This window comes from Coffea eugenioides, chromosome 8 (genome assembly GCF_003713205.1).
Source record: "Coffea eugenioides isolate CCC68of chromosome 8, Ceug_1.0, whole genome shotgun sequence".
Classification (NCBI taxonomy): domain Eukaryota; kingdom Viridiplantae; phylum Streptophyta; class Magnoliopsida; order Gentianales; family Rubiaceae; genus Coffea; species Coffea eugenioides.
The window spans coordinates 25,841,022-25,913,110 of record NC_040042.1 but is presented as its reverse complement, the minus strand read 5'-3'; the positions used below and the strand labels follow the sequence as shown (position 1 = coordinate 25,913,110).

At 37.1% G+C, this 72,089-nt stretch overlaps 2 protein-coding genes across 2 annotated transcripts; one reads left to right on the top strand and one right to left on the bottom strand.

The window, feature by feature from the left end:
• Positions 1-19,241: 19,241 nt before the first annotated feature.
• Positions 19,242-33,490, top strand: LOC113779982 (ubiquitin carboxyl-terminal hydrolase 18-like). The gene is made up of 11 exons (XM_027325805.1): positions 19,242-19,693; positions 25,022-25,184; positions 25,269-25,357; positions 25,461-25,546; positions 25,644-25,806; positions 25,906-26,029; positions 26,395-26,552; positions 28,264-28,348; positions 29,470-29,682; positions 30,051-30,112; positions 31,869-33,490. The coding sequence occupies exons 1-11, from the start codon at positions 19,344-19,346 to the stop codon at positions 32,935-32,937; spliced, it is 2,562 nt and encodes an 853-aa protein (XP_027181606.1). The 5' UTR covers positions 19,242-19,343; the 3' UTR covers positions 32,938-33,490.
• Positions 33,491-40,477: 6,987 nt separating this feature from the next.
• LOC113780453 (F-box/LRR-repeat protein At3g03360-like) lies at positions 40,478-41,863 on the bottom strand. Its single transcript, XM_027326251.1, has 2 exons — positions 41,540-41,863; positions 40,478-41,425 (listed from the first exon to the last, which is right to left on the bottom strand). Exons 1-2 carry the CDS (start codon positions 41,861-41,863, stop codon positions 40,478-40,480), a joined length of 1,272 nt encoding a protein of 423 aa, XP_027182052.1.
• Between the last annotated feature and the right edge of the window lie 30,226 nt (positions 41,864-72,089).

The window sequence follows — 72,089 nt, the reverse complement described above, 5'->3', positions numbered from 1 at the left end:
ATCACATCGAAATACATTTTTTGCACTTTCCTTGACCAAATCACATAACACGTTTCGTACAGTCGAATTACTGCCACATTTTGTAACTGGATTAGACTCTTTTTAAAGCGAGTGCATCAACGTCAATACGAAAGTCGGAATACACTTGAAACTCTTCTAGGCCAAACTATTGGAAAATCCTTATATTGTAGTGGATGGATTGTTTTCATTGTCAATGATGACATGTGTTTCACGGGGTTGGATTCGTACACGACAGTGACCCAAAGCCCAAAGGGGCTTTGGCCTAACTAAATATCACTCACTTAATTGTTCACTAGATCACAGTTTTCTTGGTTCAACTGTCCGCTCTACTCTAACAGGCTGGCATTAAGGTCTCTAATATATATTATATAATATAGTATTTTTTAAAGATATAGTACACATAGTTTTTAAATCTTGTACAGCTTAGGTAATAATTGAAGAAAATATTTGTTTAAATCAACTTGAAAAGGAATTTGAGGATTATTGCCGGAAAGGAATAAGCAAATACTACATCATGTGCTATAAATTTCAGTCCTGTTTAGTGGGTGCGCTCTTGCATTGACATTTTGCGTTGAAGTGACATTCAAAGGCAACTTCTTGGTTTGACCAGACCCTATGATGATAATGGCTACTAATTGAAATTACCTTTAATTCTGAACTCGCACTGCCTTATTGGATCGGGCATTGAAACTTCTACATTTAACCTCGGATAAACTAAGAAGCTGACTCTAAAATGAAACTTTTTTTTTTTTGTTTAATTGAAAATTAAAGAAGTTTATTTCTTTTAAAATTTAGTGAATCCTGTGTTCGAGCGCATGAATCAATTTTAATAATTTAGTGTTCCAACAAGTTGTAAAGCTAGAAGCTCCACGTAGCAGTTTGTTGATCATTTCTACCTAATCTTGTGATTAAAAAAAAAAAAACATTGAATTGAAGTCTTGATTCTTGGATATGAACCGCGCATCCAATAAAAATCTTAGTCCACTTTCTAAACAATGCTTATATTTATTATTATTCCATATAAATAAAAATAAAGAAGTGGTTTTTATCTCCATACTTCTGCCGGGTCAACAAACCTCAGCTATGGCCTGCCTTTAAAAAATATATGTATATCCTGATTGCCTATATTCATATAGGTGGTGCGTTATCGGGATCTCCCCTTTCTTTTCCTTGGAAGTAAAATATTCCACAAAGCTCATCAAGAACCCATTGAAAGACCTTCATTACCCAACTCTGACGTCAAAGATCATAGGTTAATAACTATGTTCACGTGTTGAAATCGAATTGGGAGATACACATGACATGAATCAGTTCATTTGTTTCTGGACCCAGAAATTGGACAGGTATTCTAAAACAAATTAATAATCAATCAGAAATTTTGCTAACAAGTCATTGCATGGTAAGGGTGATCCCTTCCCTTCCCGCTAACATCTGGCACCCAAATCTCTTTCCCACATTTACCAGAAACCATTGGCAAATGCGTTGGTGCTTTGTGTGCTAAGCAGCGATCGATTAGGAGTGATCAAGAGTTTGGTAAAAGGTTACTTTTAACGTTTGGTTTTAGGTAAATCACATTTTCCGAGTATCCACATAATTTTTGACAGTTCATGATTGGAAATGACAGACAAAAATCGTGGCACTATTTCGAGTTAGTGTGACAGGTTAAAAGAGTGATGATCAGCACGAACCAATCGCTAAGCTTCACCTTCCACTTTCGGTTCTACTTCAATTCTTGATGAAGTACTACTAATGACGAATGATACAAAATACAAATTATACCATGAAACTCTCAACAAAAAAAGATTGTATCACTATAATCTAAACGAATAAAGTGATAATAACAATAGTAATGCTATAAAATAAAAAGGTATTTTTGTCCAAAATTTCTTAACATATTGAGTTGAATTACTTATGGGGGTAAAGTGACTAAAAGATAACGTTAAGGGGTAAATTGATATTAGGGATATAGTTTAAGGGGGTAAAATGATAATAACCCTAAGTTCAGGGATGTGGCCTATAAGCATGTTCTGACTTCTGACTCATTGCCATATTCTCAAGGTTGATAAGGTTCTCTAGGTTATCAGGGAGTCCCCCGGATATATAGTGTCTGTCAAGCATTAGGTATGTAATTGGGTGGACAGATTTGCAACAGAATTGGGCAAAGCACCTCCATGATTGTTAGCATTCAAATGCAGATTTCTCAGATTAGTGCAATTAGTCAAGGAAGTCAGAAAGCTTAAGCCAGTGCTATCAGCACTTCCAAGTGGATTCTTTGAAAAGTCTAACCTTTGCAAATGTTTAATAAGATTTCCCAAATTCATGGGTACAACTCCTGATAAAGCATTTGCACCAATGTCCAAAATCACAATTCCTGAAGCATTGGTAATGGATACTGGCATGGATCCAAAAAACTGGTTTTCTGCAACAGCAGAATTATGAAGTCTTGAACAGTTCAGACCAACATCTGAGGGGAAAGATCCATTTAAATAGTTGGAGGCAAGATTAAGATACTGAATTGATGAGATTTTGAAAAACTGCATGTGTACTACACCAGACAATTTGTTAGAAGACAGCTTAAGAAACTCCAAATTGGATAATATTCCAAGTTCTTCAGGAATGTTCCCTTCAAGAAAGTTGTCAGATAGACTAAGGATGCGTAAATCAGCTAAATTCCCCAGTGAATGTGGTATTGTTCCTTTGAACTGGTTTTTAGAAAGATACAAGTCAAGGAGATTTCTCGATGAACCCAGCTCAGCAGGTATTTCACCTTCATGATTGTTTCTCTTCATGTCTGCCTATGTTAGATTTCTAGGGATTTCACCTTGGAAAGAGTTGTTATAAAGTAAAAGATGCTGCAGGTGTAAAAGTTGATTGAGCTCATGAGGTATTGTGCCATGAAAGAAGTTATTATCATGGATGAGTTCCTCGAGAAAAGTCAGGTTACCTATGTTACATATGAAAGCATATGAAAATTGAAGTCGAAAACTCATTTTGCAAGTGGAATTGCTGAGCAAATCCTGATGGACTTGAGAAAGGAATACAGTGTGGAATTCCACTCTCAGTGGAAATAGTTAGTTGTTTGAGAATTACATAATTGACTATATTGACTATTGAAGTACCAATGCCTGATTTCTTTTCAGGAAATAGTAAAATACCATTAGCGTAGAAGCACTGGTGCTCATTCAGTCAAGTCAAGATGCCTGTAGGACCACCATTAGTGCTCGTCAACTGAAGGTATTCTTCTTGACATTTCACTCATCAAATGAAAATCAAATTATAGGAAATTTCTTGCTCCTGTCTTCACTCTTCCGTTCATAACCACAGCCAATTTTTTGTATCGTTCCAGGGGTCCAAATTTGGCAGATATGAAAGCGTGGCAGTCTATGACTAGGGCTGCAACTAAGAGCTTTCGTTACTTTGATTATTCGTAGGCATGCAAAGCAAAGCTAAATTAAGGACGCATCACCTAGAGTGAATGCGTGTTTAATGAGGATACGAGACCATCATATGAGATCGAGATGGCCTTAATCTAATGGTCACGCTTGAGATTCCAGGAACTAAAAGTTCTGAATTCTAGACTTCTTTGTCCCCTTTCAATTTTTTAAATCCCATCCTTTCTCTGCTAAAAAAAAAAGTTTTTTAACACGAATAAAGGAAAGAAATCAGCAAAGAGTGGAATTTAAGTGTTTGCCTTGAAAGATTAGTATTAGCTAGAATATTCCCTTTGCACACGGCAAGGGTATTTGCAGTGGACTACTAGAAGGATTGTGCATGAGGCGAATTGAAAAATGTTCAGCTTAGGAGAGTGTGACCATTTTAGTTCATATCCAACTTTAGTTCTTTTTTTTTTGGGGGGTCAAACTTCAACTTAGTATTTCTTAACTTGATAATTCAAGGTTAATTTCAAAATAGAGGCACTGCTCTACTCTCTTCCTGGGCACATTCTATCAGCCACAGGGGAGAATTCTCTTCCCGACTAATGTCACACACAAGCTAGTGTTATAACAAATTATGCTAACTTGTGAGCTACTCTCTATGAACAAAAGAGAAGGAACATTGTTCAAACAACCCTCTCAAATTACAAACATCCTCAAGGATGGTGGCAATAATTGACTCATCTTCCTGTTTTAGGTGTATCCTATCCACAATTATCTTGCAGTCTGATTGGATTTCTATTTTCTGCCAATTTTCTTATCTTGCCACAATCATAGCTGCTCTTATAGCTTCTGATTCCTAGATAGCTAAACCAGCTTGCTTTTCTCCCTACATTGCCTACACTCCGATGATCTTCCTCTGTTAAAATAATCACCGACTCCTGTCTCCAATTCCTCTTGTATATTCTATCTAGATTGTTCTAGCAGAATGTTAGTAGTGTAGTAATAGGAATATTCTAGAACTGTCTAGCAAAGCTCACCACATCAAACTAGTTTGATAGTATTATAATATTAGCTTTCTTAGGTTTCTAGATCAATGTTAGCCGACCTAAGAGACTTAAATATAGGCAATTGGAGTAAAATCTCCAATGTGAGGTGACTTGCTTGTCTCTAACCTTAGTGTAAGTTTCTTGTCTTTGCGTTGTGAGTTTGTGCTTAAGTTATGTAGTGTATTATGAGATAGCGTCCCATGGTTATAATATTTTGGTGTAATGCATTTTGTATTCAATTATTAAGTGTTATTTTTATAGTATAGTTTGGGCCTACCAGTTGACAAAAATCAAAAAGTGATATTAGAGCGGGATGCTTCGAAACATTTTCGTTAAGGTGTTTTTTTGCAGGATGGCTCGATCAAGGACCAAATAAATTGTTTGTCGAAGTGAATGGTTTGGTACCGTGTGGTACGAGTGAGGCTGCTCATTAAGACCTCTGTTTTCAAACTCGGACCGGACCGGCCGGTCGAACCGGGAACCGGCCAGGTAGCCGGTCCGAGTCACATTTAAAAACCGGAAAATTAAAACCCGGTCAAAGCCGGTCAAAAACCGGGTTTGACCGGGAAAAAACCGGTTTTTCCGGTTCAACAGTAATTTTTTTTAAAAAAAATTCAAACTTTTTAATATTATGTTTTGACCCCCTAAATTGTTAAAACTTATTGATATACCTCAAATATTTGATACTTTATAAATATTGTCCTAAAATTTGATGTTATTTTTCAATTAAATTCATAATTTTAATTCTAAACTTGTTAATATTTATTAAATAATATAAATTGCTACTTGATTGTTCTAATTTCTTTGTATTTTCTTGTTAAATATATTTGAAACATCAAATATATATGGATATACCTTTATTAATATCAATATATTATTAGATATTATATATAATGTTTTAATTTTTAAATAATTTTTATTTATGACGTCATCCGGTTCGACCCCTATCGACCCCCGGTCGAACCCATTGACCCCTGACCCCTGACCTCGGCCGAGTCGCTATCCGGTCCGGTTCTGAAAACATAGATTAAGACACAGTTTGGGACTATATAAGTTGTTGGCCTGGGACCACGGTCACTTGGTCGAGGTCCAATAAGGCATTATTCTTTCAAAGTGAACGGTCAGGGACTATACTGCAAGGTACGAGAAAATTTCGTCAAGAATAAGGGTGGCAATGGGGCTGGGTTTGCCGTTGTCAAATAACTTCCCCCGCCCCCGCCCCAGTCCCTCTTCCCTTGTGGTTCTTTGAGAGAGAAAAAATTAACTTACCATATTTAACAATCTCTTTATCAATGAGATAATTTTATTATTCATTCTATATCAAAATATTCAATAAAAACATGTCCAAATACTCAACTTTAGACCATCAAAATGAGTTGCAAATACTAATAATTAAAGAAGATTAGCAACCTGTCAATACTATGAAAATAACATTAAAACTTCTGATTGAAATATAATAGGACAAAATCACAATTATATGTTCACAATTATGTTATTAATTATATTATTAAATATTAAAAATTGGATAATAACTAAATTATTATATTGTGTACATATACGTATTATATATACATTTATAAATTTAAATATATAAATGTATATTTATATATTTTTGATATGCGGGGAACGGGGTGGAGGATGGAGTGGGTGTATGCTGCTCCGCCCCTTGCCCCATTTTAAGGCAGTGAGAAATTTTCTCACCCCGTCCCGCCCCATTTCTACTCCAGCAGGGACGGTTGCTCGGCTCCAACACTCGTTCCTATGCTACCCTTAGTCAAGAACAGTTTGGGACTCTTAGAGTCATTGGTTTGGGATCGGATTTACTTGGCTAGTGCTGGGCACACCAAGGAGGGATGATGGATTTTGCCGCATCAATAAGCGCCATTGAGAAACTCAACGACCCTAATTATGGGAATTGAGCACGCAAATGAAGTACTATGTTATTGGCCAATTTATGGGAAGTGGTCAATAGTGAGAACACAACACCACCAAGTGGGAACAAAGCTCTCGAGGAATGGACGCGAAATGTGGAAAGGCGTTGTATGCATCGGCAATTGTTGTAGAGGATGAGCAATTGCGAAGGGTAAATTTAGCACCGACACTAAAGGAAGCATGGGGCATCCTGGTAGCTGCATTTGCCAAGAAGAACAAATGGAAGCTACAGCCACTCGAGAATGAGCTCTATTCGATCTCGCAGCAAAATCTCACTGTAAATCGGTACTTTTCTAAAGTGAAGTCTTTATGTGACATCAGTTTTGATGATTTCGATTGGTATTTCAAAAACTTGCAAACCACATCAAAATGTCGCTTATTAAATTAAACGGAGTTAAATTCAACATTTACTAAATCATAGAAGATTTTTGGCAGTTCACCCATTTTTCGAATAATATGGGTGGTAAACGCTTTATTGTAACTAGTGTTAAAGGCACGCCTAATGTGTGTGCGATTTAGAGATAATTATTAATTTTTATGAATATATTAATTTTTTACAAAATTAAATTTATATAAATTATTCACGGAAAAAATTGCAATTTGTTAGTAAATTTTTTCTTTAATACAATTATAGTTAATTTGATAGTTACAACATTTAAAGAAATTATGGGAGATTGTTAGTAAATATGATTAGGTGGTTAGGATAAAAATTAATTTCTTAAAGGCAAAATTAGAAGTTCAAAAAATGACCAAAAATATTTACCTCAACTGCCACTTCTCTCCTTTCATTATTCTATAGATATTTTTCTATGAGATCAATACAGACTTTTATCTTTTTATAAGAAATGTTAGTATTTCGAAAGGTGATAAAAATTAATAGCTTTAAAGGAGTTGCATGGAGTTGCGATGGCACTATTGAATTTTTGACACCTTTTTTTTTATTTTTTGGTCAATCCCCAATTCCTACTCTAACTTTAGGGAAAGATTCAATTGAGCCAAGGGAGTTAGAGGGAAAGAATCTCACCTCTAGATAAAAAAAGATGCATTATTGTGCATCCTTTGGATTTTACTATAGGTGTATAGGTTTGAACCCCTAACTTGTAGCCAAACTTACACTTTATGTTTCACCTGGTGGCCAACTCACCTAAGAAGAGTTGTTTTTGACACTTAATATTTACCATAGTCAGTTTATAAATACATAATTTACATTTGAGTTGGAAAATGATTTGGTGATAGTAATGAGATTGGAACTGCAAATGTAGCATGTAGAAAGGTATTTGTCAATGAACTGAAAGTGAATATACACACACATACATATATATATATATATATATATATATATATATCTTTCCTATATAGTTACCTCACATAGCGAGTTTTTTACACTCACTCTCTCATTGTCGATGCGCTTTGGAATTTCATTATTTTCTCTCTTGCAAATTTCCCTTCATTTTTCCCTACCAATTCCAATATACCTTAAGAGCAATAATCTCTCCAAAGTTTTTCTTTGTCACTTTTTTTCTCACTTTCCCGTTTCTCCCTGTTTCCTAAACTTTCAATGGTTAAAAAATAGAGTTTGAAAACTCCAATCTTTATCATCTAAATTTTGTCTTTCTATCGTCCTATCTATGTTTTTTTTGATAGATTTATTTCAAATCCCAGCATCTCAGTGTTATTTCAATCCTAATAGTTTCAATTTCTTCACTGTATAACCGCAATTCAAAATCGAATAGAAAATTATCCTTATCATCATCAAAGCTCTAGATATCGTACAACCAATTACTTTTCCTTTTATTTGTGAAGAATTGCACTTGCAGGTACATATCAAGAGGGTTTCTTTTATCGTTTTCTCCATAACTTTTTCTAGAAATTCTTACCAATGGTTTGTTTTGCCACATATCAATTAAATAATGTCTTATTTATTGAGAGTTTACCAAATCATTACGAGTTTCTGATTACTAATTGATTTTGTGATTATGTATCAATGTTTAGACATGCTTGCTTTGAATTTTCCCATAGCTTTCATGAAAGCGCAAGTTCTTCAAATTAATTTGTCTATATATAAAGGGTATTCCCAGCCAGCGTAGAAGTATTTGCTGGCGAAAGAGATCGATGCTTTTCTGGCAGTAGGCAAAGCTACTTATATTTTGAAGCAATATGGGTCCAATCATTTGAATTTTTGCTATGTTTGGTCACCACAAGATGACAGGATCAAAATACTTTAGCAATTACAAACATTATATTGACAGTATACTTGATCAAAGGATCTTTTTTAGTTAGTTATAGACTTCAACGTGAGAGACAACTTGATCCCAAAGGTTAATAAATACTAATTTACAAAATGTTGAAGCTTACAATTTCGGATGCTGGTAAGCAAATCTTATGACTATTTAGTTTTGGCCAATTTTTGTGACAAAATTTGAATTCTTCTTCAGGAATTCTTTTATGGGGATATAGTGACAGAGGTTTACTCTTATTTGTTATTTTCAGTTGTAGGATGAACTGGTAAATCTCTTTTGGCAACAGGATTCTTTCTCGAGTGTGTGCATAATACATGTGTATATATAGCAATCCATTTGTTTGAGTTATTTTTCAGTCCTCTTTTGTGTTTTCTTTTTGTCAGAAGGACATTTTATTTCTTTTTTGTTTCTTATCCTTCACAATCACCTTTACTAATATTACTATTATTCTGTTTATGACTTTCAGGTTTTACCTGAGGGGACAACATTATATTTTGACAAGGGATTGACAATACATTTTTTTTTTTTTGTCAATAATTAAGTCAAGAAGTTTTTGGAAATTTCAATTATTCATACCATACCTTGATACGTATTTTGCTATTGATGCTTAGGTTGAAACGACAAATTAATAGATGTTCTTTTGGTTTAACAATACTTATTGTAATCACTAAACTCATCAACATCTGGCAAGCGGTAGCTAATCTGCAAGAATTTTTTTTTATTTAATTTCTGTTGTTAAAAAGGAAGGAAAAGGCTCCTAAGTCGATATATTAGAAGCAGATATTCACCTAGAATTTTTACAAGTTTTTTTTTTTTTTTGCACATAAGCATGTTCAAATAAGAGAATTCAATATAATAAAAAATACATTTTTATTTGTAAATGGAAAAATAAATATTCTAATTTATATTTAGAAATTCATGAATAACTAGAATTATACTAATATAGTCCCATTCATTACGAATGACGTCAAAAACTAGTTATATTATTTTGTGAGACATGAACAACAAGCAAAGGAGGGATCGATTGGGTGGTTCCAACGTAGAGAATATAAGTTAGAGTTTTTGAGTTCGAGTTCGAGTTTGAATCCTCCTACTTATACTTAAAAATAAATTAGAGTGTAAACTTGCAAATGGCATATAAATAAAAGTGAAGTACAAGCAAATGAACATACCAAGGAAACTATTTAACACTACAAAAATAACTCGTGTGAATGCACTACTATATATTACTTAAGGAAAAGTGTCTATACTTACATGATAGATTAGGTGTATAAAAACTCATAGTATTATTTGACTTACATTTTAATGGTTACAAGTCATAGAGGCGTGGAAAGATCTACAAGAATATCAATCACATGCTACATCTTTTCGAAATTAGAATTGGTTGTACAAGTTAACTTAATATTTTCACTCCTCGATAATAAAGATGATCGAGAACAAAAAAAAGAAGAAGAAACAATTAGATTTGATAGTCAATAAAGATTTTATTAGCATAAATAAGCAATCAATTCAGCAGGATTCCCCGTCACCCACTGCTTTCCATTTTCAGAGTAACCTTGTACACATATATGGTAATGTCTTTCTCTACAAGAATGCACGCACCCCAAAAACCCTACTCAGATCCTCTCATCTTCAATAAGCCGAATTTTCCCAACTCGAATCACCCAAATAAACAATGGAAGCATATTGGGGTTTAGGGGCTATAGGGAGAAGTGGCAGCAATCCCTTTCCTGCTAAATCAACGATGAATGCTGAATACTTCACTGCTGAAGTGCCCATGGTGGACACACTTGTTCGAAATTATGACATTGATGCTAGTTTAGGAGGGTTTTCTGGCTTGATCAAACAGTATTCTGATGAGTATTTTGGGCCTATAATGGAAAGTTTCTGCAATCCTATTACTGCTGAATCCATCGGCGATGCTGAAAACTTCACTCCTGAAGTTTCCATGGTGGATACTCTTATTCCAAGTTATCAGATTGATGTTAGTTTAACAGAATTTCTTGGTTTGGAAGAAAATTCTGATGTAGATTCGGGGGCTATAGGGAGAAGTTTCTGCAATCCCATCAATGCTGAATCCATCGCCAATGCTGAATACTTCAATGCTGATGGCCCTATGGTGGACACACTCGTTCCAAATTATGAGATTGATGCTGGTTTAACAGAGTTTCTTGGTTTAAAAGACGCTGATTTAGAGGGTTTAGTGGGAGGTTTCTGCAATCCCATCACTGCTAAATCCACCACCAATGCTGAATACTTCACTGCTGAAAATCCTATGTTTGACGCACTTAATCAATATGATGAGGATGATGCACGTTATAGAGAATTTTTTGGCTTGAAAGGATATTGTAATGAGGGATCATATGATGCAGTCCGTCCATTCTTGCCGACAACTACTCCTTTAGTTCTGAATGTTGATGCAACAAACGAAGTATTTTACCAAGAAAATCAAGTGGGGTTTGAGCCAATACTGCAGCAAAACATAAATGATTCAAATCAGCCAGAAAAGCAAGTGGAATTCCTGCAGAAACTGCATCCAAATGGTGGGGAACTTCAGCCACAATTGCAATTGGACTTCCTGCAAAAACTGCACGTAAAAGAGTATGATAATCAGCCAAAATCACAGGAAGAAGCAAAAGAAGAGGAGGAAGTACTTATAATTGGCGAAATCCCAGCTCCAAAAAAAAAACGCTATTCACGGAAGAGGAAATGTGACATCATTGTCTCAGGTGAAGAACTCCGTCTAGATAGCTCGGGTTGGATCAAGTACGGCGAGAAGACACTCATAGGTTCGACTTATCCAAAAGGATACTACCGATGTGGATTTAAACATTGTCCCGCCAGGAAACACGTCGAGAAGATTTCGGAAAATCCGGACAAATTTGCTGTGTGGTTTAACAATGATCATGAGCACGGTGAGAATCCAGCAGCAAAGTGCGTTGTCTTTGATGAGAAACCTTTCCTCCAACCAACCCCGGTGGCTACAACACCTGCATCAAGTAATTTTACGAATAGTTTTTACATGAACCATGATCTGATCAGGAACGAGGGAGAAGATTGTTGCCAGTATACTAAAATTAAAGAAGAGCCAAAAGACTTTTACGAGGGAAATTACAATGATACAGATTAAGTGGCGCCGCGATGGGAATTTATCCTAGTCTGCTTTTATTAGTGCTATTTTATCCTAAAACTTTTTGACAATTTCTTTTCTTATTGAACATTGCATGGATTTTCAGTCAGCGTTATTTCTATGCAAGTAGGTCTAGATTTACAACGCATATTCTCCGTTTAGTATTGATATTTACAACTTGCATATGTGTTATATATTTAGATCTGCTTGTATAGGGCGGTTTTTTATACAATTAGTAGAAAACTTTAATTCATATTGAATCTCCATTTTTTTTCAAGTTCCGGATGGGTAAAATTTTGTTGTTTACGTCATATTCCTTTCTTGTTAGATATTCTATCTAAATGCCTGGCTTGATATTGGTTTCAACTTTTGTCTTTGTCAAACTAATTGAAACTGCATAGCTATGAGTTTTCCTCTTTTTGTAAACAAAGCTCTGACTTTATTACTAACTTGTTACTACATTATTAGATTTGATATACCCGAGTTTATAACCAACGAGAACATTTAATTAATTACATTTTCGTTTTTCAGTTCTCTGACTGAACACCATATATAGTGTTCTCATACTTGGAAGGTCTAGGGTGTTTTTGAGTCTTAACTCCTCAATTAGGTAGGCTCTGGTTCTTCTCTGCCACTTTACTTTGACTCTTGGTGGACCAATTCTTCTAATACCTCAGCAAAGGCAGTGCCTCTTTAGAATTTAGATTGATCCCTTATTCTGTATATGGGAAGATATGGAAAGCTAGGAAAAAATCTTTCTGAAGCTCGAGGGCTATCTAATGTTAGCTTCCTCTGTAGCCGTTATGAAGTGCATACCAATGTATGCACTGAGTAATTTTAGCTTTCTCAAACTGTTGGGAAGTGCATACTAGTATATGGGATATTCAATACCACTTTTCAATAGCAATTCAGTGCTATATTTATACCAAATGTCCTATTATTTAAGTTGTTATGTGCTATTTATTTAAGTTGTTATGTATGCACTGAGTAATTTTAGCTTTCTCTAACTGTTGTGAAGTGCATGCTAGTATATGAGATTTTCAATGCCACTTTTCAGTAGTAATTCAGTGCTATATTTATACCAAATGTCCTATTATTTAAGTTGTTTGTGCTATTTATTTAATTTGTTATATATGCACTAAGTAATTTTAGCTTTCTCTAACTGTTGTGAAGTGCATGCTAGCATATGGGGTTCTCAATGCCACTTTTCAGTAGTAATTTAGCGTTATATTTATATCAAATGTCCTATTATTTAAGTTGTTATGTGCTATTTATTTAAGTTTTCTTTATCTTCACGTAATAAGTGAGACTGGTACTGAATTTGACACTGAGTAGTAGTAGTAGTACAGAGGGTCTCAACTGTATGCACTAAACTGAAACTTAGCTGGAAAGGGTGAACTTTGCCTCCAACTCTAGATAATGTGCCTTAACCTGGATTCAAAATGCTATGCCATGTTGTCAATGGTGTTGTGAAGGTGTTGTGGAAAATCCATGCTTACATAATTTCTTTTCTTATTAACGATTTCAAATTTTCGTTTTACCATTTTTTGGCACAATGAAAGCACTCTGCTTATTTATAGGCAAGGGCAGAGCCACGGCAGGGCCGCAGGGGTTAAGCCGCTCCGAAGTTTTGAGATTTTTCGATTAACCACTAAGAGATTTTAAAATTTTTCATTCAAAATCTCTCTCGCACCTCCTTAGATTTAACAAAATTTCTTGTCCCCCTCCGCTTAACTTTTACTTTATGAAAATTTGAACTTTTGCTGCTCTTTAAATATTTTTGACCTTACTATTTGGTTATTGATTTATAAAGTTCAACTTGTTGTTAATAGCTTTAACATTACATATTGACTTGCTAAAATTTTATCTATTATGTTAACAAAATTTCTTTAAAGCTAAATTGCATACAATTTTCAATTAATTATTCATTTTCCTCTTCATTTTTTGTTTAGAAAATTTGAATATTAAGTCCTTGGTTCTGCATGCGTATGATCTTCTATATGTGAAGTTAAAACTAATAAAATTTGCATATTTCAAAAAGTATTCTCCATAAGCATATAAAGCCAACATAGGTTGTGTTTGGATTGCATTTTCCGTGATTTTTCATGGAAAAATTACTGTAGTGATTTGATGTATGTGAGGGAAAAAGGTAATAGGGAAATGTGATCACGGAAAACGACGTAATTTTTTGACGGAAACCGGCAATCCAAACAAGGAGTTACATTTCTATTACTTTTGTATACTTTTGTTTTTTCAAAATATGATTTGCTGTTCAAAGGTTGAAACTGTAGAATAGTCAGGCCATATTTTTGCCCCTTAGGATTGTAAAAATGAGCAGATAGAAAAATGAGTAATTAGTTTATTAAAATTAGTTTATTAAAATTAGCTTCCTTATTAAAATTTTAATAGCTTCCTTATTAACGTTTCATACGTTAATAAGGAAGCTGTAAATCTAGTTTGTAATAATTTACAGCTTCCTTATTAACGTTTCATACACTTAAATTTACTCTTGTTTTATTAAAATAATCTAGTGGTAAAAAAAACTTGTGGACATAGAATTTAATTGAAAACTTTTACAATGAATGAAATTAAATCAATGATTGGACAGTTAAGCATCGAAAATAAAAAGAAAATTTAACATGCAAGCCAAAGTAATAAGATTATACTCGTAAAAATATTGGTATACATGGGTCTGCCCCAAGCCAAAAATCCTAGCACTGTGGCTCCGCCATTGTTTATTGGCCAGTTTAGGTTAGGATGCAAGACGCTAACTTTTTTTGTACTAGCAATTTGGCCCCACACTTTGTAGGAGGTTTGCGGGCAATTGGCCGTTCAAGTAGTTGATAATTCTATGCATTGATAAGCAATAGATACAACCACTGGGCTATTGGCTTCGAGACTTGTGAGTTTTAGACTGATTTACCCCTAGGTAAATCATTCTAAAATTTAAGATACACTTTTCGTAGGGGTAAATCAGTTTAATTGTCCAAAGTAAATCATTCTAAAATTTAAGATACACTTTTCGTAGGGGTAAATCAGTCTAAAATTTTAAGTAGGGGAAAATCAGAACAAAAGTAGGGGCCAAATTCACAAGTCTCAAAAATAAGGTAAAGCAGTTTAAAATTCACAACACATAATCCTCCTAGTTAATTATATATCCATATTTTCTTAGTCAAATTTAATTCATAAAAGGTTATAATACATGTGAAATGAGACTTGTGAACCAATTTAATAAGGTCGAACTCGGCCCAGAACAAAAAAAGAAAAAAACTTATATGTTGGTTTGGGTTTAGATCACACAAAAGTCACATATCTGTGTTACTAAAGATCAAGTTCATATTGAAATTGAGCAGTATACACACACACACACACAAAATATATATGTGTGTGTGCGCGCGAACACGTGTTTGCAACCTTTTATATGCCAAGTTTGGGTTTACTAAAACCCAAACACCCTTAATTGTGAGTTTCATAAAAAGAGCATTTTGATCTATACGTAAGTAATCCTGCCTCATTTTATCTCCGACCATAGGATGAGCATATTTTCTAAAACATTCAAAATATAAAATCAATCAAACATTAGATAATAAGATTACTCATCCAAAACTAACGCAATCTAGAATGAATAATTCGAAAATAAGTAATTCCTTTTCATCCAATCTATGAACCAAATGCACCCTAAAGATAAGCATGTCACAGGAAAAGTTACACCTATATGCAAAGTAACAGAATAAAAATAACACGCTGTAAATTTCACTATAAACAACTACCATAGGCATCATAACTTTGGTTTAAGTTCCAAATATAGATTAGATGGCTAGGGGTTCATTCGCAGGAACAAAATACAACAGCTTTTCATTATATTAGCAAATTTATTGGGTCATATGTAGTGTTTATTCATCCTTTTACTTTCAAATGGAAGCACATCTTATGGAGGTCTCACGCCCTATTTTTTTGAGAATAAAAATGAAAGGAAAAATGGAAGACTTTTCACATGACTGGGAGTTTGTTTGCGGCTATCGTCAACAGGAGGTCTTCTAAAAATGGTGTTGATAGTAGGCTTGAACCTGATTTTTTTGTTTAGCCCTTCTTCCTGAAGGTTGCTTTCATCCATCTGATTATTGTATTTCAACGAAGATAAAACACTGCTGTAAGTTTAAAATTGTAACGAGATCTAGATCCTAGCCATGATCATCATCAGTGATTACTATTTTACAAAACCTGATAGATTTTCCATTTCTTAAGCAAGAACTGCATATTGGTGGTTGTTCAACAATTTATAGACTTCAACAAATCCATGTTTATTATCGGCCAATGAGTGTAATGTCTGGATAAAAGTATCTCAATATTCAAGACATGTAATTGAACTTGAAGATTGGCTGCTGTCAGATGCTCACATGGCTTTTGGCATTGTGTGGTTTTTAGAAATATGGCATGCGTAAGATTTTGTGCCATTGAAGCGATTCTTATTTTACTTTTGCAAAGCTTTGTATTCAACAATAACTGTTAAAGGTATGTTGAAAATTCTGATATATGGGCCTTCAATTAGCTAGTTTTAGTGCCTTTATGTTGAGAGACCAAATGCAGGCTTTTCAAGGCATTCGTGTGGTTCAAAATCATTATGACTTTGGTAAAAGTTGGAAATATTATGAACAGATTTGTTTTTGCTAAAAAATTCCTTGTTATCTTCAAACCAAACTTGTTTACGGAATAAGGAATAAGGAATCAATCCATCTAATGTGCCTCTTCCTATTAAGTTGTTTACGGCCAACACTAATATTCACCATCAATGTGTCGAATTGCTCACTTTTCTTGCCTCCGTTATAGTTTGGCTTGTATAATTAGTTTAATCATAAGAGGAAAAGGAAATTGTTACTTTTAAGTGAGAAATATAGTTTTAGTCTTCAAATATTCAGACACTAGACTATAAGTCCCTACAATTTGTTGGATGGAGGAATTTGCAGAGAAAAGAGTGAAGATAGGGGAAAGAAGGAGATATTCTCTTGATTTGGGATTTTGAGTGGAAAAAAAAAAGAAGAGAAGTGAGAAGAAATATAGGATGAAACGGCTAAGAGTTTTTTGTTTTAAAGGGGGGAGGTCAAAAAAAAGAAAAAGAAAAAGGGAAGTTAACTTATGCCATGATTAACTTTTATTTTTTAGAAGTCAACGTTACAGATAAATGCTCTTGAATGACAATAAATGCTTCCTGAATTCAATGTCACTCATTTTCAACTATAATTGACCAAAGATATCATTTTGGGATTAATTCCACTTTGCGCCACTAACTTGTATCACCTTTTCACTTTGCACTATAAATTTTAATTTTTGATATTTTGCACCTTAAATTCTTAATTTTGAACACTTTGCACCTTAAACTCTCAAGTTTATCCTATTTAAATCCAATTACTAATTACGCTAGCAAAATTAATGAGATAAAGGGCGATGAAAGTTAATGACAACAAACCATTTTGTTCTAACTATGGTTCCTTAACTTTTTTGACCATTTTAGCACATTATCATTTATTAATATGGTCTCAATTATTAATATAGTTAGCAAAATTAACGAGATAATAGATAGTACAAATTAACGTAAAATACAGAAAACTTCCTTTGTGGTTTGGAGTTCAATCATGATAGCTCCTCATTGTTTATCCTTAATGATAATGTATTGTTTTATTTTTGCTTGGTACCTTGGCACTTTTGGAATAGTTTTAGCATATTATCATTGATTTGTTGAGTCCTCTATACTGTTAATTTTGCAAAAGTAGTTATTGATTGGATTTAAATGAGATAAGCTTGAGAGTTTAAGGGACAAAGTATCCAAAATTAAGAATTTAAGGTGCAAAGTGTTCAAACTTGAAGTTAAGGGTGCAAAGTGAAAAAATGATACAAGTTCGAGTTGTAAAGTGCAGTTTGTCCTATCGTTCAATATTGACCAAAGAGAGAAAATTGACAAATATTATTGTTAAATTTTCTAGGTGTGCCTAGAAAATGAAAATTGGCATAATAGTACATAATGTTTCTAATGTTGATGGGAAAAGGACAATTGGCAAAAATGATTTTGTTAAAGTCTTAAAGATATGGTAAAATTTGAAAATATTATCAATAAATACGCTTTTCCTAAAAAATTCCTTGTTGTCTTCAATTTTGATGAGATTGACAAAACATAGCTTCTAACTCTCTGATTGTGATTAGAAAAGAAACTTGACATGATAGTCCATAATGATTTGTCAGGACAACCACAAGGGATAAATTTGATCCTAATAAAACTGGAGCAAATTGATTTCTTTAAATCTCTGAGAAGTATTTTAGTGCATTTTTATCTAGCTTGAGGATCAAAACTCAATTTTCCCCCATTTATGAGTTCATAAAGTTTGGCTAACCAAATCACCCAAGTTTTCCTCCCTTTAATATTCCTACCACCCAACTAAAACCCTTGACTTTTCCCGAATTGCCGAAAACCCCCACACACGCATCCTTCCTTGCCTCCATTTCCTAGCTTTCCCAATCAATCAATCAAAAACACGTAAATCAAAACAACCTATTCCTATTCTTCCCCAACCCACACGCCAACCAAAAACCAAAAAAAAAAAAAAGGCACAAAAAAGAAAGAAATGAAACAAAAATAAAAACCAAAAAGTCACCCAAACTTATTTATTTAGGATTATTATTATATACACTGTAAGTATAAATATTTTTTTTTTGCTTTGCCCTGTTGACAGTATAGATGTATAATATATTGACAAAGAAGTGAATTTAAAATTTAAAGTATGATGTATTATTTATCAAAATCTATTCATATCAAAAATGAAAAATATTATTTATACTCCATATTTTGTTATACCATATAATCTAATAAATGAAAACTATATAATAAAAATGATAGTCGGAGTATAAATAACAAAAAAGGAAGTGTAAATAACATTTTTTTGAAAAAATTTCTACCCTTAATCTCATTTATTTAAACCATTCAAACCATCAACATTTAAATACAAGATTGCAAGAATATACGCACTTTATTTAAATTATATATTTTAAAATATTCAAAAATTTATACTCTTCAAAATTTTTTTTACAACTTTCACACGTTACAAAGTTATAGTAAAATTTTAAATAAACACCTAAAAAACTCATTTGCCAAACATGACCATTTTCCTGAAAAAAATCTCTATCCTTAATTTTATTTATTTAAATCATTCAAACCATCAATATTTAGATACAAGATTGCAAGAATATACTCCCATAATTCCAATTGTAATCCCAATCAAATTTCCTACCATAATTACAATTATAACCATTGTCGCATCAATTTGTGACAAAATTAACAATTTCATTTCTTCCTATCTAGAATGATCTAGTATTACCAGTATTAAATATTACTAGTAATAACTAGTAATAATTAGGTTGAATTTCTTTTTTCGGTTATGAAATTTAAATGCATGGATACATAATTGGAAACTTGTAGGACTATATAGAAGTAGCAGAACAATAGCTAGTGAGTGATAATAGGAAGAAACCCTAGATGTAAATAATACACTATTTATTTAGTTTAGAAACTGAAAAAAATAAAATAAAACAGAAAGATCGATGAAATTGAATGTCGCTCCTCGCGGCGGTGGATCTGAATTGGCTATTGCAATTCGTCGTCACCGTTTTTATTGTGGCCTTCGGATTGCTCCACCTTGTCAAAAACACGGCCTCCAAGTATTTCCTCGCCGAGGACAGCGACCCCGACAACGACGACGTTTCTGAGTGGTCCTCTGCTATTGCTTCAACGGCGGCGGAGAAGAACAGTAGGAACTGTAATAATAGTAGTAGTAATAATCATATGATGATGATGACGACGACGAGTAGGGCGACGGAGGCGGCTTTGGAAGACGACGCCTGTGCCGTTTGCGGGAATCGTACTAAGAAGAAATGCTCAGGCTGTAAGATGGTTATGTACTGGTAAGCTCGTGAATTTTTTCTGTACTTTTCTTTTTTGATTTTTTACTTCTTCTTTTTTTTTTCTTTTGTGCAAATGATTGAATTTTTGAGTGGGCAGTAAGATTGAAAAAAGATTGAATTTTTAAATTTTTTTCCCCTTCTTCTTCAGCTGTAAGATGGTTATGTAATGCTGAGTTACTGTTTTAATTTTTCTTGCTTTTCTTTTTTTATTAATTTTTTTTCCTTCATCTGTTATTTTCTTTTGTGAGAAATGACTGAACTTTTGAGTGGGCAATAAGATTGAAGAAAAGATTGAATTTTGAATTTTTTCCCTTTTTCTCCATCTGTAGGATGGTTATGTGCTGTTCAGTTACTGTTCTTGCTTTTCTTTTCTTTTTTTAATTGATTTTTTTCCTTCTTCTGTTATTTTCTTTTGTGAGAAATGATTGAACTTTTGAGTGGGCAATAAGATTGAAGAAAAGATTGAATTTTGAATTTTTCCCCTTTTTCTCCATCTGTAAGATGGTTATGTACTGTTCAGTTACTGTTCTTGAACTTTTCTTACTTTTCCTTTTTGATTTTTTCTTCTTTTTTCATTTGCTAGCGTGAAAAACATTGAATTTTTGAGTGGGCAATAAGATAGGAAAAGATTGAGTTTTTCCCCCTTTCTTCTCCAGCTGTAGGATGCTTACGTATTATTTTGATGTTTTTTTTAAGCGAAGGTTTATAATGGTTCGTAGTTGAATGAAAGACAGTAGCCATAGTTTTTCCTAGTTTCTTTTATCTGTTGGTTAAAGTTTTCTTTTTGTTTTTCATTTATCCCATTTGCATTTATTTTGATATCGGAATTCATTCAATTTTTATTTTGTTATTTCTAGATGATTTATTTATTTATTTTCAAAGTTGGTTGACTGTTCATGAATTTCAGATTTGGTTATTGTTGCTGCTTTCTTTTCTTTCTTAGTTGCTTTCTCATCTTTTCATATTTGTTTGTGAATGTTGTCTTGGAATTTAGCCAAGGGTTTAGTTTGGTGTAATGTAGATAGAGTTAATTTATATGATTTCCTGTTAATTCACTTTGGTGATAATGTTGCGGCTAACATGCGTCATATGAATCTAATGTTTAGTCAAGTTTTTCTTTTTCAAAAGGGTTTTTAGCTCAATGTCATTTAGGTTTTGATTAAGGTCAACGTGCTTAGAGAAGTACAAAGGAAGTGTGTAATACTTCCCCTGGGGCATGCTCTGTGTTGAGTTGGGATAAACACAGCCATACATCTCATAAGTTTTCTGCTGGAAGCTTTTGTGCGCAACCTAAAGCATGTGTTGCTTTTGTTTGCTCTGCGATACCAGTAAAACAGTATTATGGGCAGAGTAACTTACTTAAACCCCAATAACAATGGCTGTTTGTGTGTGGATTGATTTGATGACTTGTCTTGTTTTCTGCTCTGCCACATTCCTAATTTATATTGTTATGATGTGGTCTAGAAGATCCTCTTTCCTGTGAGTATTTTGTTTTCTGGGAGTCATAAATGTGCATCCTTATGTTTAAAAGTGGCAACTGTAAGGTCGTTACTTTTTGTATTTTTGGTTAGTTTAATGGGCAGTCTAATAAGTGTGATCATCGATGAATTTGGAATTGAAAACACACATGACTTACAATAGAAACTGAAAAAGCGCACAGAAAAGGATTGTCCATGGTGTCTTGGATATGATGGTGGTAATGGATAAAAGATCTAAGTCAGCATTCTAGATTTAAAAGCTGCCTATATTAGAAATAGTCTGGAAAGGTGAATGGTATCGACATACTTAAGAATATTGTTACAAGTACTTGAAGTCCAGTAATTGTCTGAATGTCAAATCTAAGGTCATCTCTCAAATGGTATGCATTTGTAGTAGATGTTGACTGTAACATTTTTGCCTTTGCCCTGTTTCATCTTATCCCACGGTTAACTTTTAATTAAAATTTGCATCCTGACTGTATGCTGGGAAAGTAAAGTTAATGTGGAACAACTCTCTCACCTAATTTCTCACCATCTTTATACAGCCACACCCAAATTATATGATTCTTTGCTTTTTTTTTGTAATTTTTTTATTTTTTATTTTGTCGGACACACCCAAAAAAATTTTGATGTGAAGGGTAAACGGAACTCTATTTGGACAAGTTTTCTGGTAAACTTATGTTTAACCACTTTGCTTTGTAATTAAATAATTATCTAAAAGTCACAGAAAAAGTACTTAAAATAAAGGTTGTGAAACTAAAGGTGTTACAAGTTCAACAATGCTGTCTCCCTAGTTCATTTTATCATGTCACCTTTAAAAAAACCAGGGCTTTCTACTGGAACAAAAAATTAAACCCTTTACCGACCTTTCTTACTATTAAAGTCCTACCCTTTTCAAACCTCACATTAGTTGCTCCAGTCTAAAGCCAATCAATTGTATTAAACCTAAACAGCTCTGTCTGGATGCTTTTCCTGGCAAGTTTTTCTTGGCTGTTTGGACATCAAGTTCCAACTGTATGGAAGTTCAATGAATGATATGTTTGTGGTATCATTTTCATTCTAGAGAACAGGGAACAAAATCTTTTAGACCTCTGTAATAGGCAATCCTGCAATTCTTTGTATCTGTGTAGTTGCATCTAACTTGCAAGAAATTGATAAAAAAACATAGTGAATAGTATGCAGAGGCTTTAGATCCTCTGGAGCATAAGAGAGAGGAGAAATGAAGATGCAGGGCTTTCATTTCTTCAAAACAAGGTTCTTAGCAAGTTTAATTCATTTGAGGTCTGCAGGCTTAGGGCTCTGTACTTTATCTATTAGTAACATTTTTGTGCATGGTAAAAATTTGGAGACCAGAATGACAGCATGTCTAGTATAAAGGAACTTCTACAGCTGGCCTCAGGCTTTGATAAAACAAGAAGATGGAGCAAAACTGCAGGGGCCTGCTAGTCAAGCCCATTTACTGTGTCACATTAAAGTTTAATTGGCTCCTGTTAAGTCTGATTAAGCACTCTGAAACTTTAATTTGAAAATTTGATTTTTAAGGAAATTATTGGTTTTCAAATACCTCCTGTTATTGAAGAAACCTTTTAAGTGTTGATAATCAATTTGCGCAAGCACAAAATGTATGGTTGCACTCATTAACCGTAGCAAAAAGCCTCTTATTTGATTGCTGATTTTGTAAAAGCTATTGGCACCTTCTCATTATTAGATGGCACGTTTTGTTGCATATCTTGCTTCATTTTCTGAGATAGCTATGCCGTGTATGTGTCTGTTGATACAAAATTAATAGATTTCCAGACATCAAGTATCAGTTGCCACGTAGGAGACTATTCGATTTTCAATGTCTCATTATATTTGCTTCAGTTCACTGAAATTGGTTACTGGGGCACGCTTGTTGCATTTGCATGTTAGGAAATGCATGGGGATTTATAAATGTATTTCTTTCAAGTTCATCTTGACATAACAAAATTTTGCGTAGGTTTTACTCATTTGTGCAGTTATTAACGTATGTTTGTTGTAGGTACTTATGAGTAATTGTAGATGATTTTCCTTTTCATCAGAGTTTAAATTTTGCAAGGAAAGCACACCAAACAATGTGTTTGTTTTGTTTTGTTATGTTATTGATATGACCCCCTGTTGTATGTCTGATTTAGCCCAACTGATGCAGAACAGAAAAGCTGATGCCAAAGATCTACTAGGCCATTAAATTAAACCTCTTATTCATTTTTTCTACTTCAGTCTACACAAGCTGAGAAACTCACCTGTATGACGTGCTATAACTTAGTTGACTGACTTGGATGTTACATTCTGCAAATTTTAATATGTCATGGTAAAGAAGCTTCAACTGGTGGCCTTTGTGGAGCAATGTTAATTATTGGCCACTACCAAGTATACCTCCATTGTACAAGGACGTGGAACGAACTGGAAGAAAGGAGTTTTTAGAATTAAGATTTACTTTCTGACATGGTGTCAATCCGTTACTTCTTTTGAGTAAATTGTGGATTTTTTTTTCTGGGTCTTATTCTTAAGAACCCTAGGTGAGACTGTAGATTCCCCTCTTATCTCCTCCATTACTTCATTAATCCTGAGATTCATATTTGACCCTTGCACCATAGAATGTAAAAGGGCTGCTGGAGTAGCAACTTCTACGGTGCTTCACTTATGAAATCTCATTGCGCCAGTGTCTAAATGCTGTTTCAGTTTGAAGCTAAAGTCTTTACCCTCTCATCCTAGTTGTTTTTTTGTTGCCTTGTAGCAAGATCTCAAGTAGTCGATAGGATTTAGTCTAGTTGTAAGCTGAAATTGTATTGTCTGCATGCTCTTTTGTTTAATGCTTAGGTTATTATTCTTCCTGGAAAAGTGATTTTGATCATCGTCTGACCAAAATGGCTTTTGCGTATTCTTTAGTACCTTTTATGTGCCATGTACATGTGAAGCACCCAAATTAGCAGATCCAGTAAAATCTTCCATCTACATTGTTGGTGCCCATTTTTCTGTTCTGCTTAGGAATGGCAATGGGGCAGGGTTACACTCCTCCATTTTGCTCCCCACCTAGAAAATTTAATGCCTGCCCCGTCACCTGTCCGGCCTACTTAACCCCCATCCCCAGCCCGCCACCATCTTGCATCTGCCAGAATCCACCTTTAAGTGTTCACTGTTGAGCTTCTTTATTTATTTATTGGAAGTATGAAAAAGTTAAGCAAAATAAACAAACAGAACATTAAGAAACTACCAGTCAAACTTTTACATAAAGTTGAAACTGTATAAAAATATTTCAAAATGTGAAGAAAAAACAGGAAGACTATACAAAAGTTCAAAGTACTTAGATAAAATAGTTGTGAAACTTTATTAAATCAATCAAATATATAAAAAACACTTTATATATCAGTGTAACAAAGAAAACAAGATCCTTCATATACTGCATGTAGACACACACATGTACATATACATACACACGTAAAATAAGTATTACTATTAAAATAATGCACATTCATTACATAAATTTAAAACAGACACCTTATGTGGGGGATGAGATGGTGCTGGGGATTTTTGTGTCCCCATTCTGCCTGTGTACCCCCTTCACCCTGCCGCATGTAGACCCCAGAGAGGCGGTTGCTCGTTGGTGCCTGCCCCATTGCCATCCTTATTTGCACTGTTTGGTGGTTCATATGTGTGTTCATGCTTTTAATTAGTTTGAATCTACTATTACCCATTTGTTTGATATTTTGCTTCAAAATTGCATGTCTTAGTTTTTTTCATGCAACAGCAGATGTTTAAGTGTTCTTTTTTTATTTTTCATCTCTTTCTGATTTATAGAGCTTAATCTGTCATTTTATCTTCTGTCTTCTAGCTCTGAAGTTTGCCAAAGATCGCACTGGAGATCTGAGCACAAGTTAAAGTGCAAGGATTTCCAATTATCTGGCAGATCTCTGCTGGGAGGAAGAAGAGCTTCTTCCACTGTTTCATTGGTTAATCCTGGTGGATCCTCAAAAGTTCTCCACCAGACAAAAAAAGTGAGTCACTTTTGCTTAACATATCTTGCAATTTTATTAAGGGATTATTGCCTAATCATAACCTTGGTGTATCCATGTTGTCAGATACTTTTCCCTTATGAGGAATTTGTTGAACTCTTCAATTGGGACAAACCTGGCTTTCCTCCTTGTGGACTATTGAATTGTGGAAACAGGTATGACAACCTAAATTTCTCTCAGCTTAGGGATATTTCAAAGCTCATTTTTGCTTTAACATTTTAAGAAAGGAAGTTTATCTTTGTTTTGTTCATTGTGCAGCTGCTTTGCAAATGTGGTTCTACAGTGCCTTGCCTACACTAGGCCACTCGTTGCATTCTTGTTGGAAAAGGGCCACAGGAGAGAATGTAATTGCATGACTGTTTTACTGTTCCTCAATTTTTTTCCTTGGATTGATTATTAAACTGTCCTTGTTTAATGTATACTTTCCTCCTTGTTCCTCAGGTAGGAGGAATGACTGGTGCTTTTTGTGTGAATTTCAAACTCATGTTGAAAGAGCTAGTGAAAGTTTACGTCCTTTTTCACCCATTAACATTCTTTCTCGACTACCAAATATTGGTGGTAATCTTGGCTATGGAAAACAAGAGGATGCTCATGAATTTATGAGGTATGTGTTATTTGTACTTGAAAGCTCCCTATTCAAGTGAACTGCATATTTTTGACCTTTGATATTTGATATATTTGATAAAATTCAACTGTAATGCAGGTTTGCGATTGATACCATGCAGTCAGTGTGCCTTGATGAGTTTGGTGGTGAAAGGGCTGTCCATCCTACCTCTCAGGAGACAACCCTTATCCAGCATATTTTTGGTGGTCACCTCCAATCACAGGTAGTTCCTTGGTAAAAGTTTTCAAAGTTCCTGGTGTATAGCTGTTTTTCAAGCTGTTTGCGTGCTTCATAACAAGAATAGAGCATAAAAGCGTTTAGACAAAACCTCACAATGACTAGGATTCATCATTAGTGGTTTCACATGCTAGAAAGGAAATTGTTCGCATAATATACTCAAATTATAGCTAGGAAACTTGATGGGTTAGTTGAATTTGTTCTAGCTGGAAGATTTGCATGCTTGTACACCTTTGTTTGTCCATCATTGTGTTTTCACTTTCTGCATCTGTGTTTTTTGTATTCGTGGTTTCACTTCTCTTTTTCTTTTTCTTTTCTGATTTTCTGTTTTTGATCTTCTTTCTTTTGAAGGTGATTTGTACGAAATGCAACAATGTTTCAAATCAGTTTGAAAATATGATGGATTTAACTGTTGAAATTCACGGGGATTCTGCATCTCTGGAAGAATGCTTGGACCAGTTCACTGCCAAAGAATGGCTCCATGGGGATAACATGTATAAATGTGATGGGTATGCATCTTCTGATATGACTCATGTTTCTTTCTTAGTTTACAATTTAAATTTGAAGTCTTTTAGCTTTGTACATTGTATACCATATTAATTACTCTTTTTGTTTACAGTTTTTTTGGTCTCTAATGCATCTTGTGATATGACTCATGTTTCTTTCTAGTTTACAATTTAAATTTGATGTCTTTTAGCTTCCTATGTTATGTACCATATTAATTGCTCTTTTTGTTTATAGTTTTATTGGGTCTTCATTCATATGGAAGATGGGTTTTATGTTGAAACTCATGATTTAACATTGTTTGCATTTTTGTAACTATTTAGGCTGAAGATTATGCTTGATGAGTTAGAATTCTGTTTGCAACTATTAGCCAATTTAAGTGTTGTATGTTGTGTAGCCCTTTGTTTGGGATGTGTTTGGAGCTGGATGATGTTCTTCTTTTGCTTTTTCATGTTGTTTTAGCACAAAGAACTGTGTTAAAATTCTGTATTTGATTGAAAGGATCCAGAATCCATGACAAGGTTCAAATGGTTCCTTCCGATTTTTTTAATTACATAATTTGATGGTAGAGCAAAAGTTGAAAGTGAGAATAATAGTCTCAAACAATGTGTTTGGCTTAGAATGGAGAGTCTTTAAGGCATACTGCTGTTTGAAATGATCATTCTAGGCTATGGCATGCTCTTCTCTTCTTTATTTTTTAGTCTCAAAAATGATATTTTTTAGCATATCAATGTATGCAGAAGTTTAATAGCATCTTTATTTAGTCTAAGCAGGCTTACTTTCTTGGTTACCTTTGTGTTTCAAATGACTTTCAACCTCTTTTGCGTCCATTTACTGTGTCATGGTATTCACTCAATTGAATCTTGCGCACTTTTGACTTTTCCCTTTCTTTTCATTTATTATTTGTATGACAGTATGATGAAAACTCAAGCTTTTAGAGAACAGAACCTGTAAATGTTCAAGCTCTCAGTCTATCCTGAGTTCCAAATTCCAGGATATTTCTTGATTCATTATCTGCGCATCTCGAACCGGCTAAGCTGCTAAAGTCGCTAAATTTGTGATGAATCTCATTAGTAAAATAAGTCCTATAACAAGTCCATCTATTCCTAATCTCCAATCGAAACCAAAAACTTTATCCATTTATAATCCTCTACCAGTTGAATTAGTGGATCATCTGTTTGGAAATAGTCGCTAGTTACTGCATGTAAGAGACAAACAGGAAACTACTGTTTGCATGAGACTTTTACCAATTTATCTTCCCAAACTCTAGTTAATATTCTTTTTGCTTTTAATATTTGATACAGAGGACAAAAAAATAAAGTTGCAACATGATATATGAGAGTTAACCCTACTGAAGTATCATTCTCTTATATCTTTGTGCTCGTACGTCTCACCTCAAATTCCTGGCTATGAAATTGACTAATTTGTTTCTAGCTGAGCAGATACCTGGTTTGATTGTCCATGCTCTTTCTGTTGTAGTTATCTCTGCTCACTAAAAGATCTCTTGCAATGGACTTGAGCTTTTGTGCCAAGTCTTGCATTTTCATTTTGTACGTACAAGTGGTCCCACAACTAAAAGTCTTGTTAATAAAAAAGTAGCTTTTTCCCTTGTTTGGTTAGGTAGGTTATTAGTTTGATTTAATCTGCATATTGTTCAAAGTTATGGGGTTTCTTGCCTCTATATGACTTAACAGATGGGGTGCTTTGTGCATGCAGATGCAATGACTATGTCATGGCGTGGAAGCGGCTAACAGTTCGGCATGCACCAAATATACTTACAATTGCCTTAAAAAGGTTCCAGGTATGTTTTGTATTATTTTTTTTTTTACTTTCATAATTTGTTTCTAAATCCACAATATACTTGGGAAACCTTGGACAACTCTCTCATCTGGGTGGAAATATCAATACTTCTATACCATGAGTGATGAGTTTACATGTCCATTTTGGAAGAAAAATAAGTGACTTATCCCATTTGAGACATCATTTTGTTCATCATGTATTGAATATTGGTTGATTCTTATAACCTTTCAGAACTAAATAAATTTACTTGCTTGCAGCCCTTTGACTTTTGTGGACCCATTCTGATAACACTGATCTAAGACCTAGCTGAGCTCTCTCTCTCTCCCTCTCTCTGTCATCTTTGAAGGAGAGGTAAAAGGGAAATTGAAATGTGGGCAGCATAGAGACCTGGGCAACTGATATTGTTCTTTAGTATTTGTTTTTTTCTCATCACTTAAGTGACTGTTAAGTAATCCTTTGCAGACCTTTGTGAATTATTTATATTTAGCCAATCAGATATGCTAGTAGATATATAACACTTTTTCATAAAAACAAGAAACAATTGATTACACGTCAAGCTTTCTCTTTTCATGGTTTACATTTGAGGTGTTGGTTCCTGAGCCACTCAAATATGAGCTTGATAGTTTCGCTTCTTGTGTGTTTGCTTTTCTTGTTACTTAAGAAATCACTATGCATTACATAATAATATTTATTTGTATGAAATAAACATTCATAATTTAAGGAGATGAGCAATAATGAATTACACCTCAAGCTTTGTCTTGTAAAGTATGTTGCTAAAACTTAAAGCTTGAATTGGTTCTTGAGCTGCTCAGACATGAGCTTCAGCTTAAGCTCAAGAAAAATTTGAGTCGTGCGAGTTCTTGTGAAGTTAGTAGTGACCAGATTTTGAGCTGCTTGCTTCCTTGGGAGCGCTGAGAATACCACTGAATGGCCAGAAGCTAAAGGAAGATTTTCTCTTGAAAACATGTTCACTGGCATGACACCTTTTAAACAAAATTTGAAATATCATGCTCATATGGTAGTGCTGTCTGAATTCTGATATGCTCTAGGCCTTGTCCCTTTCAATTTAGTAAACACAATGTTGGTTTAGTGCTGTCTCCTCTAAATCCTTGCCTTCTGCAGAGTGGCAGGTTTGGAAAGCTGAACAAGAGGGTTGCTTTCCCCGAAACCTTGGATCTTAGACCTTACATGAGTGAGACAGGAGGAAACAATGATATTTACAAACTATATGCAGTTATTGTTCATGTGGACATGCTTAATGCCTCTTTTTTTGGCCATTACATCTGCTACATCAAAGATTTTCGTGGAAAGTGGTACAGAATTGATGACTGTAAGGTAGAGATTTCTCTGTTTGGGCATGCATGCACTTTAATTTTGCTTATTGTGACTTACTATAAATGTGTTTTTAGTGTTTAATTGCTTTCTTGATTGCAGAACCTTATTGTAATGTATGTTTTCTTTATATCTTAACCAAGGGTTTCATGCTACCTTCTTTGTGCTTCTTTTTTGTGAAACTAATCATGTAATTTACATCTAGAGACCAATTACTGTTTTTTCCTGATTTGTCTAGTCTGATATCATATATGAGATATGCATTCAGCGGAAAGTGCTCCCTTGATTTCATGCGTATAACTTCCTGTGCATCAATTTTTCTGGTACATACAAATTTTTTATTAAATTAACTAATCCAACTTCCTTTTCAGGTTGTCAGGGTTGATTTGGATGAAGTGCTTTCTCAAGGAGCTTATATGCTATTGTATAGCAGGTAATTCTCTCACTTAAATTCTCTTAGGTGCAAGCTTTACTGCTAGAGTTGCCAATTGCAACATATGATATCATCTCAAAACAAATGCATTTAGGCTTCACCATATTTCAGTCATGTCAGAAATAGGTTATATTTGATTGATCGCATATTCATGATTGATTTAGTCAGTCAGCTTGTATGATCTGTTTTAACTTATTTGTTTTTTATTACATGGTATCATACTTTGATTGAAATTTAAGCAATTATAATGGTAATGGCAGTTGCAATTGGGCTAAGTTGCGTCAGTATGTGGTTTGAATTATATGGTTTTACCTGTTTGACTTGGAGAAATTAATCCAACAAGACATGGAGATGAAGAAACATCAGCTCCTCTTTTATTGTAAAAATAGATTTAAGAATGGTTAATTGTATAACAACAGTTTTTCCAATGTCCAAGGAAGAAAGTATTAGCAAGTTTATTGTAGGATGTCTAGTATTATTATATATTATTGCAGAGGCAACTATAAGATGTTTATTCAAACTTCTCCAGTAGATCTGACTTCCTTTCAAGAGAATTTACTGTAAGCTTTAACCGTGTAGAACTTTTATGGTTGCAGAGTCATAACCATATTGGTGCATTTAGCAGGCTGTAACATCATGCGTCCGTACAGAATCCTGTTTTTTGACAGACATGTATTTTAGATACACATCTACAGTAACACCTCCAAAAAGAGAATACAGGAAAACAACCCAAAATGCAGCAACACCACAGCCTCTTCCCCTTCCACACCCCTGGCAGCCACCATCTACCTTTCTCCATCACCTCCCTCCCTCCGTTCCTTCCCCCCACCACCTACATTTTCCCCCTTGCTCCTGTCACCCCTCCTCCTCCCTCCCTACCACTCTTCCCCACCACCACCCTTCCTCTTTCCTCTCCTCCCTCCTCCCCTCTCTTCTCTCACCCATTCTTCCTCTTTCTCTCCCCTCACCCCACGCCTCCCCCTCCCCTCCAGATCTGATCGTGCACAAGGGGACTGGGGGAGGGGAAAACAGAGGGCAAAGAGGTGGTGGTGGAGGTAAACGATTTTAAAACTGTCCTTGGAAAAAAGTTTCTCACTGATAATCTTCTCTCTGTCATCAGTGTCCTTACTTAAGTGAATTTCCGATATTTTCTATTGCTCTATTAATCAGACAAACAATCTGCAAAGTATGCTTACATTTTGATAATTTTTTTCCTTTTAAAAAACAAATTCTTTGCTCCTTTTGATAGTATAAGCTGTGGGAACATAAGATCAGGAGTTGGGGTGTTGTGAAAGAGTCAAAAGTGATGTTGTAGATGAATTAGCTTGAAGAGCAGATGCATTTTGTGGCCTTCTGCTACTTTTGGAGTAAAATTGCCAAAGCGACTTGCAGCATACAGCTGCCAATATTGTTGTGCAGTGTAATATTTTCTTACACAATTAACATGGTAGGTATAAGACCCTTGTCATCCTATGAGGAAGAAGTAAAATGGCACGTGTACTTTTTCTAGTGATGGAGGTGTATCTCTGTGACTCTTAGAACAACTGAACTGAAATATTTGCTTGTGGGTAAATGCTGATCTTTCATCTAGGGCCAGAATAATTTGGTTCAAATGGTGTCCTACCTTTTATTTGGTCCGCGAGGTCCTCTATCTTTTAAAGCCAAGTGATTCTGAAACACCTGCTGTTCAGTATGTACCAAAAATTTTTGTTGTATCATATAAAGTAAATATTTTAAGTGGTTTTGCTTTTAACAGGATCTGTGCAAGATCATCAAGCCTATATCCAGTTGAACCTCTAAAGGAGGAGAAGAGCAAAAATGCAGAATTAGATAAAGTAGAGCCTTCTGCAGAACACCCAGTTGAATGCTTATCTCGTAATGGGTCAACTGATAAGTGTGTTGATTCTGTTGTATTGCCATCTGAAGCAAATACAAAGTCTGAGATTGCCAGCTTGGGAGAAGGCGTCTCTTCTACAAGTAATTCTGATGTTGCAAATGAGCATTTAGAGATGATGGTAGATTTGGAGGGAAATTCTTCTGTTTCAGTGGAGGGTGAACTTTGTCAGATTTCAGGTTCGGCTGCAGCTGGGGAAGAAGCTGCTCCTCTTGGTCATGCTCATGGTATTGTCTCACAGAATAATGCCTCAAAGATTGCATATAACAGTTCAGCTGATGTTTCCCAAATGAAACCATCATCTAATTTGTTCAATATTAAGGATGAAAGTACATGCTCTGGAAGAACTCCTGAAGAACTTTTTCCGGGACATTCATCACAGCAAGATATTGTGGTGGCCACTGAAAATCATGCTTATGAAAGAGAAGGAATGCTCCCTGATGTTGCTGCTGTGAAGCCAAGCACCAGTGAGGTCCTTGAAACAAAAATTGCTAATCCTAGGCATAAGGCTGTAAAAGTTGTGGATGGCATGTTGTCTTCTAATGGTGTTAAAGATGCAGAAAGAAAAGCAGATGGAAAGCGCTGTAGAGCAAAGGTAAAGCCACTTTTCCCTCCTGGTTTTCTTGAGAAACGCTCGCAGAATAAGTTTATCAAGCGAGGGGATAAAGTATCAATGGAAGTAGATGACCACATATCCAGTTGCAACACCACCTATCAAATAAATGGAATTGCCAAACCTGATCTTTCTTGTCAAACTGAAGATGTAATTGTAAATGGAGATGATGCTCATTCTGGCTGCTATAGTAAAGTATCTGCTTGCATTTCGGTAGAAAAAGTTGGCATGCCTGATGAAGACACTCCGATGGTCATTAGTGAATCCGATGAAGCTTCACACATGGGTGATGACAATTTGGAGATTCCTATCAGTTGAGAGCCTCCTATCAACAACACTAATGGCATTGTGCTTCTGGCAGATCGAACTAGCTATAGGTCTTATTGCTAGGTGAAACCTGAATGGCAGAGAGTGGAAGAGCTTTTGCTAAAATTGCTGGAAGAAAAGATGTCATTTTGGTCAAGATGCTTTTGCTCAAGTTCTTTTGGAATATTGGATCATGTTCGGATCAGAACATGGACACTGTTGCGAAAGATTTGAAGTTTATGACCATATCAGTCTGCTGGAAATCTTGTTTCTTGAGAAGTTGACATCAAATTGGTAGCTATGCCCTAGTTGGAACAGGTCCTCACCTGACTTTCGGATGTACACTTATTTTAGGAGTTAAACGGATTAATATTCTTTAAATGTTCATATATCATTCAATGATCCCATCACCACAAATGGATTTGTTGGGAACTTGACCAGGGTTTCAGTATTTTGTCGAAATCTTGGATGCGATGTACCTTTTAAGCAGAAACTCAATGCTAGAAATGGAACCCATGCCAGGTTCGGTGGCAATATTTACATAGGCACGCTATGTTATCTTTTCTCCTTTGAGGCCTCAACCCTTAAGTTAATGGTTCATCTGCGTCCGTCTATGCCTGTGTTTCGGGATTCTGATGACTTTAGTGTTTTGGCGATTTTTATTTCGAAAACAGCCTTTTTGTTAAACGCTTTAATCTGCCTGGAATGGTTGCTGATAGTTTTGAGTCGCTCTGCAAATATTACAAGCTATTCCATAACGGTCCGCCTTCTTTACATTTTGTTTTTTGGGTGCACAAAAGAACGTGTGTCTGAGAAACCATGTCGAGGATGCATGTTCAAGAAACCATGTCGAGGATGCATGTTCAAAATCCAAGTCCGCTAAAATCTTATTTCTGAACCCAGTCCACAGACCAAGCCATGGGTCCAAGTAAATGTATAATGAAGTCCACGGGACTAGGTCCATGAACGAGTCCAAGCGACCATATCTGCAGAACCAAGAATGCAAGCGATTGAGCCGAAGTCCAATCTGACGGGTTAAGCCAGTGCGCCGGTTTTACAGGCTTACTTGAAAGTGGTGGAGCTAGGAGTCTAGGATCAAGAGAGGCAAATTTTGTGCACTAAAAATTCTTTAGACATATGGATTATTAAATTAATTTAAAAGGTTAATCGCAAAAGCTCCCTTTAAGTTTAATCAGTTTTGCACTTTACCCCTTAATATTAATTTTTTTTTTCATTTCTTCTAAATCGTTAGTCAACTCTAACATTATGTAACGAAAATATCAAAAAGACATTTATACCGCAAAGGTTAATTCCAATAAACCCCTTTAAGGTATAGTATGTTTTGCATTTTATCCTCTAATCATTTTTTTTTTGTTAATTTGTTTGTTTGTCTCTAAAACCACTCAAGACAGATAATATTTAAAAATACCAGTATCCGGAAACTTGATCGGTGCTATTTGAAATAGTACAAAAGAAATATAAATCAGCATGGGATGTACCTTCGGACAACTGGTTACGGCATTGGCTGTCCGAAGTAAATGGAAGGAACATCACTCTTATGATCGAATTGAGTCTCGGATGCAAAAGCCACTCATCGGCTGTTTGAAAAATTCTAGACCAAGTTTGGAGCTCTCTGTTCTCCTGTCAGACGCACTCTCGGATGAAGAAGTGTTTCTGTCGGTTGTTCCAACATCTAATCAAGAATCCTTCTCAGCATTGATAGGATGTGTGCATCGGACGCTGCTTAATCAATCGAACGTCTAAAATCTCTAATGGCTAGTTTTGTCAACATTTAATATTTGACCTTTAGGGTATTTTGGATCAGATTTTGGGATCCTATAAATATCTTAAAGCCTGATCTTGTTAAGAGGTTTGACCTACATAGACGCCAAGTTTTATAGGAGTAATTTTGAGAGAAATACTCTTGTGTGTGATGTACTTGTACTCTTTGTGAAATTGAAAAGTGTAAGAGTACTTCATTAGTTGGGTGGACATTCAATTGTAGTTTAGAGAGGGTTAATTAGGAAAAGTTGTAAAACTCTTTAATTCAACTAGAGTAGGAAAACTTAGTGTAAGCATAGAGTGAACCCTACTTTGTACAAGTTGGTTTGTTTCAACAATATTGGAATAAGCACATGATGGATTGAATTCCAAACTTGGAGAAGCTTGGGAATGGACGTTGGCACCAAGGAGGGTTGTGCCCTAACCACTATACATTAGTTTGTCTATCTTTTAGTTTATTTGCTTTTCATTTCATTTAATTATCTTGTGTGGTTTAATTGCTCCATTATTACTTGCTTTTTCTTGGCTAAGTGTGTGTTCACTTAGGTTGATTTGGTTAGTCAAATTGGGTGAAAATTTATCTTCACTTGTATAGTTTTTAATCTACCTAATTCACCCCCTCTCTTAGGTTGCTTTGGAACCTTACTAAATCCCTAACATAAAATGAAAATTATTGTATATTTATGGATATAGGTCTTGTTAAATTTTATCTCCATAATGACATATTTTGAGATAGAGAAAATATCCCACTCATTTTACATGATAAGGGGAAAATAAAAATTATTAGTGAAAAATAAACTATATAAATATTATTAAAAGTCTATAGATTGGGTTTATTTGAATTGAAAATAATTTGAAATTTTTTTTAAAAATAGTACTATAATACTTTTTGCAATTTAATGTTTGTGAACTAAAAATGTGATTGAAAACATAAAAAGATAATTAAAAAAGGTACTATGAAACAATAAAAAAAATTTTAGAAAAATTTAGCAATCCAAACAAGTTTTAACAGCATCTAATCATGCTGTATTAAAAAAATGACCTCAGAAACTTTGAAACTCAACTAAACTATGTTTCTCTCTTTTTCAAGTATTACCAACAAAAAAATGTATATTCCCATTTAAAGAAAATATTAGGCTACTAAAAGAAAATCGCAATCATATGCACATTCATAAAGAGAAACTGACAATATTCTAGCAATTTTAGACTTTTAATAATCATTTCACACATTAATTTTTTGATGACAATATTTTTTATATTTCCCATTACTTATGTGAAATAAGGAAGATATTTCTCTCAATCTAAAAAAAGTATAATTATGCGATGAAATTTAATTAGGACCATATCTATAAATATATATATTTTTGTTCCTATGTTAGGGATGTTGAATTTTTAAACATTATCTATCTAAGTGTTATAAAATATTCGAGTTGACTAATGATTTAATGACAAATAGATAAATTGAAAAAAGATGATGCTCGGGGATAAAGTGCAAAATAAGTTAGAAAAATTACTGCATTTAACTATTAAGGGTATAAATGTCCTTTTGGCATTACCATTACACAATGTTAGTTGAGAAAAAATAACATTAGAGGGCAAAGTACAAAAATAGATATACCCTAGATAGAGTTTTTGTAATTAACCCTAATTTAAACAAGCAGTATAGTTTAGATTAAAGGCATACGTTATGCACTAATGAAAAATTAAATCATATAATAAAATTAAATAAAGCAGTACAATTGTATTAAATATATTAATAAATATTATAAATTTGTTTTAAATCAATTAATAAAAGTAAAGGCATAATAATAGAATTACAAAAGTATTATAAAAATAAGAACAATTACCAAAAATGTCTCAAAAAAGACTACATGAACATGCAAATATTTGACGAGTTGTCTTTGTGATTTGTGAAGACTTTGTTACATAGAAACGGTTGCACAAATCGAGAAATGGTTTCTATATAGAAAATTTGTCAATATTTTTCTCAAAATGTAGCATGTTAATGATGGAGGGTGGGGAATAGTCTGCGGGGTCCACTCCCTGCGGGACATCCCTAAAAAAAAAAAGAAAAAAAAAAGATAGTCGATTAGCTTCTTAGTTATTATTGCTGATATTTGACTTCTAGTTGTATTATATTTAAAGTAGGACATTGGCCAGTTAATCATGAGGTCATTCATTTTTTCTTCCCCTTGTAATTAAGGGTTTGAGTTTTCCTTAAAGAAAAAAGTATGACACGTCATCTCTATCGATTAAGTGCAAGTGGTTATGCTTTACATGTTTACACCAATTTCTTTTTCATTTTTCTTTTGTTTATGTTGGGGGGAGTGGGTTGGGAGAGGGGGACAATTAAAGCTTATGTGAAATATTACCCAACCCCGGAGGTGTTTAAAAAAAAAAAGTTGCCACCCTTACATCCCCCAACATCCCAAAACTTAACGTACCTTCATACCTGCTTATATACGTCCAAGAGACACGACAGCTTCAGCTTTGTGTTTCTGAAGATCATCTATAGAACTATTAGTTGGTAATATTAGGAAATTGTATTAGCCCTTTGTTTAGGCTTTTATTGTTTCAAAGCAGTACTTTTAATCATTGCCGTAGACCCGAACCCCCTCCCTCCAAAAAATAAAAAAATGAAAAAATAAAAAACCTATCATGATTTCTCACTCATCACCACCCAGAGCACCAAACATCTCTTCCTTCACTTTCCCTCTCATCCTTTTGATGGCTTTGGTGTTGTCCAAGAGGTATATAAGCTCCCTCTATCTCACTTTTTGCCTCAAAGTTTTCATGTCGCCCCCTGTTTTGGGTTCTGGCCTTCGTGTGGGAAAGAAAGGACTATTTTATATGTTTTTTCCATTTTACTTTGGCTGTGTATGGTCGAGTTGGGTTTTTCTAATTGTTTTAACTCTTTAGCTTCTTCCTAAATGATCGGAGACTTGGTACATATGTACATATACACACACTAGTAATAGGTCGCATGCATTGCACGTGGTTATAATATCATAAAATATAATTTTTTTGTACATTAAATTTATTTGTGAAAATTATTTGAACAAATTTAATATTGCATAATTTTTATTTTTCATTTGATTTTTATCTTCTAAATTAATTATCCTTAAAACCATTATTTTAAAAACAAAATAAAGATCATAAAATGTTATATCTACAAATTCATATAAAATATGTAGAGAATTTTTAACAAATGAAGATACATTCAGTCTCTTTAAATTTAAAATAATGATTTCAAGGACAATTAATTAAAGAAGATGAAAATTAACATTTTAAAAAAATAAATATTTGACCAAATATGAAATGATTTGACAAATGTATCAATAGTTTGAATGGTATGTGTAATATTGATACTTCTAAATACTTATTTTATTCTTTTCTATGACAAAGAAATTATGATAAATAGCACTAAAATTGTTTGATTTTTAATTTGATGTATGACCAATTTTCCATTTTTCTTTCAGAGTTGGATGACTTAAATTTGCATGCTAAGCAAAAGTTAATCATTTTTTAAACGTTGGGATTGGCTCAGAGGTTAAGGTAGGGCTGTTAGAGTTCTCTATGGTTCAAGATTTGAGGACTGGCCTTTAGATGATGACTGGGTGACAGAGAATGAAAATCCAACTCTTTCAAAAGAAAATAGTTGATTGCGAGTTTTAGATGACAATCCAAAATATGACACTTCGAATGAGGAGGAAAATGGAGATGACAATGAAATTGAAATACTTACAAGAAATGTGTAGAAGGTTTGTAAGTTTCTTTCTTTGTTTCAATTTAATTAAAAGTTTTACCTTTTTTTTCAATTGGTTTAGCTTTATTTTGCAAGTTTTCTTATATTTGGTAACTTTTATTCTTATTGTTTGTTTATTTAGATGATCATTAACATCATGAAACCCATGCTCGTGGAAGACAGCTAGTAAAATGAAAGAGATTCTTGTTATTCATGAGGATGATGGTCCTTCAGGGGAATTTGACCGTTGTGATGATGATTGTAGAACCCAAATTTTAGGGTTCTAATAATAATTAATGTGCGCAGGGTTACAAAATTGAAGAGATAAAGCAGACATTCAAAATAAATGTGGGAGAGAAGAAAATAATAAACTCAATTCACAATATTATTGAAATCTCAAACAATGAAGTAAGTCACACCACAATAGAAAATCAGAGAAACTCTTCTAGACTCTCTCAAGAAAATAGTCTAAACTACTATCCTATTTATAACCTATCAGACTTGTTGAAAAAGGAACCACTTGCATAAGAGATTACCAAATAAAATACAAATTCCTAAATCATACTACTACTAAAACTTGACTTCAATAAAACTAATAAATAAATAAATAAAATACTTCTAGGCTTTGTTTAGTTTGCCAACATTGCTTCCCTTAAACCAATCTCTCTATTGAGACAGATCCAACACCATCTCGAACAACAATCTCTATGCAAATCTTTGTCGCTATATAGGTGACATGCAATTCCATCTTATTGCTGGTTATTAACTTCATCTTTACACGTAGCTATGGACGCACTTTGTATTTTGCAAACAATTTCTCAGCAATTTCTTCTTGATCAAAGTACTCATTCACAAAAATCCATTCATCATTAGAGTCACCATATTTACCACCAATGTAAGTGCCCAAAAATATAAAATCATAGATTGCTCTCTTGTCAAAATTATTATTAGCAAATAATTCAGAATAGCCTTACCACAATCATCCAAAAATTTCATATTGTCAATCAACTCTTTTGGAGCACAAATTTTTTGAATTCCGATGAAATCCATATCTATCAAATCAAATATATTTCCATCACCTTGAGGAGAGTCCAAACTAACGATTTTTTCAATAATAATTTATTTTTCTTCACATACCAAATTAGACTTCTCTTCTTCCTTTACCAGATTAAGGCATTCTTTTTCTCCAACAAATTCATCACTTTCAATTTCTCCAAACAAAGTATATAAATCAAAACTATAAACTGATTCAAAATTTTCAATATCCCATATATCATCAACAATTCTATCATTCTCAAAATTCACAAACCATTTCCAACAACTAGAATTCAGTTTGAAGCATAGTAAATATCCTTTCAAAATCTCCAAGATATTTTAGTACAACGAACAAAATTTTTATAAATACTTTTTGCCATTGTTTTACGCATCATTTGAAAGAATAATCGTATCTTCTTCTTGAAAACATGTTTTGGCAACTCACTTGCATCAACCCAACAAAGAATATCATCCAAATTATATTGTTTGAGATATTTTTCCACTGTTAAAATCCAACCAAAATATGTATGTCTATTTGTACTTGTGAGAGTCACTAAGAAAATTTTTTCACCATTAATCAGATCTCTATAATATTTCATTATTTAACAATTCACATACCTGAATACATTTTTTCTCCATTCTGTCAAGTTTTCTAGGCCTCCCCGTTTGATTGTCCAATCAAATCCTTTAATCTGATGACTTGCAGCAATCAAAAAATTTGGCAGGATTCCTCTCTGATCTCTGTTTTCACACCTGCAGCAATTTAACAATTTTCGGACCAGTCTTGTGGTCGAAATTTTTCACCAACCACACACTTCAAGACCAAGGACCAACTTTGTGGTCTAACTCGATTTTTTTATCCCTAAATAATTATGAATAAATAACAGTAAACAGCCTCCTCGCAAGTCATAAACACATCATCCAAAAAAAAAATTTTAAAAATATATATGCTAATCACAAGCTAAAGTATCACCAGCTTAGCTCCAGGTGCTAACTTTGCTTCAGCTGCTTGGTGCATTCTCGTGCTTTTGCACTGCCATCCTTACGGTTATACCCGGTGCTAGGAGCAATAATTATCTTTTCAAGCATGTTAGCAATTTGAACCAAGGACAACAAAAACTTAAATTGAGTCCTATAAAAAGAAAAATACATCAACTTCACTACTTTAAGATGTTCAAGGCGATACGAATCGAGTGCTGTAAGGGGACCTTTGCTTCCGTAACTACACAGAGCAGAGAACATATTCTCTTTTATCCCTTTCAAATCATAGATGAACTGAATTACAAGTCTTGACAAGAAAGGGCACGCCTCAGTCAGCAAGACAAAGAAGCATAGGCTTTGATAAGCGGCAGTGCACAATACCAACTCCAGCTGTTTGAGACATCGTAATGGAGGGAGTTTTCTAAAGGAAAAAACTGTAAATTCGCTCACTTCAATCATAATCAGGCCAGGTACACATACAACAAGCTTCTCCACACGACAGCAATATGTTGAATGCTTGTTACTTCTGAAAAGGAAAGCTGAAGTCCACGATCCGTGAAGTGTTAGCTCTGATAGGTTAGGAACATTCTGAGATTTAATGGGCAATTCTGCAATATATGAATCCCCAAACTCAAAAGACACAAGATTTGCAGCAGAGATGGTCAGATTTTGCAACTTACAGCAACAGTCAATGATCAAGGACTTCAAAGATGGACCAACAATACTCAGCTTCTTTATATTATGGATATACTTGAGGCCCAAATGTTCAAGAGATAGACAATTGGATAAGAGATATTCAACCATCTTTTCTGTGATGTGAATTCTGAACAATTTTAAGGATGTTAATAAGGAAAGACCAATACCCTGAAGCTTCACTGCTCTCGAAATTGACAACAACTTTTCCGGGTCAGGGAAATAATCAACTCCGGGTAAGTCGAATTCCAAAGCTCTAACATCCTTTTGAATCACAAAATGAACCCAATTACAAACACGGTTAGGACTACCAACAACTGTATCGCGATTCCTTCGACTTTGAGGACATCAAACTATAAATTCATCTATAGATGGAACCTGATGCAATTTGAGAACTTGATTAACCAAATTTTCAAACTTAGTTGCTTCTAATTGATGGGTACCACCTTTCTTAGCATCCCACCGGTCAAAATCAAACTCAAGCGTACCAGATGAGAAGTGCCATAAACATCTCCACCTATGTGAGAGGACACTGGTCCTTACTGCTTCCTTCAGACTCAAATAGGAAAGAATAACAATCAGAATCTCATCCGGCAAAATCTCCGTCCCATCCACAAGCAATGCAGCAATTTTTCTCCTCGCCTTTCTTTTTGTCGCAGTAGAAAAGTCACAGATCTTGCATCTAGAGAGAGGACCCTTCATTGAGTTGATTCTGACCGGCAGTCGGCAGTGGGATGTGGCGACGGTAGGTCTCTTTAATATTCACCCCAGGATAGATGGTCACAATTCTAGTCCAATTAACTCCGGTCTAACTCCATTAACTAAATACTTTTCAGCAACTTTGTGCCTGTAGTGAGGCCAATCCATCGAAGCCACGTGTCAGTTCGGGCATGGTGACCTATCAGCTCGGACAGATCAGTTCGGGTAGAAGGGATGCCAGCTCGAGAGTGGCCGCCGCCTCTCAGCTGGATGGGCCAGGTGGGTCGTCACTCTCGAAACTTTCGGAGTTAGCAGACGGAGCCCTAGAAAGACTCTCTCTCTACTAGGACTTATAATCCTATAAGGAAACTACTACCCAGAAGTTTATAAATACATCACCACAAGACAAAGCAAAGTACGCCATCTACAGTAATCAATACTGTTGCTCTACTCTAGCTATTACTGACTTGACCGTCGGAGTCATAACAGGGAACCAGTCCTGCTGTTCATTCCTCTGTAGGTCAGTTCGCTCACCTCGCTTGCGTACCAACTCGCTCCCCTTCAGTTTGCTCAACCCGTTGCTGCTCAGTTCGGATCGTGCTCTCGGCAGCCCCATCAATTGGCGCCGTCTGTGGGAACGCAAGTCTCCTTTTGTGAATCATGCCAAGGACTAGATCTCAGAGGAACGCTGATGAATCCAAGGGGAACGAGCGAAGCGACCCCCAAGATCTCCATCAAGGTCCAACTCCTGGGGACGAGGGGACGGAGCTCTCGCGAATCTCGCCTGGACAACTAGTGCAAGCGGTGGCGGAAAATCTGCCTACTTTTAAAGCCATTGTGAACTACCTAAAAGGGCAGACCGGAGACCATCGTGACCAGGAGCCCAAGGCACGGAAGACGGGTGGAATCGAGCCATCAGAATCTAGGACGGGAAGCCCCAACCCCCGACAGAAGTGGGCACGGAAGGAGCTCATGCGTGAGCAGATCAAAGTTTTAGAGCTCTCGCACAGGAACTCCCAAATAGAGCATCCTTAGCCCTTCCGGAGGTTCCCGCGGAGGGAGCACTCTCCAAGGAGAGAAGAGTACCAGGTACAGGATGAACTGGACCTGTTGTTAGATCTGGAGGCAGACAAATATACTGCCTCCCGTTTCGTGTTAGAAATCGAGAACTACACGCTACCCGCGAAATTCAAAATACCAAGCATGAAATCCTATGATGCGACTACGAATCCGGAGAATCATCTGTTCGCATTTTTGACGCAAATGCGCCTACAAACGGCTACTGATGCAATCAGGTGTAAAACTTTCCCTATGTTCCTGGAAGGAAAGACACGTCAATGGTTCCAAGGACTGCCCCTAGGTCAATTCACTCTTTTAGTTAGCTCGCGCGTCTGTTCGCAGTTCAGTTCGTTTCGTCACGAGCCTACTCTAAGAGCACTTCTCACCTAATCACAATTCAGCAAAAGTCTGAGGAGTCGTTGCGTGAATACATGGTGTGATTCAACAACGAGCCTCACCAGATCCGAGATCGGGATGATAAAGTTGTCATGGCCGCCTTCACCAACGGGCTACGTGTGCAGAAACTATACACTGAGTTCGTTGAAAAATCTCCCAAGTCAGTTTGGAAAATGCTGGACTGAGCTCACGAGAAGGCTAATGCCGATGAGGCCAATTGCTTGAAGAGCGCACAGGAAAGACTGAGGGATGAAAGGCGAAAGAAGAACACGGATTAGGGGGATGCGCGACCTGGCTCTCCTGCTCAGGCACGAAAGATTACCTTCGACCGTCTACCCAAGAGCAGGCCCTTTAAAAGAGAGAAAGCCTGGACTTCCCTCACAGCGCCCAGGGCTCAGGTCCTGGGTGGTAATGGAACGGGAAGGTCTCTCTCGATCCCCCCGACAATTGGTTGGTAACAAGAGCAGACGAGATCAAAGTTTGTATTACGCTTACCATCGGGACGTAGGGCACGATACCGAGGACTTTCGTGACCTCAAGAAAGACATCGAAGAGCTGATCAAATGAGGGCACCTAAGACAGTTCATTTATAATGGACGAATTGACCAGAGGCGAGGGGATTACAAACGAGAGCGCGCGAACTACTCCTGTGACCGACCTCGAGGTCTCCGGGACCAAAATCTCGAACAGGAAGTGCAGAACTTAGCAGGGGTAATCAACACCATTACAGGAGGACCAGTCAGAGGAGATAGTCACCCAACTCGGTGGAGTAACCGTCCATTTCCTAGTGGAGAGAGCCCGAATAAATGATTGAAGATGTACGAAGAGATCATTTACGGACCCGAAAATGCAGTACCCCTTGCCTCCAATAATCATGAGGCCATCGTGTTAGAAGTTATAACGTGCAACTATAAGGTTAACAAGGTGTACATAGACAATAGGAGCGCCATTGACGTGCTATACTACAAGGCCTTCAAAGAATTGCAATTGAAAAACAAGCAGCTCATCCCAGTCCGAACTCCCTTGATTGGCTTCGCAGGTTCGCTGGTAAGACCTAAGGGAATGATAACTCTCATGGTCATGGTGGGGGTGTCGCCGAAGTGCCGAACTGTCCTAGTGAATTTCACGGTGGTGAAGGAGCCATCGTCGTACAACATGATCCTGGGACGGCTTACCCTGAATGCTCTCCAAGCTGTCTGCTCAACTCTGTACCTTAGCATGAAATTCCCCACGCCTGCGGGAGTAGCTGAGGTGCTAGGGGATCCAAAGGTAGTTCGAGCCTACTACATTACAACTCTCAAGGGCAAGGAGCCTGCAGAGAAGAAAGAAAGACTAGCTCAAGCGGCCTACTTAGAACCTTAGGAGCCTGCAGAGAAGAAAGAAAGACTGGAGACGGATGAGGGGCTGCTCGAACTGCTGATCAGCAGGGAACGGTCAGATCGTGTGGTCAAGACCGGCTCATGCCTGAGCGAACTAACCTGGAAGGCGCTAGAATCCATTCTGGAGGAATATACAGAGATTTTCACCTGGAGTGCGGATGACATGCCCGAGATTCCGCCCGAACTAGCAGTTCACAAGCTACACGTAGACCCTAGTGTCCGACCTGTGAAGCAAAAGAAGAGGAACTTTGCTCCCGAATGGAATGAGGTCGTCAAGGAAGAGGTATGCAAGCAATTAGAGGCTAAGATTGTAAAGGAGGTCTACTACCCGACCTGGCAGGCCAACCCTGTGTTGGTCAAAAAAGAGGACAAGGCCTGGAAAATGTGTGTGGACTTCACCGACCTAAATAAAGTTGCCCAAATAATTGCTACCCTTATCCCCGAATAGATCAACTCATGGATTCAACTACGGGATATGAGATCTTCTGTTTCTTGGATGCTTTTAAAGTGTACCACCAGATAGCCATGGATGAAGATGATCAGGAGAAGACCTCATTCATCACTGAGTACGGTACCTATTGCTACGTCACTATATCGTTTGACCTAAAGAACGCGGGCGCGACCTACCAAAGGTTAGTGAACATGTTCAAAGATCAAATAGGCTGAAATATGGAGGTCTACGTGGATGACATGCTGGTGAAGAGCAGAACTCAGGAGTAGTTCATCACGGACTTTAGAGAGATCTTCGACGTCCTTCGGAGCTTGTGAATGCAGTTGATCCCCAAGAAATGCACTTTCGGGATCAGGTTGGGAAAATTCCTAGGATACATGATATTCAAAGACAGAGTAAGAGCCAACCCTGACAAAGTAAAGGCCATCATGGACATGACTCCTCCCAAAAGCATAAAGGAAGTGCAGCGACTAACTAGTAGGATGACAGTTTTGAACAGGTTCCTATCGAAATCGGTAGTTCGGGGTTCTCCCTTCTTCAAGACCCTGAGAGGAGGTCCCCAATTCGAGTCGACCTCTGAGTGCCAGAAAACGTTCGACGAATTGAAGGCACACAGGGGGAAACCCTATTCATCTATCTAGCGGTGGGAGAGGAGGCAGTCAGCTCGGTGTTAGTTCGGTAGGAAAAAAAGGTCCAGAAACCGGTGTACTATGTCAGCCGTGCTCTGCAAAGGGCAGAGAGCAGGTATTTTGCGGTGGAACGATATGTCCTAACATTAGTTCATGCAGCACGAAAACTTAGGTCATACTTCCAGGCTCACCTCATCGTGGTGGTGACCGACCAGCCTTTGAAACAGATCTTGTCCAAGCCGGACATGTCAGGAGAATGGTCAAGTGGGCTGTAGAGCTGTCTGAGTATGACCTTGGTTACCAGCCTCGGACGACCATCAAGACTTAGGCACTGGCTGACTTCATAGCGGAAGGAGTCTCTTTTAAGCTACACGGGGCCGAACCGACAACGAGACGAACGGACGCCAAAGTGGTTGAGGTCAAGTAGGCCGGAGAAGCCGAGGCTGAGCAGGGCAAAGAGGTTATCGGGCAGGCCTAGGTCGGACAGGCCAGAGAAGCTACCGAACAGGCCAAAGAGGCTTCCGAGCAGAAGATGCCGAACAGGCCAAAGAGGCCACCGAATAGGCCGAGCCCTAACAGGCAAAAGAAGCTGCTCACAGGCCATCCCGACCTGGATATTGTACGTCTATGGAGCTTCAAACAAAGAAGGATGTGGAGTTGGGCTCCTCCTAATCAGCCCCACCGGGGAAGAGCTCGCTTACACCTTGAGGTTCGACTTCACAGTCTCTAACAACGAGTCCGAGTATGAAGCCCTAATCACGGGGATGGAAGTAGCCGGAAAATTAGGAGTTGAATCTTTAATGGTCCATAGTGACTCGCAGCTGATAGTGAACCAAGTTTTGGGAAAATACGAGATTAAAGAAGAGCCGCTAAAGAAGTATGTCGCCAAGGCGCATGAACTAAGAAGTCTGTTCTAGCAGTTCATGCTCGAACAAGTCCCTCGGAGTCGGAACAAAAGAGCTGACGCCCTTTCCAAACTGGCCTCCACTGCATTTGGCATTCTAAACATGGAAGTATTGGTAGAGGTCGTAAAAGGCGGGCGTATGAACAGCTGGACACTACAGTGATTCAGGTGATGAATTCTTGGATAGATCCTATTGTTTGGTACTTAGCCAACGAAGAGCTTCCCTCAAGCAAGATAGAGGCTCAAAAAATCCTCCTCAAGTCGCAGAGGTATGTGTTGACGGATGGAGTACTATACAGGAAATCCTACTTATGTCCGTGGCTGAAGTGTGTGATGTCGGGAGAAGGGGGCTATATCCTGCGCGAACTGCACGAGGGCATCTGCGGGAATCACGTTGGCCTGAGAGTTCTGGCCAAGAAGGGAATGCTATCCGGGTATTACTAGTCTATCATCTTCCGGGACTCGGCCGAACTGGTGGCAAGATGTAGGTCATGCCAACTGCACCCACCAATTCATCACGCCCCAATTCAGGAGATGATCTCTCTTCAGAGCCCGTGACCATTCTTCCAGTGGGAAATTGACCTATTTGGCCCATTTCCCCGAGTTTCAGGAGGTTATGAGTATTTGGTGGTGGCCATTGACTACTTCACCAAGTGGGTGGAAGCCGAACCACTCAACACCATCGGCAGCAGATCTGTCCAGAGGTTCTTCTAGAGGAACATAGCCTGCCGATTCGGCATACCGCGAGCTCTGGTCTCCGACAATGGCTTCCTTTCGAGATTGGTGCTCCGAGTTCGGGACACGGTAACACTTCACTTCCATGGGGCACTCTCAGGCTAATGGCCAGGTAGAAAATGTCAACAGAACTATCCTGTACGGTTTAAAGATTCGAATAGAGTTTGCTCGAACTGGATGGTTGGATAAACTGCCTACCATACTCTGGGTTTACTGAACTATACCCCGAACTGCCACCCAAGAAACTCCATTTGTCTTAACTTATGGAGCAAAAGCAGTAATGCCGGCAGAAATTGGCATGCCATTGGGCAGGGCACAGAATTTTGTAGCCCAAGGTAACGGGGATGAGATAAGGCTCAGCTTGGACCTGCTCGAACAGAAGAGAGAATAAGCAACCATAAGAATGGCTAAGTACAAAAGGCAGGTCGCGCGGCACTATAACGCCAGGGTAAGACACCTCTCTTTCAAACCATGAGATCTGGTCCTACGAAAGACCGCAGTAAGTCTGGTCTTGGGTACAAACAAGTTGGATCCGAACAGGGAAGGTCCCTATGTGGTGAAGGAAGCAGATTGAGCAGGGTACTGTAAGTTAATTTATCTCAATAGAGAGGAAATCCCATGTACATGGCATAATTCAAATTTAAGGCTCTTTCATTAAGACTCATTCATTCTGTCCAGGCATGACCTGAGTTGTTTTGCGTAACTCTGAACAAGTTAGAATCCAGTGCGCATAAATGTATTCAGTTGAGGTTGAACTATTTTGCACAGGTTAGAAATCAGTTCGTGCATGTCAGTTTGCGCATGGGTCTGGATTTTATTCGCAAATGTATGAACTATTTTACATAAGTTTGAAGTCAGTTCGCACGTGAGCCAGGGGTTTGTTCGTGCAAGTGTATTCAGATAGTATGATAAGAAAGACATAATGAAAAATTTTGTTAAGTGTTGAAATACGAGTTCATTCATTCGAAAGCAAATTTACAGGAGCTTGCTCATACAAAAGCGAACTGGCTCTACCCAGTTCGATCCTACCTCTTATGCCAGTCCTATCTGCTTCTTCCCTTGGTGCTCCTGCTCTGGCTTGGGAGAGGTCGCACGCAGGGAAGGATCAGCCACGAGGTCAGCCAGCTTCTGTCCGTGCGCATATCCCTCTACCAGTCGATCTACTTGTGTGAGCGCATGGGGATTGTAGCTGGACCACCTCCCGAGGTCGAACCCTGGCAGGTTTGTGGCGACCCCACTTCCCCCTAAGACGATCCAGAGGGTTGGCGGGCCGTCTGCCTAGCTCTCGCCAGGACTCACGCAAGCAATCTAGCCCAAATCCTTCCAAAGAATAGCCTAAGCTAATATAACACCGTTTCCATCCAAATAGGCTGATAACTAAATCTACATTAACTTCAAAGATAACAACATTTTTAAGATAGCCAATCGTCAGCTCTTAAATACCTTACGCGTTACAAACCTGGTAACAAAAAAAAACATACAACTCCAAATATATAATTCATACAACGCAAGCATATTTACATACAAACCAAATATCAGAATTAGGGTTTACACTTTTGCAGCTTCAAGTGGTAACCCAAGACAAAAGTACATTGTTTGTTTCGAATTTCATTACAAACTGTAAATCAAAGTCACAAGGTTCAAATACATTCATAAGCAAATATAAGTAGGCTCAGATTTCTCAAACGTCGAGACCTGTCAAGGAAAACAAACAAACGTGGGGTGAGCTAAAGCTTAGTGGTGCCCAAAAACATGCAATCAAATAAAACAAATAACACGTATTGATTTCAGCTGAAATAAACAAATAGGAAGCGTATAACAGCACAAGGTAGGATACAGGGGCTCTCAGGAGCTATTCTCCACGCCTGATCAAAATTTACCGTAGTCGACACTCCGTCAACTCTCACTACTTACGGTCCATGTAGCTCTTTTTCTTTTTTTTTTTCTTAACTCCGACACCAATCATACCCCTGTCCCGGGCCCGGACACCAAATAGGAAAGCAGTAATACTCGAGTATACCCTTTGGATAAACTAGTCGAGGGATTCACCCAACGACGTCACAACACTTGAGATACTCACGAAAATGTTTCACACAAGTCACCACTCGAAAGGCTAATGCGATAAAGTACACACTGCCACTTCGATGGTTCAGGAAAAACCACTTTTCAATTATCATATAACAAGTTAAGAAAGCACTTTAACACGTTTATCATAGTACAAGCACGGACACTCACCAAAAGTGAAGCTCAAAAGTCAAGCTGGGAATCGTAGTCCACGTCCTCGTTAAACCCTAGAAATTCAAGTTTTTAAAAATTATAAGTTTTACTAAACCAATTCTTGATTTAAATATATAAAAGATTATCTTGTATAAAACTAGCTTAATTCTCGAAACAAATCAATAACTTTCTCCTAAAATTAAAACTGGAAAAGGAATAAAATGTTTCGTGTGGTTTCTTTTTAAAGATATTTCCCTTCTAGAAGCAAACTAGAGCCAAATTAGTTTAAACAAGGTTTCTTGCCGAACAAATTTTTTTTTATGTCTTTTATTTGAAATTATTCAAATCTAGTGTTTTTAACAAAATTTCTCTAAAACAACTAGTCAAGGGTAATTTTACGAAAAACTTTAAAGTTTAGTAGTTATTGCAATTACTCCCTAAAGGTAATAAAACTGGTTTAAGCAAAGAAAAGCATAACTAGTCGGCAAGGTTTTAAAAGTCCCAATATCTAAGTTTTAATATTAACATACTAAACTCAATATATATAACTTAATATTAGGGCAAAATATTCTCACAAGATTTAATTTAAAAATACTTGAATTCAAAAGACTAGAACGGACTTCACGAGTCCATTTCATTTGCACATTGTATTCCAAGTTGCCAATATAGCTTAAGCACAATTTAAATATAAATTTCACTAGGGTTTCATCAATCATTAGCCCTAGGTCTCAACAAATTCCAGTACAATCAAAATTCAACAAAGGAAGTCCAAGGTATCCAGACAAATTCTAAATCACAAACCCAAAACACAGTCCTTGGACCTTCCAAGTATACTTCAGCCAACCACTTGAACAAATTCACCAAAATTTACACTTTTGCAAAAATTACTCAATTGGCCAAGAGCTTCATCAATCATTAGCTCTTGGCATCAAACAAATATTTCTTACAACAAATCAGCTAGAATTCAACTTAAACATAAAAGGAAGTCACAACTAGCTTAGCTCATAAATTCTCCAAAGATTCAGATTTTACCCTGGTTTCGCCAACCAAGAAAAATTCCAGCAAATCAATTCAAAGTATCCATTAAATCTCCATCTTTTACTTGCTGGAGACACTAAACATATGGCTTATAATCTGACCAACCCAAACTAGAACAAATAACACACAAAGTCAGAAAATAATCTCACTCAAAAACCTCAATTAATTCGGCCAGCTATCAAATCCAATTTCCAGCAATATAGTAGTTCATTTATAGAGCTTTTGTCCATAGCTTTCTCCAATTTTTTTTTTACTCCAACCCAACATGCAAAAGGTAATTAGTAGGTTATAAGCAGATCTTAAGTATCCAATATGAAAGTCTCAGCTACAAACTCGAAGAAAACTAATCAAATGCTCAACTCTTTCTCTCGGCCGCAATTTCAGATTCCTTTTCTTTCTTTTTTTTTTATCACAGTTCAACAGCTACATGCATGACCCAAAAATCAGTGATCTATCAGCTTTGATCCATAAACAAGTTCGGATAACATCAAAACACTAACCAACCAGAAATTCAATCAATCCTGCTCTCGGTTAGCTTGCATGTAACCTGATTTTGTATCTTTTCAAATTTCTGACTTAATCAAAGCTAATTAACCCCATGCACAGCTTAATCATCCAGATTCTAGTTAGTTAAACACACAGCCAAGTGAGAATCAAGCGCTTTCTAGCAAATTTCACACCAAAATATCCATACAACTTCCAAAAATACTCCATCGGCTAAGCTGGAAAATTGATTCAGCAGTCAAACCGTTTCCAATAAAAATTTCCAGCCATGCAACCGAATTTCTGGCCATACAATTCACATGCAACACCAAATAACAAACTATCTATCAGATTGGGTCCAAGACCAAGTTCAAATGTCATCAATTATCACCATCTAACCAGAATTTCAACCAAATTCTCTCGGTTGGCAAGCATACAACCAGATTTCTGTTTCATTTTTTTTTCTTGCTTAATCCGAACTGATTACCCTTATGCATTGCATAATCATCTAGTTTCTAGCTAGCTAAACACACAACTACGCTCAGATTATCATAAATTAACAAATTGAAACTGAAATTTCCAGCTCAAACTCTCGGCAAACCCATTCCTTCGCACATCAGATTTTTCTTTTCCTAATTCATCATCCAAACGCCTAAGCTTCACATGCATGGCCATAGATAGCTTAATCTACCCTTGATCAGTCAGTTTCAGTCCAGAATATTACCTCAGCTTAAGCTTGATACCCGTGACTGGCAGCTGAAATTATTTCTCTCCTCTCGGCAATCCAAAATGCAGCCCGCTAGCTCTTCCTCTCTCTTGCTCAAGCTCGCAACTAAGATGAAGGAAGTTTGGCACTCAATCTCCTCACCAGCTCACGGATGGAATGGATACAGAACTGCAGGTCTCACTCTCTTTTTCTTTAGCTCACGAACATAAAAAAAAAAACAGAGCAAAGAATCCGGCTCCCTCTTTCTCACTCTCGTCGATGATACCAAGGCAGGGAAATGGAAGTGAAGTGGAGTTGTTGTGGGTGGGACTGATGTGTAGTGGAGAGGATATGGTGAGGAGTCGCAGATGGGGTTGGGTGTGTGGGTGGAGAAAGATGAAATTGCATCCGGTAGAAATGGAAATGTTGGTTTTTAAGGTTGGCCGAGGAAGCTTTGGTGGTTGCATGGAAATTTCCGAGATTGTGGAGGTTATTTTAGTCTTTTCACATATCATCCGAATTTCCACTTAAGTCCTCAATTCTAATCGAACTCCAAAATTTACCCCAGATGAAATTCGATAGCCTACTGAAGCACTAATCTTGCGAGAATTCAATTATCGAGACTTCATTGTCCTAAAAATAATTATGAAGGTCCTAATCTAAAAATGATTTCGTCTTAATACTAAAGTTTCCGTTAACACTTAACATTATTAACACTTAAAATTAGCTATCGAAACTCAAAGATTTAATATTAAAGCATTAACATAATCTACATCAAGAAATATTAATTTCACTTGGCAATAATCAAATAATTTAATATTTTGGCACAATTGAATGATTTGTAATCTAAAAATTATTTTTACATACTTAATTAAGAATCAACAATAATAAAATGTATTAAAAGTCAAAAATGCAAATGCAACATGTATATATGTATATGTCTATTTTTTTTTTCAAGGTTCTCACAAGGTTCAGGGCTTGAACGTCATTCATGACCTGCGTGTACCCGATCTGTAGGACTGGACCATTCAGGATGGCCAGGTCATTCAAGAAGCCTTCCGACCTCTTGAAATCTTGAACGCCCAGTTGACGCCCCTCCTTCCGGGCAGTTTCGACTTGACCCAGCAGCTTGGTGGATTTCCTTTGCTCGTTCTCTAGCTACGAGGTTAGGTCGGCCGCCTTCTTCTTCTCCAGTTCGCAAGCGGCCTGGGCTTCTACAAGTTGCTTCTTCAGAGACTCCAGTTCGGCATCAGCGGCCTCAAGCTGGTCGGACAATTTGTTCCTGGCCGCCTCGACCTGGGACAGTGTCTCATTCATATTCTCGTATCTTCTTGTCAGCTCGGAGCCGGCCACGTTCAGCTGTATTCGAATACACAGTAAGCAAACTGAACTTAATTGTAAAAAATAAAGGGAAGAGACAGTTGGAGACCGACCTCAGCCGCACTCAAGTAGTAGTGCTGGAGTAGTTCAGGACTAAGCGCGACCCGGGTAAAGTTGTAGTCGCGAGGAAGAACCGCACCCCGGAGGAGCTCCCGAGTTACTTCCGGGAACTGAGTTCGGTCGTTGACCGACAACCCCCCTGCAGACAGAAGTGCATTGGGTGGAGATGCGAGCTCAGTTCAGATGCCACATAGTAGGAGGCGACTCGGAGGATACTTGCTGATCGGCTGACTTCACCCCATAATGGTCGAGCTCAGAGGGGGTAGGGGCGGAACCCTCCGCCCGAGCTGGCGAAGAGGTTGCCTCTGTTTGCTCCCTCTTGGCCGTTGACTTCTTGTGCTTCTTCTTCCCCTGCTCTTCAGCAGGGGACGACTGAGCTGGCACTGGCTCAGCTGGCGTTGGCTGAGGAGACGGTGGAGGAGCTGAACTAGCAGGAGCAGTGGAAGGTGCAGGGGTAGGCGTGCTTGAACTGCCCGCTCCACCGAGATTCAGTAGCTGTGAAAACCTTTTCACTGCAAGAAAGGAAAAGAGTCGATCAGTTCGTCACGACAACGAGTTCGAAAAAAAGAAAAAAGAGAAGAAGAGGGCAAAAAGAAAAAGAGATTATGGGCGGCCAGTTCGTCCTAAGTGAGCGGCCTGATGTGAGGGGCAAGAGCAGCCTTATTCGCCCGAATCAGCCCAGCCGACCAGAGTTGGGCATTGTTGAATTCCTTCACATTAAGCCTTAGGTCCGAACTGAGCAAGCAGTCCAGTTCGGCCTCAGGCAGAGGAGAAGGGACAGGGTCAATAACCTAGGTCTCCTCCCTCCAGGTCAGTGGAGGAAACCCAATGTTCTTCATATAGAAGAACTGGACATTTCACGCCCGAATTGAGGAAGGAGTCCCAGTGAACAACTCACGGGTAGGATAGTTCGCTCCACTCCTTCTAGCAAAGTAGAACCAACCATAAACATGGTCACTGACCTTCATCTGGAAGAATGTCCTAAATAAATCAAACAAGTTGGGGATTTCAAGAAGGCGACACAAAATAAAGAAGCTTAGGATTGACCGAACAACATTTGGTATGAGCTTGGGTTATTTGGAAGCCCCAGAAGGTGAGAATTTCAAAAAGAAAGTTGGGGATAGGAAGGCGAAGACCAGCTATAAGCTGATCCCTATAAATTGTCACAAACCCTGGGGGAGGTCGGCTGGCGTACTCCCTAGGTCGGACAGCTCTAGCTTCGAACTGGGGAGGAATTGGAGAGGAATGTCATATTTCTCCACCAGTTCGTCCACACCTTTCTGCTCTAAGATGGGAGAGATCACATCAACCTCCCCGAAGTCAATGTCATGCCCTCTGGAGGTTCTTGCCCTCACTTGAACTGGAGCTGCCTAAAGGGGAATTGCCTGGGTAGCAGTTCCAGCAGGTTGGTTGGGCTGATTCATGGTTTGAACAGAAGGGCAAACTGGGGAAGGAAGGTACTCAGACCCAGATGAACTGGGAGAGAATGAACTGGAAGGAGAAGAAGAGGATATTACTTCTACGGGGATAGGTCGGGCTATCCTACGCCTAGAGATTGAACTAGTAATATTAGAGTGTTCAGAAGAAAACATAAAAGAAGGGAAAGAAGACTTACTAGTGAGAGTAGGGGAAGACAGTTCAAGTGCAAAGAAGTGCTTAAGGGAGACGCTTGAACAGATTCCTGATCGAACTCTCGACAAGATGCACTCGGGAAAGAATAAGATATGCGAACTACTAGAAAATTAAGAGAGTGGAGAAAATGAAGAAGAAAGCGTGAAAATGACGTCTAGTGGAGCCTATTTATAGGCCACCAGAGCGGGAAGACGAAGCGTCCCGAATTAAAATTCAAATTTAACTCCAATAACCGCAGCACTGTGCGATGCTTGGACTGGTAACTGTCATTATGAAGCGACGTGATGGGTGAAGTGGCAGTTACACGAACAGATGTGATGGTTACTCGAGCAAAGGCAACGATTGCAAGACTGTGGGCCCCACACTGAACTGATGCATCGTCTCGAAATTTGGTCCAGACTCATGCGACTTTTCGATGACTCTAGACTCAAAGGGAGGCTACTGTAGTTGGGCCAATCCACCGAAGCCACGTGTCAGTTCGGGCATGGTGACCTGTCAGGTCGGACAGATTAGTTCGGGCATAAGAGATGGCAGTTCGAGCGTGGCCGCCGTCTCGCAGCTGGATGGGCCTGGTGGGCCGGGGCTCACGAACCTTTCGAAGTTAGCAGACAGAGCCTAGAAAGACTCCCTCTCTACTAGGACTCATAATCCTATAAGGAAACTACTACCCTAAAACTTATAAGTACACCATCACAAGACAAAACAAGGTACGCCATCTACAGTAATCAATACTATTGCTCTACTCTAGCTATAACTGACTTGACCGTCGGAGTCATAATGAGGAACCAGTCTCGCTGTTCATTCCTCTACAGGTCAGTTCGCTCACCTCGCTTGCGTACCAGCTCACTCCCCTTCGGTTCGTTCAGCCCGTTGCTGCTCAGTTCGGATCGTGCTCTCGACAGTCGCATTAGTGCCCTAATTCTCTTATAGTGGAAACGCCCAGGACTAATCTCGTAATTTAGCTCTGACCTCATAATTTGGCTGTGACGCTAATGTAGAATCCAAATTTTAGGTTTCTAATATGTAATGGAGTAGGGAAGCTTAACTGAAGTTAGAAACAGAAGTTAGGAAGCAGGAACAAAGAAGGCGTGGATATCAGAAGCAGAAGGCTTGATCATTAGACGAGAGAGTTACCAAAGGCGTGAATATCAGAAGTTAGGAAACAGGAACAAAGAAGGCGTGAATACCAGAAACAGAAGGCGTGATCAAAGGTGAGAAGGTTACCAAAAGCGTGCTCAAGAAATCACGTCTTTTCTGGGTTTTCAGCTGTTCTAACAGAAACCCAAAAGTGCGGCAACTTGCAGATGCAATAGAACATGTGTTTAGCTCTTATTGGTTTAGTTAATAATCTGTTAGGATTGGTAGCATTATAACAGGCCTATCTGCTCAATTTGTTTAGCTTTTTTTTTTTTAATTATTCCATCAGAATTGTCTGAAGTGACTTGGGGTGCAATCCCCATTTTTCCCTCCCAAGCTTTCCTTCAGAAATCTTCCACCTTCTTAGCTAAATCCATTTCTTTTGTTCTTGTAACTTGTTATTAAGATTCATTAATAGAAGTTGAAGTTCATTATGATCACTATTCCATTGATTAATTACTGAGTTTGATTCACTTGCTTCCTGCAACTCTAGTTTCTGTACCATAACAGTGGTATCAGAGCTAGCTACGAGCCATTGGAAAAAATGACTAAAAACCAAGACGAATTGAGGAAGGAAATAAGTGAATTGGGAAGTGTAGTTAGAACTTGCATCAACAGAAGTGATGGATTGGAGCAAGTTGTGAGAATCATGGAGCATAGGCAGGAGAGTACTGAGAAGGCTCTCAAAAACCTGGATCAGAAGTATGAAGGCATGATGAACATGATGGCACAAATGTTAGCAAAGCTAAATGACAAAGGGAAGGATATGGAGGGCAGCAGCTCAGAGTCAGAACCAGGTTACAAGGAGGTTGGCAGGAGAAAGGAGGTGTAGAAAGGAGTCCAGGATAGAGCTGAGCCCAAGGAAATTAGAACATTCACCAGGCTACCTAAGGTGGATCTGCCAACATTCGCTGGGGAGAACCCAACGGAGTGGATCAGGAAGGCCAACAAGTATTTTAAGATCAATGGAGTAGAGAAGGAAATGAAATATGAAGTTACAGAACTCTATTTCAGGGATAAGGCAGATATATGGTTCCATGGTGTGTTCAATGGCAGGGAGGCTATTCCATGGGAAGAGCTCTGCAATGCACTATGTGAGAGATTTGGAGATGGCTCCCCTAAAGAAGCCATAGAAGAATTCAATAAATTGATGCAGACAGGTTCAGTAGCTGACTACTTGGAGAAGTTCGAAATGCTTAAAGCCCTAGTAATGCCTTCCCTTCCTCATCTACAAGATTGTTATTACAAAACCTGTTTCCTAAGTGGATTAAAAGAGGAAATAGTCACCATGTTGAAGATGGCCAAACCTAAGACACTAGCAGATGCTATAGAGGCTGCCAAACTACAAGAGAGGAACCTGAGAGCCCTGCAGAAAATCCACAAAACCACTTCCTATAGCCCCAATTTCCTGAAACCTTTGCTTAAAGCCCCAAACTATTCAAAATTCCCTGACAAACCCCCAAGCTATCCCAAATTCCCTGACAAACAGATCCCCAAAACTCATAATAACTACACCAACGCTCAGAACAAATTCAAAAAAATCACCCCAGCAAAACTCAATCATAGGAGGGAGAAGGGACTTTGCTTCAAATGTGCTGAACCTTACACTATCTATAGGACATGTGTGTAGACAGTCTCATTTAAACCTGTTGTTAATGGAGGAGGAGGAGATGGCAGCTACAGAGGTAGAGGGAGAAATTTCCTCAATTCCAACCTTGAGGACAAGGTTTTTGCGAGGGGGAGGTATTATAATGGAGTAGGGAAGCTTAACTAAAGTTAGAAGCAGAAGTTAGGAAGCAGGAACAAAGAAGGCATGGATATCAGAAGCAGAAGGCGTGATCATTAGACGAGAGAGTTACCAAAGGCGTGAATATCAGAAGTTAGGAAGCAGGAACAAAGAAGGCATGAATACCAGAAGCGGAAGGCGTGATCAAAGGCGAGAAGGTTACCAAAAGCGTGCTCAAGAAATCACGCATTTTCTGGGTTTTCAGCTGTTCTAACAGAAACCCAAAAGCGCGGCAACTTGCAGATGCAATAGAACACGTGTTTAGCTCTTATTGGTTTGGTTAATAATTTGTTAGGATTTAGTAGCATTATAAGCAGGCCTGTCTACTCAATTTGTTTAGCTTTTTTTGAAGTATTCCATCAGAATTGTCTGAAGTGACTTGGGGTGCAATCCCCATTTTTCCCTCCCAAACTTTCCTTCAGAAATCTTCCACCTTCTTAGCTAAATCTGTTTCTTCTATTCTTGTAACTTGTTATTAAGATTCATTAATGGAAGTTGAAGTTCATTATGATCACTATTCCATTGATTAATTACTGAGTTGTGTCATTTGAGTTTAATTCATTTGCTTCCTGCAACTCTGGTTTCTATACCATAACATAATAATAATCAATGTGTGCAGGGTCACAGAATTGAAGGAAAAAAAAAGACATTCAAAATAAATGTGGGAGAGAAGAAAATAATAAAGTCAACTCACAATATTATTGAAATCTCAAACAAAGAAGAAAATCACACCATAATAGAAAATCTGACACTCTTCTATAGTCTAAACTAATGCCCTATTTATAAGCTACTCAACTTGTTGGAAAAGAAACCACTTGCATAAGAAATTATCAAATAAAATACAAATTCCTAAATCATACCACTACTAAAAACTTGACTCCAATAAACTAATAAATAAATAAATAAATACTTCTAGGTTTGGTTTATTTTGCCAATAATGATTACCTCTATATGGTTCCTGAAAATGATACTCAAAGAGGAACTAATGATTTGGATAGTAATTTGGATGCTGATGAAAATAATGCTGAAAATGGATTCCAACAGAATTGGGATGGTGAAAATGATTGAGCAGATAATGACTTTGAAAATATGGGTTATGGGAATGATGAATATGATGAAAATGATTGGCTTTAAATTAATTTATTTCTAACTATTATGATGCTTGATTTAGGAAGTCATATTTTACTTTTTGTTTTTTCATGTTTGTTTAAACTTAATAAATTACATTTTAATAGTTAATTTTTATGTTGAAAATCTTGAATTTGGAAATTATGGTTTTTGATGTTGGAGGAGATTGATGATTATGTGACGACCCCACCCCCCCTAGGGCGTATCCTAGGGTTTAGCTAGCCGCCAACCCAACTCTTGCCAGGACTCACTCACACTTAATTCAAGAAAAAACTTACAACCATAGAAAGGAAATAAACAACAATTTCAAACTTAATATATACATTGATGCTTAAATCTAGCTCCAAGGCTCAAACACGCCCAAATATGTCAAAGTGTTTACAATCCAGGTACAATCAACTCTAGTCGAGCACTAGCGTGAGTGCAATCGTAAAAATCCAAAAACTAGACTACGTTAGCCTGTACTAGTCTCACGCCCTCGCTCGTACCCCCTGTAAGGAAAATAAAAGCTAATAGAGTGAGCTAAAACTCAGTGAGGTTCCAAAACATCATGCAGACTCAAATAGCAAGTTAACCATGATTTAAATTCATAAGTATCAAAATAGCGAGCATATGAAATCTAGTAAATGAGCCAAGCAATGGATATTTAACATGTCAAGTGAAAGGATTACAGCCGCTATTTCAAAATAGCTCTGACATAGCTTGATCAAGTATTAGTTGACTCTTCGTCAACTTTCAAGTAAAGTAACCAGTCCAGTAGTGCCCCACTTTACGCCAATCCGTCCACCATTCAACCCCCTTACCATGCCCGAACACTACGAGAAACACGCGTGGTAATACTCGAGTATACCGATTAGTCGACGAGGTATCACTCCACTCGATAAAACAAGAGACCCAGGTTTGTTATCTAATCGACCAGACCCTTGCCGACTCGACTCGATTAACTAGCCTCAGGGTTTCTGGAATTCCAAAATGTTCACGTATTGACAGGTATATCAAGTCATGTGCACTTAAGGCACAACAACAAGTCATGTTTAGGACAAGTGCGATAAAGTACACCCTTGTCCATTCAAACAAGTCAAATATTGCCTAAACACATTTGTAAAACATGTAAAAGTAGGTATCAAGTACAAACATGTACTTGGTAGCACTCACCAAAGGTCTAGTGCTTTTCAGGGTCACGCCCAGGTATAACTCCTTGGATGGAGTCCAAATCTGCAATAAAATATTATGCGAGAGTTTAAAATCAACCAGGGTTCGAAACACAGGAGTTTCGCTTCAAGAAAATCAAGTACATGAAATTCGTTTAAGTAGTATCGAAGTTACTTATCAAACTCTAGAAAATTCATGCTCGCTCGTTTAGTTTTGATCAAGAAGTGATTTAGGCTTTGGAAGTCACACTTAGTATCAAAGACCGGAAAAATTGTATTTTGAAAGGGTCGCGACTTTCACTTTTCAAGGGTACGAGTTCTGGCAAAAATTTCAGCTTATATACCTTGTCTAAAAGAAACTCGACTACCATAGACGATCCAAATCCAATTCGATCTCAAATCTCCGCTCAAGTCGCGAGTACATAAGCCTAACCCTCGAGTGAAAATTTGGGCAGCATGCCCTTTGTATTTCGCTATTTTTCAGCCATATATGACTTCATTTTTTTTCCTCAACTCAGCCCAAATTCAACACATAAGTAAGGTTAACAAAATAGTTCTTCAACTAGGCTCAATGTCATCCAAATACAAGTCAATTCTAGCAATGCAACCATCAAATCAAAGCTGGAAACCAGTTTTAAAGACGAATGGCTAAGTAGCAGGTTTGTCATCTTTCAGAGTTTTGGTCACAACTGAAGCTACGGTTATTGGATTGGGGCAAATTTTATGGCATTTCGAAACTAAAACAGAGACCTACATTTCCTATGCAAACATAAACACCCAGTTCTTGCATTTTCCAATGTCAAAATTTGAAATCTCAGAGAAAATAGAAAGCTGTCGGTTAAACAGGGCATTTGGGCAGTCAGGGGTATTTTAATAATTTCACAAGCTACAGTGCTCCGATTGAGTTGAATTTTGTAAGTAGATAGTAACTCAATTCCCTACAACTTTCATGTTTTGAGGAAGAACTGATTTGGCCTTTATCATGGATGAATATGCAGTTCAAGTGGGTTCCAAAAACAGGGTAGAATCACTATCAATGCTGGAAATTCAACTTTTACTCCAAAAATTCATAACCAAGCACTTCACCACATTCATATCCTAGCTCAATACCATCACGTACTAGGTAAACAACCATAATCAAGGCTGAAAAATGCAAACCCTAGCTAAACACTTCATTACACCATCAAAACCTAAATAATTAGCCATAGCAATCCAAGAGTAAAAGCTTCTATACCAACTTAACAAGATTAAGCAAGAGAAAAGGAAGTTCAAGGTTTATACCTTCCAAAAGCTTTTTGCAAGTGAAAAACAAACCACTATCTTCCAAAATTTCACCACACCAACCTTTTCAAACACCAATAGGTAAGTTTAATCGGTTTGATTTTGTCGATTTCACTCAAACAAGCTTGATTCAAGGGTTGAAATGAAGTTGGTTTTCTCTCTTTTTCCCTCTCATACTTATTTCAACCATAAATCACATAAAATAGGCTTGTACCAAGGGAGGTGGTACTAATAATGTATTCCAATAAAACTCAACAAGAAAATTTACATTTTAAAAACTAAAAGTTCAAGTTTCCATTAGATTCAATAGTGAACATACCATAAGTATCATACAAATAGAAATAAGACATGTCTCGGCCAAAAATTTGCAAACAAGAGCTGCATTTACACACCTTACTCTCTCGACAGAGCTAGAAAAATTCCAACAAGAATCACCGCCTTAAAACTCAAGTTTCTTCTTCGAACCCACATACATGTCACTGTTATTGTATTATAAAGGAAGATTAACAGCATGCATAAAGTTTTACAGCCAAAAGTTATGGAAAAGTTGAAAAAAACTCATCATCTTTCTCTCTTGGTCCAAGCTGGAAAAATTCCAGCAAGCATCACTCTTTTTGAAAAAATCATAACGTGAGTTATAAATGTCAAAAAATCATAAAACTTGGTATGTTGAAAACTAGACTCAAAGCACTAACAATCCTTAGAAGACACCTCAAAGAGATTCAGTTCATAAATTGGTCCAAATTGAGCCACAAGCTACTACAACACTCTGATTTTTGCTTGTGCAGGGCAGGATTTTCAGTCAACTTTGTTGATTTTCTGGTACATATATAAAATGAACCACAGCTCCAATTTTATACCGTTGAAAAGATCTATGAGTTTAGTTTCAAATGCAATTGACGGCACTCAATTTTGATTTTTCTACACTACGTTATGATCATTTTACTAAAACTGCCCAGGGGTGACTGTCACCCGAAATTCAACCTTTCACTTGAGTTATTCCAACTTTATTGTTGCCAATAACTCACATCTAGGCCAGCCATTTGCTACCAAATTCAAAGACAACATGCTATATATCATACCAAACAAGAAATAAAACATTTAGAACATGACTTCCTAGGGGAAACTCCTCAAAATTTCGCAATAAGAGGCTGTAAAATAAGCTCCTGTCTCCCTTAGTTTCAAACAAAATTTTCAAACAGAATTTCAGCAAGGTTTCTTCCAAAAATTAGTCTTTCTTGCTTCTATCCCAACAAATACCACATACATGTCTAGATAAAAGAGGTAAATGGTACATAAAGTGAGTTCTTGACCAAAACTAGCAAAATCTTGCAGTTAAAGTTGCAACTTTTCAGCTTTACTCCATCAGCCTTCAAGCATCAACATAACTAGAAAATTTTTAGCAAAGTTCCTTCAGAATCCAACACTAACCTCACTTAGATTCTAGTAAAACAATATGTGCATATCATAAAAATAAGGATAGGAGGTATATAAAGCACATCTAGACAAAATCCAGCAAAACTTTAAAGAAAAGAATAGAAAATAGCAGCTTTGTCCTCTTGGTCTTTAAGCAGCAATTTATCCAGAAATTTCTGGCTTTGGATGAACTTTTCTCCAACTAAACTTCTCTTTTCTCAGTTCTAATTCATTCTAAGACATTATTAACCAAAGGTAGAAGGAAAATAAAGAAGAACTTAGCAATTACCTCTCTTTTCATTCACGGTTCAAGGCTGGAGTAACGGAGACAGAATGCTCTTTCCTCCCTCAGCTCCTCAAGGTTGAATCACACCAAGAAAATAGAGCTTCCTCAATCTTTCCTTCCTCTCTAACTCTCTTTCCCTCGGCTTCAACTGATATGGAGGTGAACCAGAAAATTCTCTCAACTTTTCTCTCTCGGTTGGAGTAGAAGATAGGAGACCATCCTTGCCCTCTTTCTTTCTTGGCTGAAGTGGGACAACCAAGAGCAATGTTTTGGTTCTCTCTCTTGGTTCCAACAAAAGTGAAGAATGTGCAATTGACTCTTGGTTAAGCTAAATGGAAACAAGAAGCAATTGAAGCTGTTTTGACTTGGTCAAAATTTGTGGCTGGTCTAGGGAGCTCTAGGTCATGCCATGACCCAATTATCCGTCTCTTTCTCTCGGCTAAGACAATGAAGGCAAGAGAAGAATTTTCTGGTAAAACACAGTTTTGGGGTCTTGCAAGACAACCGTCACTTAGCATGCCACTTATCACTCAAGCATGAATAAAAGTTTGTGACATCCCCACCTCACCCTAAAGCGAACCAAAGGGTTCAGCGGACCGCCTGCCCAGCTCTCGCCAGGACTACGGAGTCGAATCACACAAATCCGATATTACGCGAGATAGAACCCAAAAGTAATGAACGATTGAAGACCGCCAAGCTTAAACATGGGGAAAAACGCTTTCATATATACATGTCGCTAGGTTTACAATTCAAATGGAACCAGTGAAACGAAATACATTTAGGGTTTGCTCATTCTCGAGGAGCTATACAAAAGAACAAAAGATTTTCTAACTAGCTCAACTCGCTTCTCAAAATCATGATTTCCAAAAGAGGTTCCTGTAAGGAAAACAAAGATAACGAGGAGGGGGTGAGCTTACGCCCAATGAGGTACCAAACATGTAGCAGAAAAATCAGGTATTTCATGTTATACAAACCAGATACACATGCTCGCTATAAAGTAAGACAGGTAAACACAAGAACTCAAATAGGAAGGATACAGATGGCTCTCAGGAGCCAGCTTTCCTCCGCAGTACTTGATCCAAGCCGGTTGACTCTCCGTCAACGTATATAGAACCAACACGTCCGTAGACCCCACTTTACACCAAATTCCGTCCACCAAACACCCCTTTACCGAGCCCGCTCACCTTAACAGAAACAGAAATGGTAATACTCGAGTATACCGGAATCAAGAGTCTCAATATCCAAAGATCCCAAAACAGACTACCGTGGTTCGTTATCTAATCGTCCAGGCCCTTGCCGGCCCGACTCGAATAACTTAGCCACAGGATTTGAGCTCATAAGTCACAGAAAGGTCGTTGGTTACAAGTTTCCAAACGACGTCCGAACAGATACAGATACAGATACAGATACAGATATCAGATACAGATACAGATTCAGATACAGATTCAGATTGACACCAAAATTGGCATATGAACAGACAAGAGAACGAGTGTGATAAAGTACACCCTCGTCTCAAACAAATTAAACAGATTGCAAAGCAGAAATCAAGTTAAACAGCAATGGAGGGGAGTGGTACACTCACCGGTTCAAGTACAGATACCTCAAAAGTTTTCATTTCGGATTGGCTTTAATCGCCAAGAAACCCTAAAATAATCAAAGTAAACCAATTGAAGGTTTCACATCCGGAATCGAGTAAACAAAATGCACATGTGAGGCTCGACTACTAGTCGTATGCCTCGCCAACTACTAATGCAAGGGTACAAAACATGTTGGGAACAAAAAGGTAACATGAAGACCTAGGTTCAACAACCCAAAAGCCCTTCATTTCTATCACAAGCCAATTCAAACTTAAAGGAACCAATCGGCCTAGAAAAAATTGGACAGCACTTCCCCTAAATTTCTTACTTTTCCAGCCATAATGGCTTCATTATTTCCTCAAAGCAGTCCCAACATCTCGTACAAAAATAATCTCATTCCCAAAAGCCGTTCACTAGGCTTAAAGTAGTACAAGTACAAAAGTTAGCTAGGAAATGACCGGAATGAAAGCAAGCCCTAAAACATGCAAGCAAGTACAATGAGACTCGATAACGAGTCATAACCCAATGCCAAATATGACCCCAATAGGGTTCCATAAGCAAACACAAACACTAGAGGAAACCAGAAAATTCGGACATGCAATTAGCTTTGGCCCTGAAAAAAACAGTTTTTGACTTTACTTTGCGGTAATGGCACCAAATGAACTACGATTATCGGATGAGGGTGTAAGACCCACCATTTCGAAGCTAAAAGACAGGGCTATAACATCACAGAAGGTTACTCAACCCAGTTTTGAGTGCAAACAGGTCAAAATGCAAGATACTTCATCAACAACGTAAAGCAGATTCACCAAAACGCATTCTAGCGGAAACATCATAACTCAGGCTCTACAAGTCCAAATCCAGAAATTCCGAAACCAGCTGAAAGCTAAGAAACAGGGCTAAGTTTCATCAGAATACCTCAACAACCAATTCAGAAGCAATCCTGACCAAAACAACCAATTACAGGCGCAATTCTTACATTCGGGTAAAACCAGAACAGCAATAGTAATTTTGACTTTTCTCATTCTACACTACTCCGATTAACTTGAAATTTTGTAGGAACCTCTAAAATGTCATTCCCTACAACTTTCATGTTTTAAGCCAAGGCCAATTCGGCCTCTAACTAGGAGCTAAAAATTCGGGCAGAATGCTCCCTCAAGAACCCTAATTTTCTGAAATTTCTTCCAAACCAGAAATTGGTTGCAATTAATCACTTTTTCCACCTCCCAGAGTCATTATACATCATTTCCAATCATCATAGATAGCCACACAATCATGCTCATATTAAAACAGAAAAATCCCCAAAAATAATAAAATTCCATCATTTCAACCACAAATCTCTCTTACTACCACTAAGCATGATTTAAGCATCAATTAAAGGAGGAGGGTGATTCTTCACAACTTACCTTAAAAACAAGAGAGAGAGAGCTATTGGTCACCTTAACTTTCCAAAAAAATTCACACAACAACTCACCAACACTTCCTTAAGTGATTTTATGGAGCAAAATCAAGGTTGGATGGTTAGTTTTGATGATTTGGAACAAGATTGAAGTGTTTTCTTCCTTGTGCTTGGAGTAAGAGAGAGAGAAAGAGAGCAAGAGAGGGCCGGCCACCTTGAGGATGTTTTTGATGATTTTTGGGGCATTTTTGGTTTATTTAAGTCAAATGGTAAGAATAGGAATAGTGGTCTTACTTCAAGACCAATCCAATGGTGACACTTGTCACCTTTTATTAAATACCTACCTAACTTTTCTCTCTCATATCAATCGAAATTGCAACCTATACTTATCTCTTAACACCCGATAAATTAATTCCAGTATTCAAAACTTAACCTAGTTGGCCGAATTTTTCCGAACTTTTCGCACCAGTGGGTCCCACGTCCGGTATACGCTCTTAATTTCTCAAAACCTATTCGATACTAGAAAAAATCATCTAAAAACTATATCTGCTCCTTAACAAAATCTAGAATTTTTTCTAATCACGAAAATGCAGAAAACAAGCCATGAAAAATGCGAAAACCTAGAAAATGCAAATTACGGGTTCTCACAAAGTTAATCTAACAATTACCCTCACATTTCTATATTATTAAATTATGACTCTATGAATTCGTACTCTAGTTGGTTTTAAGTCCTATTAGATTTGATCCTATACAAATTGAGGGTGCACTCAAGTCTTTAAATCTCATGAAACAAGCAAATATGGAAATTAAATAATATCATGCAAATTACAACACATTCAAATTCTAGACGAAATCATAGATGACAAAAACAATTTTTTTTTCTTTTGGGCTCTCACATATTATCTTAAATTTGGAATCATTATTATGTAAATTGTTAAGCATTTGATTTTAAGATCTTTAATCAAAATTTATAACTTTTATGTTCTTCTTCTTTATTGCTTGTCAAACTATAAGTAAAGAATGCTATATGTTTACCAATAACCTATTTATTTGATAACTTTCAGGTTATGTAAAGTGATATATGAACTAGGGAAGTTAGGGAAAGTTCAACGTGCGTTTGGTTGCAAGCTTTGGCGGAAATTTCAAAAGGGTTCTTCCCTATGGGCTGATTTCATGGCGGCAAGGTATACTTGGGATATTGCTCATGCCTCTCTAAACACCCCCCTGCAATCTGATTCACCAGTTTGGAGAAGAATGCTACGATCAAAAGATGTCGTGGTTGGGAACACTTGCCTACTAGTCCATGATGGATCCTCGTCTTTTTGGTTTAAGAACTGGTTAGGCGAGGGGCCACTAGCAAATGACTAGGCCGCCGTTCCAACTCCAGAGGCTCGAATCTCAGACTTCTATAACGCTGGTACTTGGCATTTGGAGACGTTACCGTTGTTCATTTCCAGCAGACAGCGAGATCATATACGACAGTTAACTTTGGCTAATGAGGTGCGGGATGAGCTAGTGTGGTGCCCCATTCCCTCTGGTCGCTTCTCCATTTCATCTGTCTTCAGCATCATCCACCAACGGCACCCACCTATGATCTCCAGGAGATACATTTGGAGCTCTTGCATCCCACTACGAATATCGATTTTCATGTGGCGACTTCTGAATCAGGCTATCCCCCTGGCGGATATCCTGGAGGGGTTAAGGTTTAATATGCCCTCCAAATGTTCATTCTGCAGTAGCTGTGAAACAGTGGACCATCTGTTCTCCCAGTGCCCACTTGCGGATGATGTCTGGACTTTCTTTGAGTGCTTGCTGGATATTCTGAGTGTACGCCACTTGGATGTTCTTACTCGTCTCCAAGGTTTTTGGGCGTATTCTTCCACCTCTTCAGCGACTGGTCATCTTTTAAGCATCTTGCCATCCATCGTATGTTGGGAGATTTGGAAAGCACAGAACCTCCAATTCTTTGATGGTGTTGTGCTATCCGCTTTCCAAGTCTGCCGTCGGATTTTGGCTGAAGTTCACGCCATTTCCATTGCTAGCCCTTTGACACATAAGACGGCAGCTGACACGAGGCTCCTTTCAACGGGTGTGGTTCCTTTTCTCAAACCACGGGTTCCCCCCAAAGTTACTACCCTAAATTGGCAGGCACCAGCATTTCCTTTCCTCAAGCTAAATGTGGATGGCTCCTCGCTGGGAAACCCAGGGCACTCAGGAGGGGGAGGAATCCTTCGAGACTACTTGGGTCAAGTGATCACTGCATTTTCCACGTACTATGGTCATAGCACCAGTCTAGAGGCCGAGGCACAGGCTCTATTGGAGGGTCTCAAGACATGCGTCACACTTGGCCACATTAGGGTGGTGGTTGAAATGGATTCTAAGCCCCTGCTAGATGCGGTCCACCAGCAAACTCATTGTCCATGGTGCATCGATGCTTTTGTTCGGCAGGTCTGGAGTATAGTTCAGAATGGACCATTTCATCTTGTACACAATTATCGAGAGATCAATTCTGCAGCCGATGCCTTAGCTCGACACGCAAGTACAACCCGCTCATCTGCCACTTACCGCCCTCAGAATTTGCCGGGCCTAGTTAGAGGCTTCGTTAGCTTAGATAGATTGAATTTCCCTTACTTAAGAGTTTCATTGCCATGTACTCCTTAACTTTCATATTAATAAAATATTTTTATTAACAAAAAAAAGTGATATATGAACTTGAAACTAATTAATTTAGTCAATTTAGAAGTTTTTGGTGGGATTTTATGATCCGATCCTGTGAAACTAAAATTGATTTTATTTAGGATCCCGATTTTACAAATCTTGCCTGTCTTTAACAGTTGAGGATGGAAAGGATGTGGAGGGTAAAAAAATAAAAAAATAAAAAAATAAAATTTTTTTTTGCATAAATATCCATTACATGCTCTATGATTATTATTTTTCATGTTATATAAGTTGAATTTGTCAGTATCTTGATGAAATTCCTCAATATGAAGTTATATGCACCATTTTTTAAAAGAAAATGAAGAGATGTATATTCTTTGAAATCGAACTCTTTGTATCATTTTATATATTATTTCTATTAAAAATGGAGCATAGATAATTATCCATATAAAAAATTTTCCTCTAACTATTCATTTTTTGAGAAATGAAATTTCATTGGTAGAAATTATTGAGTTTTTGTGTCATTTTTATTTTTTATTTTTTTGGGTAGAATCTAACATAAATCACAAACAACAAAGATTCTATTATTCTAAGAGCACCTTGTTTTGGTATTAATAGTGATATTTTTGAAGTTTTGAAAATTTAATTAGGCTATGACCAATCAACAATTTTTAATTGAAATCAAAACATTGAAAATAGAATGCAAAGAGACACATTGGTTCAGAGTGTTATATTTTGTTTATTATCTTCATAATTCAAATTTAATTAAGATTACATTTTTTCCTAACTGCTATGTTTATTGCTATTATTAAAATGTAATAAATCTAACTATTAAGGAGAAGCGTATTTTGGACAAATAGAAAACTAAGACCAGATCCTGCTTAGTGTCTAATGCTTAACATTTTTTGTTTTGTCATCAACTATTCTTTTCTTCTAAATCAATAGATATGATGTAATGAATTTTAGTCATCATAATAAATTAAAATGAGCATAATATGACTTCAATCATCAATTAACAAGGGCATAATTGAAATAATAAAAACTAAGATCACAATAATACTTACACTTATACTCCAAAATATCAAGACTCATGATACTTTTATATAGTAATGACAATGATAATGACATATATATATATAAATTTTTTGATTGAGTCCAGCCACTATCAGTTTCATGGTGTAAAATTATGTATTTGGTGCATTTGTTAAATCATTGGATTGAGGCGGCCGTACAAAACAAAGGAATTTACAAAGATTTCAACCCCTCTGCTGATGCACATAACCATTGATTCCCTAGATAATTTAATACTTTCTCTTTGATTGTTCCTTGGTTTTCCTTGCTTTCTTTGTTTTAAACGAGAATTCCTTCCTATTTGTTTCTCGGGATTTGAGCATTATTTTTGATGGACCCAAAACGATAATCAAACATATACTCATAGAAACAATCACAAAAAGTTGATATATGAGGTAAAGGGAATTTCTTCTATTGATGAAAGAAGTTGCGGCTACAATACACAGAATGAAAAAGCCATGAACAGAGGCTTCTATAATAGTCACGATGCCTTATACGGCTGACTCCTATTACTAATACATCTTAAACTTGTATTCCACTTGGACTCACCATACTAACTAAACAAGCAAACTAAGGGTGCGTTTGATAAAACTGAAGTCTGAAAATTGAAGTCTGAAATTTGAAATTTGAAGTCTAAATATATTGAGTTATTGAATTATTAAGTATTAAATTTAATACATTTGACTGCATATCACAATCAGTAATAAGTGCATAGCTTATTACTTAATTTTGGGAGCTAGTTTTGCCTAGAAAATTTAGTGTTACTTAATTAATTCAGATGTTTAATTTTTGGTTATCAAACGGTCTGAATATGTTAATATCTGAATCCATTAAGTTTAAGTGCTGAATTGAGTTAACAAATAGGGCCTAATACTAATAACCAATTATATTAGTTTGGTTTAATTATTTCCTATACAGCCTTCCTTAAACCACGCTCCTCTAATTTGGACATGTCCAACCAACATCTTCTGTAATTTGACAAAAGCCTCTGTCTTCAGTTCCTTGGTGAAAATGCCAGTCACTTTCTCTTTAGTTCTACAATAATCAATTTTAATCTCCTTCTCTCGAACCAACTCACGTATGAATTGATAGTTCAATTCAATGTGATTGTTATGCCCATGGAGAATAGGATTCTTGGATAATTCAATGGCCGAATTACTATCATAATAAATCTTTGTAGGATCAACCTGCTTGTGTTGTAGAACACCAAGAATGCAACGGAACCACAAAGCTTTTGAGTTGCACTATTAGCTACTGCAATATACTCCGCCTCTGCAGTAGACAATGCAATTATCTACCGTTTCTTAGAACTCTAGGAAAACACCCTGAAACCAATGAAAAATGTATACCCAAGAGTACTCTCCCTCTCAACTATATCACTTGGCCAATCACTGTCTGTGTAGCCAAATAATTCAATTGGATTATTTTCTGAATAAAAAATACTATCATTGCGAATGCCTCCGATATACCTTAAAATCCTCTTAGCTGTTTTCAAATGTGACTGATGTGGATTTTCCATAAACGTACCAATCAAACTGACTACAAAATTAATATCCGGCCTCGTAGATGTTAAATATCTCAAACTTCTGACCAAACTTTTAAAGCACGTAGGATTCACGTATTCACCAGCACCTTCCTTGGTCAACTTTAATTTTTCTTCAACTAATGTCATAACTGGTTTTGCTATATCCATCTTGAATTTCTTTAAAATATTACCTGCATATTTCTTTTGAGAAAGAAAAGTCTCACGGTCAAATTGAAAATCTTCAATTCCCAAGAAATATGACATAAATCCCATGTCTATCATCTCAAACTATTTAATCATGCCCTTCTTGAATTCTGCAATCATCTTTGGATTATTTCTTGTAAAAATAATATCATCTACATAGAAGTACACAATAAGAATATCACTACGGATAGAAGATTTAATATATAAAATGTGCTCATACGGGTACATTTGAAAATCACGAACTAGAAAATAGGAATACCACACCTTCGTGTATAACAAATCTTGCACACTAGAAGATTTAATCAATTCTGGTATACCACAGCTTTGTGGCTTGTTTCAATCCATAACGCCCTCTTCTATTTGTAAACTTTATTTTCCTGTCTAACAAATCTTGCACGCTACTCCACCTGCACTTCTTCATTGAGAAAAGCTGCCTTGACATCCATTTGATAAATTTTTTCATTTATTTTGGACAGTTAGAGAAATTATCATATGGACCATGTCAAACCTGGGAATGGGTGCAAACACCTCAAAATAATCA

Coding starts and splice junctions, on each gene's coding strand:
- LOC113779982 (XM_027325805.1), top strand. CDS start 19,344: ATGTCGCTCCTCGCGGCGGTGGATCTGAATTGGCTATTGCAATTCGTC. Junction 25,807..25,905: donor GATGCTCATGAATTTATGAG/GTATGTGTTATT, acceptor ACTGTAATGCAG/GTTTGCGATTGATACCATGC. Junction 30,113..31,868: donor TATATGCTATTGTATAGCAG/GTAATTCTCTCA, acceptor TGCTTTTAACAG/GATCTGTGCAAGATCATCAA.
- LOC113780453 (XM_027326251.1), bottom strand. CDS start 41,863: ATGAAGGGTCCTCTCTCTAGATGCAAGATCTGTGACTTTTCTACTGCG. Junction 41,426..41,539: donor AAGTTCTCAAATTGCATCAG/GTTCCATCTATA, acceptor GTGATTCAAAAG/GATGTTAGAGCTTTGGAATT.